Below are 65586 nucleotides of genomic sequence, written 5' to 3'. Positions count from 1 at the left end.
TGGTCATGGTCATGTAACTGATGGCTGAATGTTATTTCCTTCACATGACTGTGATGAATGGGACCACTTTGCATGCAGGATTTTTAAATAAAGGGACTGGATTACTACTCCTATTACCAACTGATAGGGCTGGCAGCCCCACCCCCATGAGGAAGTGGTTGGTCATGCCAGCACATGATATCACGTCTGGCAAAAAACAAACGAACTGGAAACAATGTCATCATGTTGGGCATGCTGTGCAAAGGGTTGGACTAGATGACCATAGAGGTCATCTTCCAACTCAATGGTTCTATGATGCTCAAGAATTCACCTCAAAACCCATGGTTTTGGACATACCCAAGAGCATCACTCTGACATAATGATACCACTTCCTTTTTTCCCCACCAGAAATGATGCTGTGCACCAGTGTGACACCAATGTGCCTCCCTTTCCTCTCCCTTTTCTTCTGATGGCCTTGGAGGTGCTAGAAGCAGTGGGAGTAAGTGGTGGGAAATATTGCATTAGAGCAGGAGCCCTGGCCCACCTATCAAATGAGCAAAAAAAATTCTGCATGGTGCAAAATAACCATCACTACAATGTGATCTTTGTGATGGTATTGTGGACTTTATAATGCTTATTAAGTATCAGTGTTAGGTCCATTTTCCTGGAAATTACCATCTTCCTAAAGAAAATGTCTAAATTGTTGTATTAAAAAAAACCATATTATTTTCAGCATCTTGGTCAGCACACCTGGTCTGCTAAAGTGTTGTATATTGATTATCTGCTGTCCACTGCATTAAAGTCACACCTATTACGTAACTTGTAATCATGTCTCTTGCCATAATCTCAAACAATGACAAAGATCATTCACATCTAAAGTATTTAATTAGACTGCCCAATTAAGGGTATAGGTTCAGATGGTTATTACTCAAAATTCAAACCAAATGCACCCTGTATTTAATATTGTTTAATCTGATTTGTTTTTTAAAAAAATATATGATTACAAGAAGTAATTGGGAAGGTCATTACTCTTGTATCAACTTGATGATGTTTCAATATGCTGAGGTCAGTAAAAGAGAAAAAGAAGAGTTATTTGGCAGTCAGTGCAAATCAGGGGTGTCAAACATGCAGTCTAGGGGCTCTTATCAGGCAACTAGCCATCATTTGCTTCCTTCTCCCTCTCTCTTGCTTCCTTCTGCATAACAGTTTGCTTTGCAAGGCTTGCTTAATCGCACAGGAGCTCAGAGCAAAGCCTCTATTTTCTCCATTGGCTGAAACTCCTCCCTTGGGGAGGAAGGGGGGCAGAGCTTGCTTTGCCAAGTTCTCTCAACCACACAGCAGAGCTACTGAGCCAACTGTTGGCTGAAGGAAGGAAAAAGCCAGAGCTTCCTTTGCCCAGTTCCCTGGATCCCATGGGAGAAATACAAAGAAAGCACCTTTAAAACCAATGAGTGCTAATGTTTTAAGCATGTTTTAAGTTTTTTTTTTTTTAAATATTGTGTTTGTCTGTGTCCTTTATAAAGTTTATATCTCTGCTAGCTAATCTTAAATAGGTACACACATGTCCCGGCACAACATGACCCAACCCGACAAGGTCACATTTATGTCAGATCTGGCCCTCATAACAAATGAGTTTGACACCCCTGGGATAGGGAAATTTACCAACCACTAGAATGCACTGATCTCACCAACAGAGAGGATAGTAATGATGTGTTTCAAGCACAGCATTTCCACCAGTTATTGCATGGTCTCAAGGGCAATGGTGGGATAGGGCTGTATTCTATATATGCGGACCTAGCTTGCTTCCCTCCTGCCTGTATCATGCATTTTCACTTCAAAAGACTGCATTTGTAAGTTTTTCTGTTGCTTGCTTGGTTGCTGAGTGAAAGAGACCAATTGCTGAGTGACTGCCCAGTGTATGAAGGAGTGCACTTCTTTTTTTTTTTTTTGAAGAAAGTTTTACTTTTATTTGAAATAAGAAAAAACAATACATAGACAAAAGAAAAAAAAAAAAGGAAAATATACACCAAAAAGCAACACATAACAAATAACACATAGCCTAGTAGAAAACTAGGCCACAAACAAAATACATACATCCATCCCCCTTACCCAACCAAGCACACTGGGAGGAGGAGAGGTTTCGATAAGGTAAAAAATTTTCAGTTGTAATTTCACAATTATTTCAACTCTATTTTGTATAGGACAGCTTTTAAACTAAGCCATAACCTTTTCGTTAGACAATAATTGTATCATGTTTCAATATAATTACTCCATGTCAAATCCTTTACTTTTGACCCACTTATACACAGGGTCCCATTCCTCCTGACACTTCTGCACATTTCCGTTTCTTAGTCTAGTAGACATTAGGTCGGCCTCAGCAGTTTCTAATAATTTATTTATAAACTCTTCTCTGTTCGGGGTTTTCTCACCTTTCCAATACTTGGCATATAGTATTCTGGCAATTGTGATAATGTACATTAACAGTTTCAGTTTTGTTACGGGCACTTTCTGCCTGCAGATATTTAAAAGATATAGTTCCGGCACGTGGATAATTTGTGTTTCCAAAATTTTCTGAGTCCAAATATTGATTTGCGTCCAATACTTTCTAGCTGACTTGCATTGCCACCATATATGAAATAAAGATCCTTTAACTTCTCGACATTTCCAACACTTGTTGGAGTATGTAGGGTAAATTTTAGCCAATCTATTAGGTGTAAGATACCACCTATATACCATTTTATATAAGTTTTCTTTAAGATCTGCTGGTCTTATCAGCTTTAAATTCTGTTTCCATAATTTCTCCCATTCCTCTAGATCTATGTTGTAGCCGAAATCTTTAAGCCAACGAATCCATGCTTCCTTCACCGCTTCATCACTCATCTTAATTTGGAGCAGCCAATCGTACACCTTAGAAATCATCTTCTGCTTGGATTCTAAAATCAAGTCTAGCTCGATTTGTGTGTTCACAAAGCCTTTTTCTTTATCTGCCCGGAATCTTGATCTCAGTTGGCATTGGAGCCAGTGGTGGGATTCAGCAGGTTCGCACCACTTCTATGGAACCGTTACCTAATGCGCTATCGGTTCTATAGAACCGTTTGTTGGTCGGGCACCCTCGGATCAACGGGGACTTTCCCCTCTTAAGTGCCTAAAACTCACCAGTTTCTTTCCCCCACCAGACTGCAAAAAAGCCCAAGCGAACAAGTTAGCCGCGCGCCCTGCCAGGAATTGCGTCTCACTCCCTCCAGCCCCTTCCAGCTTCACCACTCCCACGTGTGATTAAAACCCAGGTGCCGAGGAAAAAGCAGCTCAAGCTAACCACTGTGGCGCCTTCTGGGACTCATAGTCCTTGCGCTCGGTAGCGCAGCAGGCAGGAGGCTCGAAAGACTACCAGACCCGGCATGCCCCTCGGCAAAGAAGGGCTCCGCTCACTCGTGCGCGCTCGCGGAGTCAGGAAGCCCCGCCCACTTTCATTCCTGGAAGGATGAGTAGGCGAAGGTCTGTGGGCTGCAAACGCTTGTGGGGGCGTCGGGCTTGTTTGGTTTTTTTGCAAATGGCAGTCAAATTAGGTGACAGATTTTTCTTTTTGCAGAGAGATAATATTGGAGCGTGTTGCCATGTATGCAAAACAAGGCTTGATAGCTGGGCTTTTCCCCAGCCAACGGTTGATCTGTTCAGATGGGTTCTGTGGCATGCGTTTGGGAGCCCCAACTGTAGTAGCTTTCAGGTGATGGTAAAAAACCCCTCTGCCTGGACATGTGAGTCCTCCACCCGTGTTTGCTCAAGCTTGTATAACCAGCTTTGGTTGGCACACTGCTTTTTTAGGGAGGCCAGCCTTTTAAGCTCACATTGCCAGAGTGACACTTCGTTCTGCAAAGCCGGGGTGTCAACCATCTGACCTGGGGGCTGAACTCAAAGTTGAACTTGTTGATCTTCTGACAAAAATATGTAATCTTTCATTGAAATCTGCCTCCGTTCCTGAAAACTGGAAAGTAGCAAATGTCACCCCCATCTTTAAAAAGGGTTCCAGAGGATTTCCGGGAAATTACAGGCCAGTCAGTCTGACTTCAATACCGGGAAAGTTGTTAGAAACCATTATCAAGGACAGAATGAGCAGGCACATTGATGAACACGGGTTATTGAGGAAGACTCAGGGTGGGTTCTGTAAGGGAAGATCTTGCCTCACTAACCTGTTACAGTTCTTTGAGGGGGTGGACAAAGGGGACCCAATAGATGTTGTTTACCTTGACTTCCAGAAAGCTTTTGATAAAGTTCCTCATCAAAGGCTCCTTAGAAAGCTTGAGAGTCATGGAGTAAAAGGACAGGTCCTCTTGTGGATCAAAAACTGGCTGAGTAATAGGAAATAGAGAGTGAGTATAAATGGGCAGTCTTCGCAGTGGAGGACGGTAGTGCCTCTCCCCAAAATACCCTCCCAGTTTCAAAAAGATTGGACCAGGGAGTCCAATTCTATGAGCCCCAAAAGAAGGTGCCCTTATCCTTCATTATTTCCTATGAAAGGAAGGCATTGAAAAGGTGTGCCATCCCTTTAAATGTGAGGGCCAGAACTCCCAATATGGAAATATCTTCAATAAATCTTTCTTTAAACATAATCTAGTTGTCTTTACCTCTTTTACTGTTCTTATTGCAGTATTTAATGCGTGAATTATTAAACTACCTTTCGGTATATCTTTTGATATAGTTAAAATGGTCATTAGGACATAGAACCTGTTGTTAATTTATTTGAATCCCACCACTGATTGGAGCCACCAACTTAACTTAGCAATCTCTTCTTCAATCAATTCATTTTTGTCATTTCACTTCTGGGCAGTGAAATGGGCTGTCCCAATTATACAAATTGGGATGAGTCAAGGCTTCAATCGGTGATATCCACTTGGGAGTATAAGAATATTGTAGCTTAATATCACTCCAAATCTTGTACAAGGATCTTCTTATTTCATGTCTAAGAAAACGGCCCGTTTTAGCCGGAACATGATACCACATATAGTTGTGCCAACCTTCACCCAGGCCAGCACCTTCAATAATCAACAGTCTCTTATTGTCCAGTTTACACCAATCTCTCAACCATGCCATACCACATGCTTTATAGTATAAGTTCCAATCTGGGAGAGCTAGGCCACCTCTTAATTTTCTGTCCTGTAAGACTTTCAGTTTTATTCTGGCCTTCTTGCCCTGCCAGATAAAGGTCTTGGTCATGGTATTGAGTTGTTGAAAAAATGTTTTGGGTATCATGATTGGTATTGTCTGAAACAAAAAGAGGACTCTCGGGAGGATATTCATCTTAATTGTGGCAATTCTGCCCAGAAGTGAAATCTGAAGATCTTTCCAACTAGTTAAGTCGTGACGAATTAGTTTCAATATTTTTTCATAATTGTCTCTATATAAAGTCTTTAAGTCATTTGTGAAATGGATTCCCAAATACTTAATTTTTTTCTCATGTTTGAATCCTGACAATTCCTCTAATAGTTGGATCTGGTCTTCCGGCATATTCTTGGATAAAATTTTGGTCTTTGCGACGTTCAACTTAAAACCGGAAACTTCACCAAATTCTCTTATTTGTTGTTTCAAAAGGAGTATCGAGGGGACAGGTTGTTCCAAGATGAATACCAAATCATCAGCAAATGCCAAAGTCTTCAACTCTATGTTGTTTATTCTTGTACCTTGGATTCGGATATCCTCTCTAATCTTCTTAATCAACGGTTCCAATGTCAAGATAAAAAGTAAAGGAAAAAGAGGACAACCTTGTCTTGTACCTTGTTCAATTTCTATTGAACCAGTCATTACTCCATTAAAACTCACTTTTGCTGTTTGCTTTGAGTACACCGCTTCCACCATTCTAATATACTTTTCACCACATCCAGTTGCAGTCAATATGGCTTTAATAAAACTCCAATTAACATTATCAAAGGCTTTTTCTGCATCAACGAAAATTGCCGCAAATTCTTTATCCGGATGCTCCTTATAATATTCGATTACATTCAGCAAAAATCTCACATTCTGATTCATTAATCTTCCTGGGACAAAGCCGGTTTGATCTTCATGAATCAAGCTCGGAATTACTTTCTTCAATCTATTTGCAAGTATCGCTGCAAAAATCTTGTAATCACTATTCAAAAGTGAAATTGGCCTGTAATTTTTAACTTCTGCTGGATCAGTACCATCTTTATGAATGAGCGTAATTAAAGCTTCTTTCCAGGAATCCGGGATCACACCTGTATTATACGCTTCTTCAATGACTCTCTTAAAGGGTAACAATAATAAGTCTTCGAATGCTCTGAAAAATTCAATCGGTAATCCATCCGGGCCTGGAGTCTTATTACTTTTTTGAGTTTTAATTACATCAACAATTTCTTGTATTGAGATAGGTCTCTCCAAACTTACTTGTTGTTCTGTAGTTAATTTTTGGACTTCCACTCTCTTTATGTAATCTTCTTGATTTAATTGTTCAATTTTCTGTTTTTTATAAAGGTTCCTATAAAAATTTTGAATGACAATTTCCATTTGAGAGTTTTGAAATAACTCCTCATTAGTTTCACTTTTCAACATTTTAATAATCTTTTTCTCCTTTTCTTTCCTTAATTTGTATGCCAACCATCTACTCACTTTGTTTGCATTTTCAAAGTGGTTTTGTCTTGTCCATTTTAATTTTTTCTCGATTTCTTCTGCTAATAAAGTATTAATCTTATGTTGAATGAAACTAATTTTGGCCTGCACCTCCTTTGGATTCCTCGCTTTCTGTTGCTTCTCAAAATGTTGCAGTTTCATTATAAGGTCATTGTATATTTTCTTGCGTTCTCTTTTCCTCCACGCTGTATATCTAATAGCAACGCCTCTAAAAAAAGCCTTGAAAGCATCCCAAATAACTGGAATCTTAGTATCTTTTTCCACATTAATCTTGAAGAATTCTTGAATTTCTTTTTTAGCTGTTTCCAAAAATTGTGTTTCTCTTAAAATTTGCAAATTTAAGGACCATCGAGGATTTCTTGATTGCTGCTCCAGTATCAACAGAATTGGGTTGTGGTCTGCATAAGATTGTGGAAGAATATCAGCTTGACTTACCGAAAGAATCATACTCAAAGATATCCAAGACATGTCAATTCTTGACCAAGATTTGTGCGCGTGAGAGTAAAAAGTAAAATCTGTAGTAGTCGGATTTTTTGTTCTCCACGCATCCACCAAATTAAGTTCTTCAGCCATTTGCAAAAAGGAACTAGGTACTGTATTACGATTTTTCTTTCTCTTTTGGGGGTCGTCATATTTTTTATCCATTTTTATATCGAATACTGCATTGTAATCTCCGACAATACAGTACCTGTCAGAGTTGAATTCACTCAGTTTAAGATGCAATGTTTGGTAGAATTTTTCTTGGTTATCACTGGGGGCATAGATGTTTCCTAATATTGTTTTGAGTCCGTTCAATTCAATTTCTACTATAATAATTCTTCCCTGATCGTCCGAATATAAACAACTTGACTTAATATGTTGAGAAACATAAATCGCAACTCCTTTCTTCTTTTTAGATGGATCACATGACGAATATAGAATTCCTAATTTCTTATTTTCCAAGTATTTCCGGTTGTCTTGTCTGATATGAGTTTCTTGCAGACAGATAATTTGAGCATCTGATTTTCTCAACTGTTGGAAAGTCTTCTTCCTTTTGCCAGGTTCATTTAAGCCGTTTATGTTCAAAGAAAGTATTTTGATACCCAGATTTAAATTCATTTTGGAAGTTCCTTACTATCAGGTATGTTAGCTAAGTCTTTCCTGCTCTGGAGTCTAGTCTTAATCTTTTCATGCTTCTTTTTGGGAGTCGCCCCCTCAGGAGTTTTTTGGAGATTTTCTAGTTCCTGTTCTTCTCCTGAATCAGATCCGTGACCTTTCACATGTTCGTTCCAGAATTCTTCCATCTTTGCCTCTGTAGTGATATTAAATCTTTTAGCTTGGAATGTGAAGAACAAACCTTGTGGAATCAGCCATCTAAATTGAATTTCATGTTGAATTAGCCAGGTAGACAATTTCTTAAATTTAAATCTCCGCTGTCTCACGCTCCAAGGTATTTCTTTCAAAATTTTGATCTTGGTTCCTTTCCAGTTAATTTCACATTCTCTAGCCTTCCGAAGAATCCTCTCCGTAATTTCTGGACGTGCAAACTTTACTTGCACCTCCCTGGGGAGTTTATGTTTCCTTGTATAAGTTGAAGACACTCTTTTAGCCCAAAGGATGTCTTTTGGACCATCCTCCAATAATTCTTCATCATCAACCCTTAAAGTATCCATAATTTTGTAGATTAGGTCCTCCTCCTTCTCTTCAGGCAAGTTTTGGAAACGCAAGATCGTTGCCGCCTTTTCCATTTCTAGTCTCATCACGCGGTCTTCTAACTCCAGAATTTCTGTTTGGTGTTCCCTGACTAACATGCCAGTCTGTCTATCACGCTCCTCCATTCTGTCCACCTTGGCTGTTAATCCATGAACTTGCTGAGTATTGGCCAATAACTGCTTTTGAAATTCTGCCAATTGGTCATTAGTTTTCTTAACCTGATACATCAAGTCTGTTTTCAAACCCTCTAATGCTTCTTGGTTCTGTTTGAAACCCGCAGTAACAATATTTTGTAGTTTCTCCAAAGCATCTTGCTGGACCGGTGCTGAACCTGCTGGACCTGCTGGGCCTGTTCTTGCTCCCCCAGCCGGGGGGGTACCTTGCAAAAATTTTTTGATCTTTGTTTCTGTCATAATGACTGGGCCTCCCCAAAACTACTCAGAATAATAAGTAAATCTCTACAAAAGTGGTACTAACAATGCTAGGTCCAGTCAAAATTCAATAACAGTCAATTCACCAATAATTCTTAAATTCTTAAATTCAGCCAGCAATTTAAAAATTTCAGATGTCTCAGCAGAGACAGTGAGAGAGACAGATAAAGATCCCAAAGCAAGAAGGAACACTCAACCAGGGGAAGGAGTTGGGCCAATCAAACAATTTAAAAAATATTAGGTTCACTTAAATTGTTCAGCTACTCTTATGACATTTAAACCATTCATTTAAGTCAGAACATTAAAAGCAAAACTCCCCAAATTGCCCCCCCCAAATCACAGTCTTATCTTAACAGCTCTTTCTTCCTTCTTCTCCCTTCTCTCTTCCCTTCCTTCTTCTCTCTTCACTGCTCTGCTGTGTCCTTATTGGCACTGATCTCAGTCCTAGTAACTTGGTACTTCAAGGTCCTGAAAGTAAGCTTGCAATAATAGAATAGTAATAGAATCCATAAAGTTTTAACCTTGGAAGGTCCAGATAAAGTTAATAATAAAGTAGTACAATAAAAACGGGAGTACAGTCCAGAAAGAGCAAAGAAAAGGTTTCCAAAGTGACTTGAAGAAGAATAAATTGTAATCCAAAAGGCACCCAAGATCTTCAGTAGAGCGGAGCCACAGCAATAGCTGTTAAGAACTACAACTCTACCCTTTTAAACAGCCTGCAGTTAACTCTGAAACACATAGCCACCAAGAACAAAGCTGATCCTTGCCGCAAACAAAAATACATCGCTTAGAAAAAAACCATTCTTCAATAGCAATTACCCAAAGGAGGAAAACAGAGAACAGAGAACACCAAGAAAAGCCAAAGTGGGGGAGATTTCACAAAAAGACCATCCAAATCCTGGCCGGTTCCAGCACATTCCCAACTTCCGCTCCAGTCCCTCTGCGGCTCGAGTCGGCCATTACACCTCGCCTTCCTTCTCTCCCACGATCTCCTCCACCGAGTCCGGCAGAAAGAAAAAAGAAAACCAACAGGCTCGTCTCGCCCCCTGTTTACTTCTTCCCCCCAGAGATAGAACGTTTAATTCCACTCTCTCACCACGCCGCTCAGCCGATCCACTAAAAGTTTGAAGAGACGTCTGCTCTCGCCCGAACGCCCGCACTCCGCCATTCGCCGCCACACGCTTACCAGCGCCACCGCACTCCCACTGTCGAAAACGAAACCGCTCACCGGCGGGCTTTTCCTTGACTTCTTCTTCAACAACTTGCAAGAGACTCAGAAGATACGAAGAATGAAGACTCAGACAAAAGAAAAACACCTTTCTGGGTAAGCTGGAAGGAGTTTCGCTTCCTCTCCGCTCTCCCTTTTTCCGGCGGCACAGCTGGGCACATCAGTGTTGGTTAGGAAACGGCCAAAGGGGAAGCCGGTACTGGGGGAGGAACCTCCGTCCCTCCCTCACATCCAGCAGCCCCCCAGGCTTCGGAGCGTCTCCGACAGCTCCGTAAGGGGTGTCTACAGATAGTGGACCCCCTCAATCTCCCTCCAAACAGAACACCCTCCCCGGGTACCGAGAAGGAGTCCGCTTCACTCCGCCATCTTGACGGAAGTCGAAGGAGTGCACTTCTTGAGGCCCCTGCCTGAATATTAAATATCTAGGAGATTTTTAATTGTTCAAAATTTGTGAATGCTTCCTGGTCACATATATTTTCTCAAATATTAAAAATTGCTGAAGAATGGAAGCTTCTGAGTAAAATGCTTATGAATCTTATCTAAAGCAGAAATGAATAAATGCTCTCTTTTTAGTTTCTGGCTTTCTCTCACATGCTCACCAACCTCACCTCATTTCAAAACAGCATGTTGAGATCAGTATTCAATGACAATATTAGCAGGTCCACATCAATAAGTTAACCATTTATGTGCAGACTTTATATATACAGTAACCCAGGTACTCCCTCAAATAAGGACACAAGTGAAATAGCGCTATAGAATGGTTTTAAAGTTTATATATGTAAATTATGGTTTTATATGTTTTATTGGATTGATTGTTTTTATGATGTTGTAAGCCGCCCTGAGTCCGCTTGCGGAGAGGGCGGGATATAAATGGAAAGTAATAAATAAATAAATAAATAAACAACAAGACAGCGAAAGAATTTGGAATGATGCCACTCAGCACCGAGTGTGTTCCTTCCCAATTCAGCCTTCACAAAATGCATAATGGACTATTACAGGAACAATTATCCATCATCAGGCCTTGGATTCAGCAGGAGCTCACAGGAGTGCAGCTCCTGATCCTTTCTGAGGGTTCCCCCTCCTCCTCCCCACCTTGTCCATTGAATAGTAGGTGCAGCTGTATAATAATCCCTGGATGAGCTCCACCACCTATTTTTCTACAAATGACCCCTGTCCATCATGCTCAGTACCTCAACATGCTTGCAAATTATCCCCACCTATTCTGAACAAACCACTCTATTCCTGAAAAATTGGGGGAGAGTGGTTAGCTTATCAACACTTCTTGTTCTAACGTTGTCCAAGCCTTGATGCAGATTGGCCAGATAGATGACACAACCCTAAGGAGACTGCTGAACACCATTGCCCCTGTACAAGTGCAGCATATCATGATATATTGTTGGGTGGGGATATAAGCACTCTTGCCTTCCAAAACTAAAAGCCAAGATTGTCAAATAGGCCAGTAAGAACCATTCACTGCTGAGCCCTTCTTCTGCAAGTAACTAAATACTGCCTAATAAAGAACAAAACTGATCCAAACTTGCATGGTATCTGATTCAAATGTGCCTGGTAACCCTGATTTTATGTTGTGACTCCTTGACAGTCTTAGAAGAATAACATATCTCCAGTCATGTGCCTGGTGTCCTTCATGGGTGGAGGTGCCATTCCAACAGATGGTCCTTCCAAAAAACTCAACTGTTGGGCTGCACACTTGATTGCCGCCATCTTGGCCACGAGCTCAGATAACACTATTTTTTTTTTCTTCATCCAAAGATAACTGGATGAGCAGTCTCTTGGCAGAGGGGCTGCCTTCTAGACAAATCCCTTGCTTCTACACCAGGCTTAAATGATCACTTCCCTTGGTGAACAGGGTCCTGCCCCCAGCCTCCACCACAGCTCTTCACACCAATGGAAACAAAAATGGGGTGGGGGTGGGAAGCAATGCCATTACCTGTTGTAGTTAGAAGTGATGTCACAGTGCTATAGGAATTCCCAAAATCTTTATGTTTTTCCCCATAGAGATCAGGCAATTCCTAGAGGATAATGATGCTGCTCTGCCTTCCTTTTTTGCTCCTGGTGGAGTGAAAAGAATGACTGGCAACCATATTCTGTGCTGCCTTATTGGGTCCCATAATTCTATAAGCAGAAAAATGTGAAACACTAGTCCCAGTATGCAAGGGTGCCCACTCCACCAAGAGCAATTTTTTTTAACTGGAGTTAACTCATAGTATTGATTAACTGGAACATACCCTAGTGGAAGACTCTGATTAACTGTAAAGAATCCTAAGTAACTGTGTATAAGTCTAAGTGGGCAGCCGTGTTGGTCTGAAGCAATAGAATAAAGTTGGAGTCCATTAGCACCTTTAAGACCAACAAACTGTGCTTTTAGCACACAAAAGCTTACATTCTCAATAAAACTTTGTTCATTTTAAAGGTACTACTGGACTCCAACTTTGTATATAATTCTGGTTAGCAAAATGTGAAAACCAAGCTGTGCAAGCCAACACCTCCCCCCACTCCCAAGGGGTAAGTGTAAGGCCTGGAACTAGGGTTGCCAAGTCTAACTCAGAAAATACCTGGGGACTTTGAGGCTGGGAGACTTTCCCATTGCCTAAAATATTTTTTTTTTTAAAAAAAGAGCATTGCAGTTCCCCTGAATACAGTCTTCATTTTGTCATCCACCAGGAGCTGGCTGCACTTTCACTTCCTCTCTCTCTCTCTCTCTCTCTCTCTCTCTCTCTCTCTCTCTCTCTCACACACACACACACACACACACAGGGCAGCCAAAATAAACACCATTTGGAAGCACATACTTGTGGTCTCACTGGGGCAATTTACTCACCATGGGAGTTGTTGACTGCTCTGTACTCACCCCAGATCATCAGACTAACACAGGGAAACCAGAGGTTACTATTTTAGTGTGCAAATGAGTTCTTAAGGGATTGTAAAACAAATGGAGGCTCTGGGCTCCTTCTCTTCACTTTCAACAGGCACGTTGTTCTGCAGGCTTGCCCCACCCTTGTTCAGCCTGGCTCAAAGATTTAAAGGCACACACACCATTCTAGAAGCAAGCTGTTCCCAGCATCTTCTTAAGCCTTCAGAGGTTTGAAGGCACATGGAGGCTGTTGGGGTGGGGCTTCCCCCTGCCAGCCAGCTGACTGGGGTTGGGAAATAGCCTGTGAAACTGGGAAACCCCCTGCTGGTACCTGGGGATTGGCAAGCCTACCTGGAACTCAAGTTGGCTAACACTACCACAAAAATGGGAAGCATGAGCAGGTGCCACTCAAGCAAAAATGAGGGCCTACTGGGCACAACACAACAGCTGTCACTTTCTCCCTGCCTAGCTAGGTCACCCACAAAATGCACATCACCTACCAGGTGGTAATTAAGTGCCTTGCACCCACACTTGGCCCCTGTAAGTCACATGCTACACACCGGCCAAAAGAAGGAGGGAAAAACACACTCCAACTAGGTGCCTGACAAGCCTTAATCAAGAAATACATCAAAAGGGTGGAGGCTCATGCAGCCCCATGATACATGGGGAAAGGAGGAGAGGAAAAGGAGGTAGGAGGGTGCAGGAGTCACACAAAAGTTCCCCTTCTTTCCTCAGCAGTGTGTGGCAAATGTCTCTTTGGGAAGAGCACAGCCTGTTTATAAGCTTCCACAGCCACCTTCTACATGGCTGGATCACTTCCATCCTTGCCAATACCATCCTGTGACTTGTGTGAAATCAAAGGGGCAGGGTCGCCCAGATCTCTGTCTGTTATGGCCATGAAAGCCACTATAAATATAATATTGATCATCAGTGGACAAATGCAGGCCATTTATTGGGAAAGTACCATGAAAGTTAAGAATCACAGGTTCAGCTTGCAAAATGAAGAAACAGATTTAAAATTGGTATTTTTAATCAAAATTGCAAGGATTAGAAATTCAAAATCATTTTTAAAAGGATGTGTTTCTTGCTAGTCATCTCCATTGTCCCAACTGGCTTTGTGTATAAAGGGAAGAAGGGAAGAACTCAAGCCACAGAGGACAGGTTTATACTATATTAGAGAAGATGTCTTGTCACAAGCTGCTCAAACGCTCATGGCTTGAACAAGGAATTCAGCTTTAAAAATGGTATTTACTGGTTAGGAACCATTACAATTTCACTAATTTCCCTGTAGCCTCTTTTTACCATGGACATTCAAGTAAAACACACTTCACAGTTTCTATTATGTGAGATTTGGCACCATTGTACCATGATCCAGATGGCCATGTTATCAGTTCATCAGACCTGGGATCCATCACTAAAGGGTTCATTGACCTAGTGGTATCTTCTGCTAAATCTGGATGGGATCTCAATCCTCAGGCCATTTCATTTTCTGTGGTCTGATGTGCTGTGCCATGATGTTTAGAGCTAACTTTGATGATAAACGCAGTCTTCCTCAATGTTAAAATGCTTTCCTTTTCCTTTTGATGTTTTGCCAACCTACTTTTTCTCTTTGCTTTTCTTTTTTTCCCCTTCTTTTTTCTCCTCCTAGATAGAACATTCAAATTATAATTCCCTGGAAGCTTTTAAACTCTGATGTTTCTAAAATTACCACAGCGGGTTTCACTGGCTATTTTAGAGTCTATAATAAGGAATTGCATCATAAGTAAAGACTAGTCAGTATAACTATAAGTTGATGAAAACAACAGACCTCATATTTTTGTTACTTGCTTTGGGGTGATAGGATGCTAAATTTACTATTTATTAATTATATTTTGTAATGAATAAAATCCATTGTAAAATTCACCAAATTATTCATTACATTTTTGTATATTCACCTCCAGTATGTGTCATAAAACCATTGATCTCAACCCAATAGTGTTTTCCTTTCAAGAGGAAATTTTCCATTCTTGGAAAGAGTCTTACTATTCATGTTCACAAAAGATTCTCTTTATGAATGGGCATTGTTGGATCCTACCCATATTTTCTATTTATTGTGATGATTCACCAATGACTTTTCCCAAAAGAAAAAAAAAATCTTCCTTTTCAGTGAACTAGAACAGCAATGGAATTATGTAGAATCATATTCTTATTTGGACAGTGTTTTCTTTTATAGTATTTATGCATTGAACACACTTTACACACATGCCTTTGTACACACACCTTAAAAAAAACAAAACCCCGAACTTGTGGGCAAAATACTTGAGAAGATTTTACACTGATACCTCTCTCTCTGCCTCAGCTTCTCCAGGTCAGCAACCCTAGACTCACGGGAATGAACCTGCTCCCTGAGAGCCATGAGCTCCATGCAGCAAGCACACACCCACAATTGCTACAGTTGTGGTTTGTGGCATCCTCTGCTAAACACTTGATAGCCCTCATTTTCCTGCTGGCTTTCTATCAGCATAAATGGTTAATCGCTTAAAGGTATTTAGAGTGATGCAGGGTCCCCAGGCTTGATCCCAAAACTAATAGCCAGAGGCCAAGAGCCCTTTGACTTTCACCCTTTGGCGTGTGTCTCTGCCTAGGAGCCTTGCAATTCAGATGCTCAAAGCTCCTGCCTTCCAACAGCAACGGCAGAGGGCTGGGCTTGCAGCCAGCCCCAGGCAAACAGACCTTGATCAATGAGCAACAGACCCAGGCAAAAACACCCCTCTCCAGAAAGCTAAAAGCACCCACTCATCCTCAAACTCTGTCCTCTCACAAAGCAACCTCAATTAATGATCCCCAGTAATTTAGCAGTTTAGGAAAGGCAAAAAACACTCATCTTCCCAGCAGCTCTCTCCTAGGTTCTGTCTCTGTTAAATACTGGGTTCGAAACACGAGGAGGCATATTGCATAGTGATCAGCTCAATTTATTGTGATTACAGCATATCAGTAAGAACTAGAACTGTGTGAATGGGCTAACGGGGCCAACTATGTACGAATCAAATCCCAAACCAGCAGAGGAAATCCCAATTGTTCCAGGGAGTGTTGGAACTAGGATCCTGCTCCCATTGTTATTGCAAGTCTCAAGCTCAGTCCTACAGCTCACAGAGCCTCTGTATGAATGGCTAACGCAAGGAACCCCGGACACAATGGTCTCCTAGCCCAGCTGGCTCACTTCCTCCCTTCCCAAACCACACCCTCCCCAGGCTCTACCTCCAAAATCTCCAGGAATTCCCAAACCCACAGCTGGCAACCTATCTGGAGATTAAGGCCCCATGTGGAGGTTGGCAAGTTTACTGGGAAAATTACAACAGTACTTTCACCTTGAGCAAGGAGAATCCATGTGAGAAACTGGAATGTCTAAACTTAAATCAGTGTGGCTGTGAAATTTTGCGGCACTTTATAATATTAACACCATGAAAAGGGGGATGGAAAAAATCCCCTATTTTCTCACAATGCCAGAGATTGGGATCAGCCAGTGTCATGTTGTAAAAGTGAATATTAAAAATGATGGCAGAAGCTCACTAAAACTGCACACATTAATAACTTGTTGCTAAGAGTCTATGTGACCAGAATTATTTCTGTCAGCAATTATTAAGAAGTAAATTGTACCTAATAGGCTGGTAGTATTGTTATTCAGAAGGAGTCATTCTTACTTAATGAAGAGACACAAGGACTGTTTTCTTAAGTGGTAAAATGTTTTGTTTGATTAAATGTTAATGAGATTTAGGCAAATAATGACTGCTAGTTATTTATACACAATTGACCAACTGTTTCATTATTGCAAATTAAGATTCTGATGTCTGAGAAGTTTATAGCATGTTGTGTTTAATGAGATTACCTACAGGGATGGCAGAAACAAAGTTGCCACTTGAATTGGAGGGGGGGGGGGGGCTGAAGTCCTAAAAACCCTTCACATAATCAGCCTTGCTTAAACTCTGCCTTGAAAGCAGTACATCCCATAATTTTTACTTCCATGAAAAGGTGCTAAAGTTAGCTGTCAACAGCTTTAGTTCAGAGAGATCTGTCACATGCACTCAGGGATTTATTCAAAAGATTTTCTGCTCACACGTAGAACAAATTAATGTCATGTCTTCCACATTTAATTTCTCTGCGAGTGTCCTATTTGTGTGAACAATCCAGTACGTAAGGAGAAAGAGTGTGCATACTTCGTTTCTGGTATTGAAAAGTACTGTCTTCACTAAACTTGATTGGCAACGTTGCATGGATTCCCTCCTTCTAACACTGCATTAAGAATGACTACTTAGATAAGCTCCTCAATGCATAATTAAGATACGGAAAGTAATATGGGAATCTACTGTATGGTGTATTATACAGAGATTTGGGAGTAGCTGGATATGCAATCTCACACATGGCTGATTCTTCCCTGCGTATTGCATCATAGGATGGGCAATAGAAAGGCTAATGAGGATCATACAGTCTTCATGATGAGATTTAAATATCTAACTACAGTACACTGAGCGCATCTTCTATTTTTTTGCTTAAAAAACATGTTTAACTTTTAGGAGGTAAGAAGTACCTGAACTGATATGCCTTAAACATTTTCAAAATGTTATTGTTTACAAAGTAGTCAGTGAGGTCTGCAGCATGCCTCAGATATTCTCCCAGTTGCATGGGAGCTGCAGATCTATGAGCAGCTGCCATGCAACTCTGAGAATATTTAGAAAACAATACCACATCTGGACAGGCCAGTTGTGTGCATCTGTCACACAGTTGGCATTATTGTGACTTTTCAATAGTCTTCCAGCTACACCACTGAGTTTAAAGAACAGAGCTCCCATGTGGCTGAGAGAACACTTGAAGAACATTTTCCTCAACTTGCTTCCAGTTTAAACATGGCATGTGTATATGGGGCGGGGGGGGGGGGTAGTGGCTCCCCCTCATTTACCATTTTTGGGCTTTTATTTTGAATGGCTATCCTCCTCCTCCTTCAACATATACTGAATTTCATGGTGATGGTTACATTCTGCTCATATTTTAAGTTTCCAAAAACTCATAAAAGTCATTTAGTAACAAGCCTTTAAAATCCAATATTCTGTTGTCTTTACATTGTGGTGTATGTATGCATGGGGTATGCACACAGCTCCTAGTTCTATGCACAATAAGGAAAAGTATTCCATATAACTACTTTATGGTGCCCTACAGAAATCAGGAGATACATCTGTAGTGATGGTGTTTTACTCACCTTCTCTCAGTTTGCATTTAATATGAATTTTAACAGCCAAATTTAAGAAGCAGAAAGCAAGCACTGCCATATAACTATATTATTAGCTTCTTGCTTGCTTTATGATCTAAAATGAAACATCAAAGATTTTGCCTGAGAAATGCCCAGACTTGTTGGCTTGGAGGAGCCAATATTCTTCTGCATTTATATAGTCTCCATTTTTCAGAAGAGATTGGCTTCCAAAGTGGCTTACTATAATTAAAATTCCAGCACAAATGCAGGATATCAGGAATACTTGGACCTGTGTACACTACATCCTTTTCTGGATTGTTGCAATGGTAGTTGTGAGGCCTTTCCCTACAGATAGTGAGGGCTGAAGGAACTACATTAGGACTCAGGCCTTGGGTGATAGTAAAGCTGCCAACCTGTAAGACTAGCCCTTCCATATTACTACCTACACCCTAACAGTCTTCTTTCCAAAGGATAGGACTGGTTTTCTGTTCCACCTTCCACAATTTCAAATGTTGTATCCCTATTTTGTACATATTTTGTTTTCAGGGGAGATTATGGAAATACTAATAAAACTTTTAAGTTAACTGCTGGAACAAGGTAATAGAAAAACAAACCAACAACATACCCATGAAAGATAAAAGATATAAATCATTAAATATTAGCATATTTTTTTAAAAAAAATCATTTGCTTCCTAAATAAGACAAAGAAGAATACCTCATGGATCTGTTTTGGGATCAGAAAAGCATCCTATTGGTCATCACCTGCTTGATGGAGGTGGATGGATAGATAGAAGAACAGCTCTTAAAGGCCAGGTGGGTTCATATAGGATATAGTAATCCTTTATCTGTCTAGTACATTTTTTTATCCTGCCCTTCTTCCAAAAGGGGCTAGGATAATGTCCTTTCTTCCACATTTTATCCTCACAACAACCCTGTGAAGTAGGTTATGCTGGCAGAAAGTGACTGGCCCAAGGTCATCCTGCAAGCTATAGGATAATTCTCAAATCCAAGCCTCTTAGATCCTAGTGCAACAATGTCAATGCTACTTCTACACAGTATGGTGGTTCCAAGCGATTTAGAAATTAAAGGTCAAAACCAGCATATTTTCTAGGGATGTGCACTAACACAAAATATATGGATTCAGAATTTAGATTTGTAATTAGGGACCTTTGGATTTGAAATTCAGAATTTAGCAAATCCATAACTTCCAAATAACTGGAACTCAATAGAAAGAGCCATTTTCCACTTTAGACAAACCAGTTTTTATAAGCTTTCTCTGTTTTTCCAAGCAGCTTTATGCATGGCATAGTGGGACAGAGGACAGCTGATGTTGTGCAAATGCAAGCAGACTCCTCATAGCACTTGAAAGCAGACTGGACCAGTAGACAGACAGTGGTGTGAGGGTTGGAACAGCATTGGGCTCATCATAATCAAGAGAGTGACCACAGTCCTGGGGTAGCAGTTGCAAGTAGGGTTCCCAACAGGGCTTTTTTTTTTTTTTTAACAGGAATGCACAGGAATGCAGTTCTGGCTGGCTTGGTGTCGGGGATGTGGCCTAATATGCAAGTTAGTTCCTGCTGGGCTTTTTTGCCAGGCCCTGCCTGCCTGGCAACTGGCAGGGGATGGGGGATTTACCAGGAAAGCACAGGTGACATAGTGACATCTGGATTGAGGCGGCTCGGCAGTATTGCTGTTGTTAGACCTGTCGGCTACGTTCTATATGGTCAACCACCAGCTGCTGACCCGCCACCTCGCCGATGCAGGAATTCTGGGGCTAGCCTTACAGTGGCTCTCCTCCTTCCTTGAAGATCGGGGACAAAGGGTGGCAATTGGAGGAGAGCTGTCCCAGAGACACCCACTTAATTGTGGGGTGCCTCAGAAGGCAGTTCTCTCCCCGATGTTATTTAACAACTACATGCGCCCCCTTGCCCAGATTCCCCGGAGGTATGGGCTGGGCTGCCACCAGTATGCTGATGACACCCAGCTTTATCTATTGATGGACGGCCGGACTGACGATGTCCCTATAAACCTGGACCAGGCGCTGCAAGCCGTGGCGGGTTGGCTCAGGCTGAGTGGGCTGAAGTTGAATCCAGCGAAGACTGAGGTCCTTTGCGTAGGTTAGGGTGGCCAGACCGTCCCGGTCTCCCGGGACATTCCCGGATCTGGCCACCCAATCCCGGATCCCGGGCTGCCTATACCGGGACCATTAAAGGTCCCGGTTTAGGCAGCCCCGGAGCCGGTGGGCCGCGGGCGCGGGCGGGGAAGGCGGGGAGTGAGGGAGGGAGCGTCCCTGCGCCTGCGCAGGGCCCCTGCGCACGCGCAGGGACGCTCCCACCCTCACTCCCCGCCTTCCCCGCCCGCGCGCGGGGCCCGGCGGCAGTGGTGGAGGCCTCTCCGTGGCCTCCGCTGGTCGCTGGAAGCCCTCCAGAGACTCTGGAGGGCCTCCAGCGACCAGCGGAGGCCGCGGAGAGGCCGCGGGGCACCCGGCGCTGGTCCCGGAAGGCCTTCCAGAGCCTCTGGAAGGCCTTCGGGGACCAGCGCCGGCCAGCGAAGGCTTCCCCGCGGCCTCCGCTGGTCCCTGGAGGCCCTCCAGAGTCTCTGGAGGGCCTCCAGGGACCAGCGGAGGCCGCGGGGAAGCCGCGGGGCACCCGGCGCTGGTCCCGGAAGGCCTTCCAGAGCCTCTGGAAGGCCTTCGGGGACCAGCGCCGGCCAGCGAAGGCTTCCCCGCGGCCTCCGCTGGTCCCTGGAGGCCCTCCAGAGTCTCTGGAGGGCCTCCAGGGACCAGCGGAGGCCGCGGGGAAGCCGCGGGGCACCCGGCGCTGGTCCCGGAAGGCCTTCCAGAGCCTCTGGAAGGCCTTCGGGGACCAGCGCCGGCCAGCGAAGGCTTCCCCGCGGCCTCCGCTGGTCCCTGGAGGCCCTCCAGAGTCTCTGGAGGGCCTCCAGGGACCAGCGGAGGCCGCGGGGAAGCCGCGGGGCACCCGGCGCTGGTCCCGGAAGGCCTTCCAGAGCCTGTGGAAGGCCTTCGGGGACCAGCGCCGGCCAGCGAAGGCTTCCCCGCGGCCTCCGCTGGTCCCTGGAGGCCCTCCAGAGTCTCTGGAGGGCCTCCAGGGACCAGCGGAGGCCGCGGGGAAGCCGCGGGGCACCCGGCGCTGGTCCCGGAAGGCCTTCCAGAGCCTCTGGAAGGCCTTCCGGGACCAGCGCCGGCCAGCGAAGGCTTCCCCGCGGCCTCCGCTGGTCCCTGGAGGCCCTCCAGAGTCTCTGGAGGGCCTCCAGGGACCAGCGGAGGCCGCGGGGAAGCCGCGGGGCACCCGGCGCTGGTCCCGGAAGGCCTTCCAGAGCCTCTGGAAGGCCTTCCGGGACCAGCGCCGGCCAGCGAAGGCTTCCCCGCGGCCTCCGCTGGTCCCTGGAGGCCCTCCAGAGTCTCTGGAGGGCCTCCAGGGACCAGCGGAGGCCGCGGGGAAGCCGCGGGGCACCCGGCGCTGGTCCCGGAAGGCCTTCCAGAGCCTCTGGAAGGCCTTCCGGGACCAGCGCCGGCCAGCGAAGGCTTCCCCGCGGCCTCCGCTGGTCCCTGGAGGCCCTCCAGAGTCTCTGGAGGGCCTCCAGGGACCAGCGGAGGCCGCGGGGAAGCCGCGGGGCACCCGGCGCTGGTCCCGGAAGGCCTTCCAGAGCCTCTGGAAGGCCTTCGGGGACCAGCGCCGGCCAGCGAAGGCTTCCCCGCGGCCTCCGCTGGTCCCTGGAGGCCCTCCAGAGTCTCTGGAGGGCCTCCAGGGACCAGCGGAGGCCGCGGGGAAGCCGTGGAGCAGCCGGCGCTGGTCCCTGGAGGCCTCCAGAGGCCAGCGCCGGTATCGGAGAGGCCCGGCGCTGGTCCCTGGAGGCCTCCAGAGGCCAGCCCCGGCAGCTCCCTCCCTCCCTCGCCGCGAGGCCGCCGCCGGAGGACTCCCCGCCGCCGCCGCTGGATCCGCCGCCCTGGAATAAGGTAAGGGGGCCGAAAGCGGGGTGGGGGTGGGGGCGGCCTTCCTTTCTTCCCTCCCTCCTCCCTCCCTCCCTTCCTTCCTTCCTTCCTTCCTTCCTTCCTTCCTTTCTTCCTTCCTTCCTTCCTTCCCTCACTCCCTTCCCTTCCTTCCTTCCTTCCCTCCCTCCCTCCCTCCTCCCTTTCTTCCTTTCTTCCTTCCTTCCCTCACTCCCTTCCCTTCCTTCCTTCCCTCCCTCCTCCCTCCCTTCCTTTCTTCCTTCCTTCCCTCCCTCCCTTGCCTTCCTTCCTTCCCTCCCTCCTCCCTTCCTTTCTTCCTTCCTTCCTTCCTTCCCTCCCTCCCCCCTTCCTTCCTTCCCTCCCTCCCTCCCCCTTCCTTCCTTCCTTCCCTCCCTCCCTCCCCCTTCCTTCCTTCCTTCCCTCCTTCCTTCCTTCCTTCCTTCCTTCCTTCCTTCCTTCCTTCCTTCCTTCCTTCCTTCCTTCCTTCCTTCCTTCCTTCCTTCCTTCCTTCCTTCCTTCCCTCCCTTCCTTCCTTCCTTCCTTCCTCCCTTCCCTCCCTCCCTTCCTTCCTTCCCTCCCTCCCTTCTTCCTTTCTTCCCTTCTTCCCTTCCTCCCTTTCTCCCTTCCTTCCTTCCCTCCCTCCCTCCTTCCTTATGTTGTTATGTGATGCAGAGTGTTGGACTGGATGGGCCACTGGCCTGATCCAACAGGGCTTCTCTTATGTTCTTATGTGACGCAGAGTGTTGGACTGGATGGGCCACTGGCCTGATCCAACAGGGCTTCTCTTATGTTGTTATGTGATGCAGAGTGTTGGACTGGATGGGCCACTGGCCTGATCCAACAGGGCTTCTCTTATGTTCTTATGTGACGCAGAGTGTTGGACTGGATGGGCCACTGGCCTGATCCAACAGGGCTTCTCTTATGTTCTTATGTGACGCAGAGTGTTGGACTGGATGGGCCACTGGCCTGATCCAACAGGGCTTCTCTTATGTTGTTATGTGATGCAGAGTGTTGGACTGGATGGGCCACTGGCCTGATCCAACAGGGCTTCTCTTATGTTGTTATGTGACGCAGAGTGTTGGACTGGATGGGCCACTGGCCTGATCCAACAGGGCTTCTCTTATGTTGTTATGTGATGCAGAGTGTTGGACTGGATGGGCCACTGGCCTGATCCAACAGGGCTTCTCTTATGTTGTTATGTGATGCAGAGTGTTGGACTGGATGGGCCACTGGCCTGATCCAACAGGGCTTCTCTTATGTTATTATGTGACGCAGAGTGTTGGACTGGAGGGGCCACTGGCCTGATCCAACAGGGCTTCTCTTATGTGACAATACTGACTTTGGTGGACCCAAGCACTGATTCAGTGTAAGGGAGCTTTGTGTTTGTGTCTTCTAGTGCAATTTTGTTCTCAGATCCTGTATTTACTTCATCAGTATATGGGATAAGGCACTTTCTCAACTGTGCTGCATAATGCAGCCTATTTATTTTGTCCTGTTGGCTCTGTTGGCTCTATCTGCGCCACCTTCATCACTTTCGGGGTGTGGATCCCCCAGTGGAGTGGTCTCCCGACTCCCTCCGCCGGCTGTTTCTGATAGCCCTGCGCCCCCTCTTTCATTTGATATGTGTCCCGTGCGGGTGCCACCCTCCCGCCGGGAGATGCCGCAAAATGAGCCCCCTTGAGGCTTATGGCGGCAGGGCTCGGGGGAAGCGAGCTAGACTGCTGTTCTTTTGAGGGGTTATAGAGTGTTTCGAGCCCGTCCCTGTGGCATCGGTCCCATCATTGTGGGGCCCAGGGGGCCGGCGCAGCGGCACGCTGAAGCAGCCTGTCGGTCACTTCCAGGTTCCTGTCCTGCATCTTGACCGGTGTTATTAGTGACAGGCTGCTTCGGCGTGCCGCTGCGCCGGCCCCCTTGGTCCCACAACGATGGGACCGATGCCACAGGGACGGGCTCGAAACACTCTATAACCCCTCAAAAGAACAGCAGTCTAGCTCGCTTCCCCCGAGCCCTGCCGCCATAAGCCTCAAGGGGGCTCATTTTGCGGCATCTCCCGGCGGGAGGGTGGCACCCGCACGGGACACACATCAAATGAAAGAGGGGGCGCAGGGCTATCAGAAACAGTCAGCGGAGGGAGTCGGGAGACCACCCCACTGGGGGATCCACACCCCGAAAGTGATGAAGGTGGCGCAGATAGAGCCAACAGAGCCAACAGGACAAAATAAATAGGCTGCATTATGCAGCACAGTTGAGAAAGTGCCTTATCCCATATACTGATGAAGTATATACAGGATTTGAGAACAAAATTGTTTCCGGCGGTGATATTTGGGGGATTTTTGGGGACGTCACAGGAAGTGCTGTGAAATCACTTCCTGTTTCCGGCAGGTGACGCGGGGGGAAATGATGTCACAGGAAGTGATGCCACTTCCTGTTTCCGGTGGTGGCATGACATCACCGGAAGTGACGTCACCGGAAGTGACATCACTTCCTGTTTCCGGCGGAGCGCGCGCTTCGCGCGCGCGCACCCCTCCCCCCCAGTGTCCCTGGCTGGCCTTCAGACATTATGGTCACCCTAGCGTAGGTCGCGGCAGGCCAGGAGGGGAGATCTCCCTACCAACCTTTGACGGTGCATCACTGATATCAGTGCGCAGGGTCAAGAGTTTGGGAGTGCTACTGGAGCCTTCCTTGACAATGGAGGCCCAGATAGCTGCCACTGCTGAATCCGCCTTCTTCCATCTTAGGAGGGCGAGGCAGCTGGCCCCCTTCCTGGAACGTAGAGACCTGGCAACTATGATCCATGCAACGGTCACCTCGAAGCTAGACTACTGTAATGCCCTCTACATGGGGCTGCCCTTATACTGAACGCGGAAACTGCAGCTAGTGCAGAATGCGGCGGCCAGGCTGTTAGTGGGACTACCTTGGTGGGAATATGTACAGCCTAGGCTGCGGGTCTTGCACTGGCTGCCGATTGTGTACCGAGTTCGCTATAAGGTGCTGGTTATTACCTTTAAAGCCCTATATGGCCGAGGACCTGCCTACCTTAGGGACCGCCTCTCCCCATATGTTCATCAGAGAGCACTGAGATCTAGTTCTCAAAATCTTTTAAAAGTCCCTGGACCAAGGGAGGTTAGATTGAAAACAACGAGGGAGCAAGCCTTCTCAACAATGGCTTCCCAATGGTGGAATCAACTACCAGAAGAGGTGCGAGCCCTGCGAGACCTAAATCAGTTTCGCAGGGCTTGCAAAACTGCCCTCTTTCAGCTTGCGTTAAGATGAAACCCAGGAAATGACATCTAGCCATCCTATACATAGTCTGAACTGTAGCACCGAAATCTATAACGTATAATGGTTTAACTGTCTATCTAATTTTAACTTAATTTATAAATGTAATTTTATCTATTTTAATTGTTTAATTGTTTTATAGTAATGATTGTATTTTACCGTAATCATGGTGCATACCATGTCGTGTTAGCTGCCCTGAGCCTGCCTTTGGCGGGGGAGGGCGGGATATAAAAATAAATGTATTATTATTATTATTATTATTATTATTATTATTATTATTATTATTATTATTATTATTACTTCTAGATCACACTGAGAGTGAAGTCATCAAACTGTAATGTTGCAGCAACATTCTAGTATTTGGGCAGAATTGTGGAAAAATGACTTCTATCAGAAACTGAGAGTCAGTTTGGTGTAATAGTCCTCCACTTGCACCTGCTGAGATGGCCTTGAGTCAGCTCTGGCAGAGTTTGTCCTTGAAAGGGCAGCTGCTATGAGAGTTCTCTCAGCCCCACCCTCCTCACAGGGTGTCTGTTGTGGGGGAGGAAGATAAAGGAGATTGTGAGCCACTCTGAGACTCTGAGATTTGGAGTGGAATATAAATCCAATATCATCATCATCATCATAGAGTTTTTGCCCAAATACCAGAGCATTGCCTGAACATCACTGGTGTGATGATGTCACTTCCTGTGCATGCCAGAAGTGGTGTTGCTATGTTGTTGGTGATGTCACCTGGGCCTTCTTCTCTCTTGCCTGGACTACCACCTCCACTGGGAGGGCTGGCAATCCTAGATGCAGGTAGCAGCTGGACAAGGCAGCTCACTGAAGCATGGCATACCTTGTACTGTTGGCTGGAGTATGCTGTTCTCTCTTACTCAAAAGGCACCTATGGGAAGCTCAGCAATATTCCTGTGACCCTCTCCTATGGGAAGCTCAGCAATATTCCTGTGACCCTCTCCTGTGCCAACTGCCTCTGCCATGCCCATATTTCATACTGTTGGCAGACTGTCCCTCCAAAACCAACATTGATTCTGCTACAGCAGAATACAACCCCCGATGAAAATTGCATGTACAAAATCTATTATCTTAACCTTAGATCTAACTCTATCTATATCTATCCAACAAATCTTTTAATGTCTGATATACCCCCAAAGGCTCCTAAACTTAATATAAAATGTCCCTGTTAATCTACAGTCCAGTTAATCTATTTTGTTCTTAATATACACTAAGGGATAGTAAGGGAATCAAATGTAGAAAGGGACACATAGAAGACTGTTTCAGCATGCAGAGCAAATTATCAGGGAATTGCGGGGGGATTATATAAACAGCTATGACCATCTCTCAGTCAGAAAGGTCCAGTGAGAAAGTATTGTCTGCTTCAAGATTTCGTAAGTATAGACAAGCATCATTCACATGATTTCAATTATCTTTCTCAAGAAGTCAGGCCAAGTTGCCAGGCAAACACATTTCAGTTTCCTCCTCTTGCAAATAGCTTAGCCTGTTTTGCATAGGAATCAACGGGACTCTGAATATTAGGAGCTATTCTGAGTATCCAGAATGATAAAATTCATTTTCAGAAACATTTCCACATGTGACCTGCATGGAATGTTGTTGAAAATAATTTGTAAAGTAGAAAAAGTGGGTCTTCAGTCTTTCATATAAAGTCAGTGAGTATCAAGGTGATGTGTTTTGTCAAGTCAATTCTTGCTTCTATGGAGTAATGGGATATAAGAAATTGCTGCAAAGTTTCAGGAAGACTTTAACTATTTTGATTTGATGCAAAAATATAAAACAAATTGAACATTGTCCTCTTCTGGTGTCTGAAGACTGTGCTATTGAGTTGCAAATGACTCAAGGCAACCCCATCTGTGGGACATTCCAGGCAAGCAAGAAGGAGAGATACTTTGCCATTGCCCTTCTCCACATACCAACCCTCCGCCCTTCATTGGTGGTCTCTTGTCTAAGTACTGAATGTGACTGACCCTGCTTAGCTTCTCAACTCTGTTAAGTCTGGACTAAGCCGGGCTATTCAGGCTGCTCTGATAAATGCTGCCAACATAATCTTCAAATGAACAAAATACCTGGTGAACTACAACCTCCCTGGCAAAGAAGCAAATAGTTTACCTTAACTTCAGCATCAAGGAAGGCCCTCAATAGTGTCTGGACTTTCAAGTAAATTTATAGCATATTTTATGAGAGTCAGTACATACCCAAGTAAAACCTCACTGTGGCTGTCTTGACTTTTCTTGTGTGATCATCTTGTGTCATTTTATTGGAAGTATATAAGGTATTCAGAGTTACTTGGTTTGCTGACTCAGACACCAAACAAAACTTTGCTGAAGATTGTCCATGTTACTGCAGAACAACTGAAATCCCTGCAAATCCACTAGCCTCTTGGTGCCTAAGGAATGGAAGGTAAGTCCTTTGAAGCTTTCAGGTTAACACTTGATCTTAAGCAGTTGCGTTTTCACATTGGGCTTGTAATACTGCCACATCATTGTATTGGTAATGTTAATATGACTTCCAGCCTTGAACAAGATCAGTTTCAGATCCTAAAGGCTCATCTATGATCATTAAGACATCTTACTATTCCATTTGTAGGATAGACTGAGCTGTAGTGATTAGAGGCCAAGCCTTTTTTTTAATTCCATATATTCGCATAACACCTCATATGCTTTCTTTGAACCTGGAAATTATGACTAGCTATCATGATGATTTCCTTCTGCTAGCTTTATCTATTCTCTCTTGAAGGTAAAGACAGGGGAAAATAAGCTGCTGCTTCATCAAAGTTCGATAGCAGTGTAGAAGCCCATTTTTCCTGTATGTAGTTTAAAGTTTAGCATTCATAACATCACTTTTTCTGTGTTACACATTTTACCACAAGAAAGACCAACTGGTTGCTATGAGCTTTTCGATGGATTCTGTTTCTATAAAAATGCTTTAAGCGTTTCCAATGGATTCTGTTTCTGTTAGAAATCTGAGATATAAGAAACCTCCAAAGCCTGAGTGTGGGGAGGGAAGCTGCAAAACCGTGATTAACTGTATGATGGCAATTAAATCTAAGGGGGCAGGGGAAGGTAATGAGAGCCACAGGGCAAAAGAAAGCACAAAGACTCAGAGACATACCAGAATGAAAGCTGTTATCCTAGGGACAACTAGAAGTAGGATGATCCAACAATGATTAATAAGCAAACTGAACTGGTAGAATTAAGTAGCTGAAGGAACCACTTTAAGATCTGAAATTGGCTTATGTCCTGCAGAGCATGATAAATGAGAATATTACATATGCAAATTTGCATTTGGCTGACGTTTAACCTGCAGTTTAGGGGTGTCATTTTGTTACTGACACTATTTTTAAGAGTAGATATATGCATAGCAAGAATCTGCTTTTTCCTGTATGTTTACAAAGAGTGCTGAGTCTGACACCATGCAGTATTAGTAGATCAAAGCTTGCTAAGTAGCTCAGTACCTGGAAAGTGTGGAGGTATATATGCCTTGGGATCCTCATCTTTCAAGAGTCCTTGACATGTACATGTAGTAGAGCAAGATCATGTATAAGCATGAAAAAGCTTGCCAAGACAGTGCAAAAAAGACATGTAGGCAAAAACAAACCCTTCCTTGGAGAATTTACAGCAATTTTACTGATACCAATATGCATATAGTAGGACAACAGTGAGAGAAAGTGCATGTATGCTGATGTAAGTTTATATTGTACACTTATATTTATATTATACACTCTGGAAATCTGCCTTGGCAAGCAGTGGTCCTTATATTTCTTAAAACAGAGGCCAGTATAGTACTGGATCTCTTCTGCCATTTAAACAATATAATATATTTTAATGTACTTCAGCGGTGTTTCGTTAATCGTTTTAAAGAGTTTTACAAAGTATTGAAAAATATTTTAAATTTTAACTCTACTGAAACCCCGCAGAAAGTTTCAAAATCTGACTACTTCCTACAAAAACAATAGAAAACATAATGAAAAGCTCTCCACATCCACTGGAACAATTCTTGCCTTGATGATCAGTATCTTTTAATAGAAGAAGCTTCATTTCCCATTATCTCACCTATAAACAACTAAAGGGCTAGCATTGCATAAGTGCTACTAAGCAACAAGAACAAAGGAACAGAGCAGTCAAACAGGTTCTTTTTTGCCATTGCAAAAGCTAAAACTGCAAGCTGTATTCCTTTATAGGAGCATAAGTCATGATTTATACATCATAATCAAATGGGGTTTGTCATTTCTGGAGTAAGCCCTGGAGATCTTCAGCTCATATGTCCCCTCTTCCCTTGATGTGTAGCTCAATAACAAAAGATTCAGCTTTCACAGGAAAGCATAGTTTGTGGTAGCATCCATCCTAAAAACTGCGGTTTATTTACTTATCCACAAACAGGATTCAAACCAAGATTAAACCAGAGTGTAGAATTCTGATTTGCTAAGAAAATAATACACCAATAGGTTGGATCCAGCAGAACATTCCCATTGATGGGAGGAGGGGGTACTGCCAGTCCTCCATCCTGCTATTGACCTCAAGCTCCCCCTTTGTACTGTTCCTGCCCCCTCCCATGTCCTAGAAAAAACATTTGGGGCTGAAAAAAGGGAAACAAAGAAGTCCCACTCTGCTGACATCAGAGACGTCTCCATAGGTGGCTGTTCTGACACAACCACAAACTTTGTAATATGAAGTTTTCATTTCCAAGCTGTGTGCAAATGACAGGAGCAGGTGGAAATACTGTATGGGATCCCAAATATCTTCCCCACATTAGCTCCTGCAAGGACAAAACATGGTTTGTTATGTGTGGCCAATTTCTCAGAGTTCCACTTTGTGTAGCCTGTTATATGGGAGAACCACGAGCAGCCTCCCCCCTTTTGTTTAACAATAAAGAGGGTCTGGGAAGGGTCACTTTGGATCAAAGCCATGGTGCTGTGGGCATGGGAGGTTAATCATTATTTTCTGTGCCATTTCCTTGATAGAAGTCACTAATGGGGCTTTTCTGCATTCTCATTTTCTTCTCTTGTAAGTTCCTGTTTCCTTGGTTCTTAACCCCCCCCCCCCCAGTTCTACACATGATTTGCTCCCTTTGGTGGTCAATTCTATTACATCCATTTATGTCAGGAATATCTCCCATGTGATTTAAACTGCAAGAGGCCTTTGCCAGGCGTAAAGCGATATAATATCCAATTGACCACTAGAAGGAGGAAAACAAATGTGGAACAGAATCCTCCCACCAAGAGATGGGAGCCTATAAATGAGGAAAATGAGAACGTGGGAAAACCCCTGAGCTGTTACTAGCTTTAATATGTGGGAGCTGCGAAAAAAGAGTATAACATAAGGACCTATGTTTCAATACAAGTTGCACTTGGCGATGGTTTGTATTGGAGAAAAGTTGTACAGGAGGAATTTAAAAAAAAGGCTTCCTCACTGCCACAGCTCTTTAAATTTTCATCTTCCTCCCCATGATTCCTTATTAATGTTACAGAAAATGGTGGAAGTTTCAAAGGTACTTAATGTGTAGTTTGACCCTGAGCATTTTGAGTTTTTCCTTCTTTTTTGGAAAAAAAAATGGCTTTGTCAATTCCTTTGCTTTCCTGCAGCCCTTAAAGTGAAAAGTGTTGATCTAAACTGCCTTCAGAACTGCAGCAACCATCACACGCAGTATTTTGGTGCTCAAAAGCTCATTGTGAGAAGAGGCCAGGCCTTTGGTTTGTATTTGCATTTCCAAAACCGGGACTGGGATGATGACAAGGACAAGATCACCTTTACAGTGGAGACAGGTAGTTTCCATATATGGTGTGAACATGTTCTGTTGAGTCAACAGAGGTATTTCTTCTGTTATTAGTGGAACCAGAGTATTTGAAATTCTTTGCATCACTCTCTTAATATCTACCCTTGTGGCAGTTTGGATTTTATTTTCTGAGCAGTCATAAGTTCCTGTCAGTGATCTATATGTGTGATTATTGTGGCATCAGAAGAGGGCACTCATGAAAGACTATGCAGCTATTTGAACATATGAAGCTGCCTTCTACTGAATCAGACCCTTGGTCCATCAAAGTCAGTATTGTCTTCTCAGACTGGCAGCGGCTCTCCAGGGTCTCAAGCTGAGGTTTTTCACACCTATTTGCCTGGACCCTTTTTTGGAGATGCCGGGGATAACAACAACACACACTGGAATCTCTTTTTGTGGTTTTCCATGAATTCCTCCTCCAACACAAGACTGTTCATATTGCTAGATCCTGGGATTGTTTAAGTAATAATCAGCTTTGCTACCAAGTATTGCAGCTTAAATCTATCACTCTTTCTTTGTTGTTAATTATCCATAACCAATGTTCTTTATTTTAAAAAAATAGTAGTCACCCCTGTTAGAATAGAAAATTGGGAGTGGTGATTGGGGAAGGCAGAGTTTGTGAGAAGGGGAAAGTTTAACAGGGATGTAATACCACAGAATTTACCCTCCAAATCTGGTGTTGGGGAACTGAACTTTGTGGCTGGGAAATTAGTTGTTATCCCAGCAGAACTTCAGTCTCCACCATAATGTTGCCCTGTAGGGTTTTTTGGTAGCCACTAGGGATATGCATTTGGCTCTATCTGAGCCCCCCCCCCCCACTACCAAAAAAGTCAGAAAATACCTTACTAGTATTTATCACCTATTATTTCAGCCGGATAGAGGTGGGGGGCTATTTTTGGCTATCAAGCATAGGCAATCCTGTATAATCCCGCCCCCTCCAATTGGGATTATCTGGGAAAAAGGATAGCTACAGTTAAACTGCATCTAAAGAGAATGCACACCCTTCAAACACAGTTCTGGGTGGAGCTGCAGCTTCAGGAATACATTTAAAGGGACCATAAGACATTTAAATGCCTTCAGCTCTAGTACAGTCTATGGGAATCATTATAGTCAATGATCCCCATAGGCTATAATAGGAAATCTCTCTGGGGGGTATGCAGGGGTCTGGGGGGGCTGTTTTTTGAGGCAGAGGCACCAAATTTTCTGTCTAGTTTGCTTGTGTTTGTTGAGCTGGCATTGCCACATTGGCATTGGTTCTGCTGGCATCCTATGCATGCACAGATTCTGCTGGGAATTCTGTACATGCATTGGCTGTGCTAGGTTTCCATACCCGCCCCCCCCACGACTGGAATTGTTGAACTGGCTTTGCCAGAGTGACAATGGTTCTGCAAAAATGCCCCCCTCCAGTTTCTACTGCAGAGACTCTCTGGTTTGACATCAGTTCCTGCTATTTTTCTCTCTCTTGGAAATAATGGAGGATGAGGGCACCTTCTTTGGGTGCCCATAGAATTGGACCCCCTGCTCCAATCTTTTTGAAACTTGGGAAGTCTTTTGAGGAGAGGCATCAGAAGCTACACTGAAATTTTGATGCCTCTATCTAAAAAAAAAAAAGCTCCTTAGATATCCCCAGATGGATTCGCCATTGACTATAACAGTCCCCTAGCATATAACAGAGCTGAAAAAAATTCAGGATTTATGAAAAACTTGAATCTGAATACCATATTGGTATTGGAATTTTTTTGGGGAATCCCAAATTTGATGAGTCCAATATAATCTGAATCTGAAAAAATCCTGATTTTTTTTTTTTTGTGCACACCCCTTGTAGCCAATTGTCACCTTATTTTTACACTAGGAATTGTTGCAGCACTCTGTTTCTCAGACTTCCAGTCTAAACAGAGTTCATGCAAAACCTGAAAAAAGATTTACTCATAAGTGATTTTAAAATATGTTTCTTGAATAGGCATCAAACCCTGTGAGTCTCTTGGGACAAAGAGCACCTTTCCTTTAGGTGGAAGTACAGATCAAAACCTCTGGAGTGCATGCTACAAACAACATAATGAAAAATGCCTCAGTGTCAATCTGCTCTCTCCGGTGAATGCCTGTGTTGGCTGCTACCTCCTGAACATGTGCCTGATATCATGTGATGACACACATTCTCATAATCTTGGAGAATTTTATGTCCTTTTCAACCCTTGGTGCTCTGGTAAGAATCAATAAAAAGTGCATGATGGGATGCTATAAGCTTAGTGAGTTCACAGAGATTCATGAGAAAATATATCTGTGTGGTAGGGGTTGTAGCCAATTTAATCAGCAAGTTTGTTACTATATACAGGACTTAATTAGGTCCAGAAATATTAGTACCTCACGAACTTATAAATTGAATCCATAAATGCTCTTTTTAAATTCTGTTCTTCCTACAAGGAACTCATGGCAGTGTACGTGTTTTTCCCACCCACCCCATTTATCATTCTGCGGTAGGTTAAGCTGAGAGTGAATGACTAGCCCATGGTCATTCAGTGAATTTCATGGCCAAGATCTGAACCCAGGCTCCCCATTCCTAGTATAACTACTACTCTATACTGGCTCTTCATATTGCTTCTTGATAGCTAAAAATACTTGGTCTCTTTTGAATATGAACCAATTGAGGCCACCATTTTTCATCCAGGATGTTTCAGGTGCTATGTGTTTAAGGAGCAAGTTCATGTTGACCTCATGAATTTATCCCAGTGCAGGTCAGTGTTTCTGGATAGGAAATAAACATGAGGGGTTTACATATACATATATTTTCTGAATCACAGCTGAATGTGTGAACAGAAGTGTTATGCTTCAGGTAACATAAGTTACATGAAAATTGCCTGTGGTCCTTGATCTGTGACAAATACTTCACACATGCAGGTCATTAGCTGATGTTATAAAACCTGAGTGCTAAATATGTATGTGTGAACTGCCCCTCAGATATTTATCTTTGCTTTGAAACTTGTGATTGAATATCATTTCTCTGTTTTCTAATAAACAGTGGAGATAATTGCTCATACTACCATAAATGTTGGTTCATAATTGGTTTTCAAAATGAAACAGAAATATGTCTGTTATGTTCTCAGAAGACCCTGTGTACCTGGAGGAACAAGCCCACAGGGAAGAGTATATACTAAATGAACATGGGATTGTATTCCAAGGACTTCCCAAACACATAACATCTCATGCTTGGCATTTTGGACAGGTAAATGCAACATTTTGGAACTCATGTCTATTACAGATTACCTTAGTCTGTTATGATTTACCATTCACTGTACTCTTGATACAAACTGTCTGTGGAAAAGGGGAATTATCTGATGTGATTACTACTGAATATCATGCTTCTTTTGTTTTAGTATTCAACATATTTTTCAAGAAATACATTTTCAGTATTGGATCTGTATATTTAAGTATATAGTAGTTATCCATTCCAGTCTCTATTTTAGCAACAATATTGCATCATCTGTAGAGTTATAGTTTATGCAACCAGTACAGGCACAAAATGTTTGTCTCCTCATTCCACTAAAGCAGGTATGGTTGAAAATGGCCCTGAACTTTAAAGATGCAGCAGGATTGATCTCGTCTTCTCCCTTTTGTCTCTTGCTGCAGGAAGAAAAGGTGGTAGAGCAAGGATATTGTGGTTCAGTTGTACCATTTACTACTGTAACCCCGCAAACACTTGAGAGAAGCACTGCTGGCATCACCCTAGGGTTCTAAGTCAGGGAAAACAGAACATTTCCATATTCCTGCATTTGTCTCAATATTTTCTTTGATTCCAAGATCTAACTTTTGAGTTGTTTTGCATACATACCCAATCTAACGCTATTAATCTTTACTCACAAAAAAGTCCAACTCAGTGCAATAGCATATTTTTCCATGTAATTGTGCACAGAGGCCAAGTCACAACCTGAGAGTACATTTTAATTCTCGTATATAGTGAACATCAGTGAAAGGGCTGTTTTTTTCCTTAGCAGAGGAGAACCACATTTCATTGCATCCAAACTAAGGCCGATTTCCCACTCACCCTATGCCACTCTGATATTCCTCTTTTCAGTGCGGGGTCCTTCCAGTTTCCCACTATCTGCCCCGGGGCTTCAGCTTGTGTCAGCTTTTTTGCACAGTAAACAGAAACTGCTAAAAAACCGTTTCTTGTTGCCATGCAAAAATGCCAATGCAAGCTGAAGTCCTGGGGCAGATAGTGGGAAATCGAAAGGACGCTGTGCTGAAAAGAGGAATGTCAGAGCGGTGTAGGGTGAGTGGGAAATCGGTCTGATTCTTCCACAAATTCAGGGCATTATGTGAGATGTTGCAGAAGCCATTCCCAATTTGTCTGTAAAGGCATGGTTCTACAAGAGAGTCTGTGGGACAGACTGCATTCTGCCACTGGTTCGTAGATCTTATTTCTGCTTTTATTTGGAGATTTGTTCTGCAATAATTGGTGTCAGCACTTGTGAGGCTTCTCATGCAGCCCTCCCTCGTTGGATGATGCATGGTGATGAGAGAACCTGCAAGGATTCAGAGCTGATGGGGGTTGCTCCACCTTGCTCTCCATGACCACTGACCACTCCTGGGTCAGGCACTTTCCTCTTCACCAGCTGCCCAGGTCCTCTTTATGTACACCCTCCTAGCCCACTCTGTCTCTGCCTGTCCTTCTGCCCATTCAAGGCCTTTCTTGGATATCAATGGGTTGCCAAGTCCAATTCAAGAAATATCTAGGGACTTTGGGGGTGGAGCCAGGAGCAAAGTTGTGACAAACATAATTGAACTCCAAAGGGAGTTCTGGCCATCACATTTAAAGGGAATGCACACCTTTTAAATGCCTTCCCTCCATTGGAAATAATGAAGGATGGAGGCACCTTTTTTGGGACTCATAGAATTGAACCCCTTGGTCCAATACTTTTGAAACCTGGGGTTTCTTTTGAAGAGAGGCACCAGATGCAGTGCTGAAAATTTGGAGCTTCTACCTCAAAAAACAGCCTCCCCAGAGCCCCAGATAATAGCAGATCAATTCTCCATTATACCCTATGGGAATCAGTCTCCGTAGGGAATAATGGAGTGCCCAGCAGACATTTCCCTCCCCTTCCCCCTTTCTGATTACCCTGAAGTGGAGGGAGGGGCTCCAAACTGGGGGATCCACTGTCTCCACCTGGGGATTGGCAACCCTAATGGGTCAGGTGGTCTGCTAGGCTATATTCCCATTTGTCCCACTTCTGACCTTTCTGGCCAGGGAAGTCTGTCCCATATTTTGCAGTGCCTCCCTAGCTGATACCACTCAGTCATGCTAGGGTTGGGTCTTTCCCTTTGCTCAACGATGTCACTGTTGGATCACAGGCTTGAGCTGTGCTGATGTGATCGTCACTTTGGGTGCTGTCGCTACTTCATCGGGCCCCTCAGTGTCCCATTGTGCCACTGACAAATCTGGGGAGGACTGCACCTCTGGGAAGCCCAGCTCCCTATTTTCTTTTGTATCATTTTTTTACTGATAATAATTCATTTTAGTGTATTGTAGTAAAAAGGCTGGAGCCTTGTGGTGCCTTAAAAATTAATTACATTTCATTTCATCATAAGCTTGGCCAAGGACTCACTTGAATGTTTTACAGCAGCATTTACTCTCTCTCTGCTACTACTCTATCCACCACCCCACACTGTACCTTTGGTTAAGAGTCTGCAAAAGATTATTTAGTCCTTGCTTCTGATTAAGTGGGATCTGACTCATGAAAGCATTTCCCGAAATAAAATTTTGCTAATCTTTAAAGTGCTGCAAGGCTCTTGTTTACTATTCCAGATACTTCCTCACATTTCCCTGGCCATCCTGTTCTGCGGAAGAAAAATCTATTCACAGTATTGTTTTTACACTTGTTATCAGTGTGAGTGTTCATGGTTTTGCGTGTTTAGTTCCAGGATGACATTCTGGAGATCTGCCTGAAAATCCTGGACTCAAGTACAAACTTCCTGCGTGATCCTGGCATGGATTGTTCCTGTCGTAATGACGCTGCATACATCTGCAGAGTACTAAACAACATGGTAAAATCTAATTATACTATTGACTTTGGTTTTGCGTTGTGTACCCAACTGTATACTTAAACCTAATGATATTAGGGATGTGTATTTGGTTCAGGCTTGTTTTTGTTAACATTTTGTGATCCCTACTGTAAAAAGGTGATATTTATAGCAATTTCAGTTGGAACCACATTCCCTCCTTTAACATTTTTGTGCCCAATCTAACTGGAGGAAATTTTTACATGTTATACTGCTTGTCCAAGGGATGCTTACTTCAAAATTTCAGGCAGATAGAAGAATGAATGGGTTACTAAGTGTCTAAAGTTTTGTTCACATGACATACACAGCGACTCATTGACCTGCAGCTTACTGGACCCATGCTTTCATTCAAGATTCAGAACACAGCCTGTTCATAACCTTGCTAGTGGTGAATGGACATAATTTAAAACATTTAAAGAGACTGCAGATTTATACCCTGCCCTTCTCTCTGAATCAGAGTCTCAGAATCAGAGTCTTACAATCTCCTTTATCTTCCTCCCCCACAACAGACACCCTGTGAAGTGGGTGGGCTGAGGCAGCTCTCCCAAAAGCTGCCCTTTCAAGAACAACTCCTTTGAGAGCTATGGCTGACCCAAGGCCATTCCAGCAGCTGCAAGTGGAGGAGTGGGGAATCAAACCCGATTCTCCCAGATAAGAGTCCGTACACTTAACCACTACACTAAACTGTTTTTCCTACACTAAACTGGCACTTACTGCAATAGGGATGGACATGAACTGGCTCATGAACTGAAGTTCATGATGAACTTTGGCTTGTTCATGGTTCATAAAGCAATGTTCATGGAAACCCATGAATCATGAACATTTCACAAACTGGTGGTGCATGGGAGCTGACATGAACATTTCATAAACTGGATGGTTTGTGGCAGTTCATGAAATGAATACATTTCCCAGAGAACCCAGGATTGATGAATTAAAACCCAAGGCAATGGTGGTGGTGGAATCCTCCAGCCTTGGAAACACTAATGGGGATCCTCTAAAGCTTGACAGGCACTCCTGGCTGCCAGTAACAGAGCTCCCATTTGGCTCTTTGGGATCTGAAAACCATATAAAGCACAAGTCTTCCTTTGCTGGGTTTTGCTAGGAGCTGAAGAGGAATAGATCAGATAGAAGTTGGCCAGTTTTGACCATCAAACTCTGTGGACAGGTAGAGAAACACCTGGAGATCCTCTGCAGCTTTGGAGTCTCTAGCATGCTGGGAAGGCATTCTGCCACATCACACATTCACAAACCAGTTCAATTTATATAAAGCCATTTAGTTTGTGACAGTTTATGGTTTGGTTTGTGAGTTCACAAACTGCATTTTCCCTATGAACTCTATTGAAGAAACAGGCTTAAAAATTCACAACTCCGCTTAGACTTGTGCAGTTATGCACTGTTAAAATTTTCATGCATATCATCAGAGTAGAGATTCATTCTTTCAGATATATACTGATCCCATGTATCCTTTAGAATTAGTGTAATCATTTGTAAACAAGTAGGAAGTGAGGTATGAAGAGTTTGTGATACATTCCACAGGGTATAGGAATGGTGTACCCTCTGACATCAGTCTCTTTCTGTTTCCAGATCTGTTGTCATAAAAAGAAAAGCATATTGAAACTTCCACCCAACAATAATTACCTTCAGGGAGTCAATCCTTCAATGTGGAATGGAAGTATCCCTATCCTTCGGCAGTGGTATCACAACAAATGCAAACCTGTCAAGCATGGGCACTGTGGGATTCTTGCTGCTGTAATGTGTACAGGTACAGAAGCTGAAGAATGCACCTAAGAGAGAAAATTATTTTCTCAGTCTCAAATCCACTTCATTATAAGATTGGGGGTGGGGGGTGGGCAATGCATGATGATACCCTGTGATTTCAAGTCAAGGAAGTATATGAAAAGGTAGGCACCAGTTTGGGACAAAAATGTATGCTTAGACGTGCATTAACCACTTTTTACAAGAACCAAAGATAACATCGAGTAAGGAGCCAAAAGCAAAAAGAAAGAATTGGATCCAAAGCATTGCCAGTAGAGCTCTGTTAAGTGAATGGAACTTTCCCACCTTGCCTACAGTTGCAGTCCACAGATCTCCCCCAGATGTTGCTTCTGGGGAGACAAAGGACCTTCAGGAAAGTGTCAGAAACAAAGTGGAATCTTCAGTGGAAGAGGAAATCAGCAAAAACTGTCCCCCTCTTCTACCAGAGAAATGCTGGATCTAACTTAAAGTATGGAATCCAAAAGCATAGCTAATAAGGCAGCATAATCTAGACCTAAATTGATAAACGATTTTTGGAACTTCAAGAGGCTAGCTTTGGATGTATGGGTACCATACTGAAAAAGTCTGCAGTTTTTAATATGGATGGTTCTTCCCACCATGTACACAAGTTTGAAACCCTAAGGCTAACTAGAGTGGCATGTTATATTAAAGGTGTGCTTTGAATAAGCACTTGTATCAGTTGTCCCTTGTACACACCTAAATCTCTGGACTTTGACATGATAAAAGCAGTTGTGAAGCTGGTCTTTGGAACAGGAAACCAGAATCTCCCTACTATGAAGAAAACTGCCTCTTTAGGTGGCAGACATGGGGAACTCTTGAAGAACAGCACGCTATCAGCCACCTATTACTATCAGGACTGGATTATTTTCATCATGCACCATAATTTCTCAGGCAGACCCTGTTAGAAATTATCAAAATCAAAAGCCCATTAGGTTACCAATGTATGTCAGGCTAACTGAAGAATAATGTACAAATTGTCTAGAAGCCAAATGAATTCTTACAGTTTTCTGTACAGGAGAAATCCATTAAGCTTCCTTTCTCAGCTTTTGACAAAATATAAAACTACTTCTAAACAGAGGGAGAAAAAATATGCCATTCAAATGAAATGTGAATTAAGTACATGAATGAAAATTTACATAATTTATTCCCAATCACTGGATTTAACTTTTCCAATTTCACATCCCCCTGATTATATGAAATGAGTTCCTTTTTAAAAACAGCACATCTGAGAAGCTTTATCACCTGTTCAGTAGGCTGTATTTGAGAACTTTCTTTGAAATTGCCTGATGAAGGGGAAAAGAGGCTACAGAGAGTGAAAATGTTTGATGCAGTATAAAGATGGGTGGATTTTTGATATAATATGAAAACTACATTTATGCTATATCAAATGTTATTGGGCATTATAACAGAGAAATGTTTGGTACACACATTTATAAAAACACATTAGTGAAGCTATAGTGGCTCATATTTATTCTGACATTTTCTGCCCTAATATTACAAATGCATCTGTGAATATATCAAAAAGCCACTTGCTTAGTTTGCCTTCTGTTGGCATGACTGCCAGTTGACTGATAGTTCTTTTGGTAGGAGGGGGGTAGTTTTTGTTGATTCTCCCTTTGTACTGGGGCTTCCTATAATACTTGTCCTTCGTCACTTGTAGTACTTCAAATCCAAAACATAGTATTTAAGTCTCCTATGTCAAATATTCTAAAAATGTAATTAATTTTGTTATAGTTATGCGTTGTTTGGGGATCCCAAGTCGGGTTGTTACAGGCTTCTATTGTCCTTTGAATGCTGTTGACCCACTCATCATCCAAGAAGTTTTTGACTTTACAGGAAAAACCTTAAATGCCAAAGAACATATCTGGTAAGTACTAAAAGGGAAATAATTTGTTGTGTTTTATTTAAGGAATAGGTCTGAGTGGCCCAACTGGGGATACCATTTCTAGTGGGAAGGCTCCTATCAATCCTCCATGGTCCTTGCCACTGCTTATAAGAGCATTGGGAGGAAGGGGGAAAACAACAACACTCAGAAGTGATGGAGTCCCTTGGATTTCTGTGGTCAAACCACAGAAATCTGTGCAGGTTCCTATGGCATCACCGTGTTGTGGTTATGTCACTTTCGGTTTTCATCCAGAAACAACATCAACCTATGATGGTGATGCCATCTCCAACCATACTTGCCATTGAAGCCTTCCATTATTGTACTATTAAGGCCTGGCAATCTTAAATCCATTGGATAGACTGTCAAACATAGGTTAGCAAGAAATTCAGTACAGTTGCTATGTCTTGAGGAAAAAACCCTTCACATGTCAGGTTAAAAAATACATTATGTTTGTTTATCTGCTGCTTCAGTCATGTCTGTTATAGTGGAACAATAAAGTGAATATATTTTGTTTTTTTCTACATCATTGTGACACAGCTGGAGTCCTAATTCTGAGTTAGAATTCCATAACTATTTTTGTTACAAAGGATGATCTAAATTTTATATTGGCATTCTATACATGACAGTCAGTCCAGAAGATACCACTCCCGATCACTTTCGTGAGTGACTAGAGGCCCTAACTTCTTCACCCACCTGGTATACCTGCCCCCTTCAAACAGCATTCACCATAAATGAGGAGCATGCATATAATCCAGTGTGCAGGGGTGCCTTTCATCTTGTTAATTTTGTTTAAATTTAGGAATCAGCTGTGCAGTCTCAGTCTCAATTCATTAAATTGTATGTATGTAGACCTTAACTGAACATTACATCTTTGCATTGGTGCTGGTATCAGAAGCAGGACCAGCATGCCAGTGGGTGGAGAGGTAAGGCAAATTCTTGCACCACCACCGAGTTTTTGCCCCACAGATGGAAATGACAGGGGTTTGTTTTATTCATCCCGGACAACAAATTATGTCATAAACTTCTCATGAATTTTCCAGGGCTCTCCAGAATACTTTTGTACATGTTTGTGTAAAATGGGTGACTCATCCCTAATTTAGATTCTAGAAAATATGGTTTGAGTCTGATCACATGAAGCACCTACACTTTTATGTCCTACAGGAGATACCATTGCTGGAATGAATCTTGGATGGCCCGGAAAGACATAAGTCAGTCTAGGGGTGACTGGCAATACCTGGATCCAACACCTATAGAGACTAATAAAGGTACATGAAGCTTCTACTCCCATCTAAAGATAGTCATATAAAACAAGGAACTATGCATGATTAGTAATGCGGAAGTAATAAGTGCTCTAGGAAAATGCCCAATATACGTATATGGTTTAGGGTTTATTATGATTTTGGAATTAATCTTTATATCTCATAGCCAAGGTATGGCTCCTGTGTGAATAAGGAAACACATCTAACAGCCATATATAGTCTTTTGAGGAAACCCAAGATTGTCCTTACTGTGAATCTTCATGGATTCTCTTCTAGAGCTGTCACAAGCAGAGGACCAGGGAGGGCCTCTACTGGCTGCCACCACTCTGGTATGAGTCAATATGGGCCCAGAGCACCCACTCAGCAAGGCTTGCCAATCCCCAGGTCCCAGTGGGGGTTCTTTCTAGGGTTCCCAAGTCCAACCCCAAAAATATCTGGGGACTTTGGGGGTGGAGCCAGGAGACACTGGGGTGGGGCTAGGGGGGAGGGGGGGAAACGGCGAGCCGCCCCGTCTCGGAGCGTGCGACGCTGCTGCGCAGCTGACGCCTCTTCTCTGCTCGCCGTGGCTTAATGTCAGAGGAGAACATATACCGTTTTCCCACACAGCTTACCTCGCAGTCACAATCCTGTTCCCTCCGCAGTGTCCAGTCAGATTTCCCACCATCTGCGCCGAAGTTACAGGAAGTGCTGTGGCTTCTGCGTAGCAAACGTAAACCACTAAAACCTAGTTTACGTTTGCTATGCAAAAGCCACGGCACTTCCTGTAACTCCGGCGCAGATGGTGGGAAATCCGACAGATGCTGCGGAGGGAACAGGATTGTGACTGCGAGGTAAGCTATGTGCGAAAACAGTCATAGACATTGAGGGCATTTCAGAAACTTGGTAAGATGAGGATAATCCATGAGATAGAGCATTCCTGGATATAAATTATATCAGAAGGACGGGGACAGAACAGTCAGAGGTGGAGTGGCTCTGTATGTCAGAGAGGATATACAGTCCAGTAAAATAGTGAATGTAAGAGAAATCAGTTTGCTTACAGAAATGCTATGGGTGGAAATAGTGGTGCTTCTATGCTTCTGATTTCTGCAGTTTCATTTGTGAGATAAGTAATGAAAATATGAAGACTGATGGACCACCCAACATGGTTGGTGATCCTCATTCAGTTTGGTGTGTTTGATGTGTTGAACACTATATTAAGACCCTGGTAGTGCACTCTGGAATCTGTTGATTTTAATAGTGGAAAGCAGGATCAAACCCAATTCTTTGAGCTAATTTTTGAGTATTGACATGTCTATTAAGATAAATATGAATCCTTAAGGTCAACAGTGGCTATTATATGGGATGTTGGTAAATAATAAGCCTTTTTTTAAACTTAGGATCAATGTGCAGTGGTCCAATTTGGGTCAAAAGCATTAGAGATGGTGATGTGGATATTGACTCTGATGGTCCTCATGTGTTTGGACTTCTAAATGCAAGGTATACTGCCTGGGTTTCTCAAGGCAAAGGTAAGAAGATAAAACTTCACTGTGAAACCCGACCTTGTGGACAATGTATCAGCACCAAGAGTGTTGGAAGTGATCTACGTGAGGACATCACTGATGCTTACAAGTATGAATTAGGTAATAATGAGTTAATTCTACTAGAATAATTTAAGTTTTAAATGGTTGGTAATATTAAATAATTATTTTTCATACATTTTTAATTTTTTCCTACTTCTAGGCTCTGTGCAAGAAAAAAAAGCCCTTTATAAAGCCTGTCGAAAAATTAATTCTCGATATCTAAATGCTCCCAATTCTGAGATAGACAAAGATTTAGCATCTCAAAGAAACAAAAGTCTGAAAGACATTGGGATTACAATGAAGTTTAAGATGGCCAATTGTCCCTTGTATGGTCAAGATATTCAAATGCACTGGGTGCTTAAAAACTTGTGTAATGAAGCCAAAGACAAGAAGTTTAACCTTTGTGCTCAGGCAACAATGTACAATGGATGTTCACTGAACCAGGTCTGGAAAGACAATATTCATGTCACACTTGGCCCAAAGGAAGGTAAGACACACTGAGATCATTTCAGTGTAGAAGCTCAGATGTACTTTGGAGAAGAAATGATTGCTAGATTTTAAATCATTTGAAACTGGCTCTGAGTCAGCCTTCTGCTGTTTGTTCCATGAGAGAATGCTGTTCATAATAATATAGCTGAAGAAAGCCTCCTTGCCAAATCACTTGTTAATGCTAGGTGCTTTAGTATCATGTGTGAAAACAATCTAATAGTTCTCTGTTCCGTCAGTTTCCAAAACAATGGTCTTATTGTAGCAATTATGGCTTGAATCCATGAACCATTAATGGAATAATTTCATGAAATGGATCTGTTCTCATCTGTAGCCTCCTCCATAAGTTGTTCCCCTGGGAAGAGGCAGCCTACAACAGGATGGGGGAATAGAAAGTGCTCTTCCCCAGTCTTGTGAAAGCTGCAGTTTTCATGGGGAAGCTCAGAGAAATGGGGAAGGGTTGATTTTTTGCCTGTTTCTCCTCAGGATGCAGCTGCTGAATTGCATTACAGTCTGATACTCAGGAGTGTCTTTTTCAGGTGAAGGGGGCTATGGGGGAGCTACCATGACAGAGTTGTGTTCTGTGAATTCATTCTATTCATGGTTAGATTGGATTTCACCCAATATTAATTTTCCAGTGCCTTGATTCTAAATACAATGAACTGAAAGGAAGTATCACTGATTTGTGGGAATTATTTTTAAGCAAACTGGAACAGATTGCATATTGTGATGAATGTGTTGTCTAAAAAAGAAGGCATTTGCTCTGTTCCATATGTGGATTTTTGAAAACTGCTTCTATTTGGTCATTTAGCAATGCACACACTGTGATTGCTTACATATGGTTCTGTAATTAATGATTAACTCTCCAGAATATTTTAAAAGATCTATTAAAATCATTGTAACAGTGATGATGCCAATATATTTGTTTCTCACTCAAAATCTTTGTCTTGCAGTAAAGTCAATCCTGATAACAATACCATATGAAGACTATGGATCTCACCTTTGTGACAATAATATTATGCGGGTGATAGCTGTCTCAATGCCAGAGCGTAAAGGAGAAGTCATGATGGTGGAGAGGGATGTTTTAGTTGACAGCCTACCTGTTAAGATAAAGGTAAAAATCCTCAACCCATTTGTAGAAAGTCTTTTAACAGAAGTCAAAACCAAAGGTTACTTACATTTAATGCAAACTGGATCCTCAGTAAATGAATTAGCCTTTAAAAAACACTATAAGAGAGCCCAAGATGCAGAGAGCCCATAAAAAAGGGGTGTGCGTGTGTTACTCCCCAATATTTTTCCAGTTGAAGATACCTCCCCCAGCCTTTACTAGGTTTTTAAACGTACACTATGTGGAAGGAGATCCAATCATGGCCTGCCATTATAGCATGTAGTTTTCCCCTTCATTCTTCTGTTTTCTAGCATATGGGTCAGGTAGACCTGAAGCAACTATTTTAGTTTTAACAGCACCATTGAAAAAAGAATTCTAAAGATGTGTTAAGTATTTCATTTTAGTAAATGTTTATGCTAATGAATATAGCTTGAATCTTAATAACAGAAGAAATGTAACCTCACCAGTGTCTTTCCTCACTTCAGACCCCTGTGACTCCCCATGGTTTCTTGTTTGTGATCACCCACTATCCTCCAGCAATACCTCTTCACAGGGCTTTATTTGTATCCAGAACTCCTTTGCATATTAGGCCACACACCCCTGATGTAGTCAATCCTACAAGACCTTACAGGGCTCATACAAGGCCTACCATAAGGTCCAGGAGGATTGGCTACATCAGGGGTGTGTGACCTAATATGCAAAGGAGTTCCTGATACAAAGAAAGCCCTGTCTTTTCAGAGGCCACAGTAAGCTGCTGGGGAAAAAGGAAGGCAGGGAATGATCGGCTTCCCTTGGTGGAATGTCAATAAGACTTGGGACTTAGATTTTGCTTTTGTTTGTGTTTCTCTTCAACCATAGTGGTCCTTTTATGAAAAATGCTCTCCTTTGGTGTTAAACGCTATTTAGCTCTTTAAAAGACACTGCCTTTCATCAATAGAAAGCCATGACAGAGGATCATTTTTTAATGGAGGATTACCTCAAGAGATCCAAGCCCAGACTCTGATTCAGAGAGAAGAGCGGGAGAAATCTACACTCTTCTTGTTGTTGTTGTACTAGATTTTAGACCATCCCCGGATGAATATGGCATGCTCTGCAGAAGTCATTTTCTCTAATCCACTCAAAGAGGACCTGAAGAACTGTAAGCTGTATCTGGAAGGCTATGGGCTAATTGGTGAACCAACAGCTACTGAGTAAGTTAAACAAAAAAGACTGATTTATGGGTGGACATATAGAGGCAGTAATGCAGTGTTGGGCAAATGCTCCTGAGTTTCCTGGAATGGAGCAACCTCCTTCCCCAGCCTGCTACCACCACCAGTGTTGTGAGCCTGTGACCCAGGGGGGGAAATGTGAAGTGAATGGGTGTTAACAAGCTTCCCCTGCCCCTGAGCCACCATGGAAGGGACTGAACTAACAAACTGAACTAACCCCCCACCTGCAGAAGTGGGATGGGGAGCTCAGGACCTAGACCAAGCAAAACCTAATAAGCCAGAGGCACCCATGCAGCGGTTGCTGCCTCTGGGCAGGGGCACCAGGCAATCCAGTTCTGTAGGTTCAAGCTAGAGACTGACAGTGAGCTGTGCCACTTCCATGCAGTTGCAGCAACCCCAGACCAAAGACTGACAGATCATCTGATGAGGAAGTGAGTACTGCAGGCAAAAGGCCATGCATATGGCAGAGGCCTCAGACCACCAACGTCCAGTATATCCAGAGATGACCAGTACTTCCCCCATGAGGTTGCAGCCACCTATGGCTGAAGGCCATATCTATGAATCTATGAATCAAGGTAAACTAGATGTGGTCAAACAAGAGATGGCAAGAATGAACATTGACATCTTGGGAACCAGTGAACTAAAATAGATGGGAATGGGTGAATTTAACTCAGAGGATCGCTACATCTATTATTGTGGGCAAGAGACCCGTAGAAGAAATGGTGTGGCCTTTATAGTTAACAAGAGAGTGAGGAAGGCAGTAATGGGATACAATCTCAAAAATGACAGAATGATCTCGGTCTGTATCCAAGGCAAACCATTCAATATCACAGTAATCCATGTCTATGCCCCAACCACAGAATGCTGAAGTGGACCAGTTCTATGAAGATCTACAACACCTTCTAGAATTAACACCAAAAAAAGATGTCCTCCTCATCATGGGGGACTGGAATGCCAAAGTAGGAAGTCAAAAGGTAACTGGAACAACGGACAAGTTTGGTCTTGGAGAACAAAATAAAGCCGGGCAAAGGCTAACAGAGTTTTGCCAAGAGAACAAGCTGGTAATAGCGAACAACCTCTTCCAACAACCTAAAAGGCGACTCTACACGTGGACATCACCTGATGGGCAACACAGAAATCAGACTGATTATATACTCTGCAGTCAAAGATGGAGAAGCTCTTTACAGTCAGCAAAAACAAGACCTGGAGCTGACTGCAGCTCAGATCATGAGCTACTCATCGCAAAATTCAGGCTAAAACTGAAGAAAACTGGGGAAGCCATTAGGCCATTCAGGTTTGACCTTGATCACATCCCTTATGAATATACAGTGGAGGTGAAGAATAGGTTTAAGGAACTAGAGGTGATAGAGTGCCTGAAGAACTATGGACAGAGGTTTGTGACACTGTACAGAAGGCAGGAATCAGCACCATCTCAAAGAAAAAGAAATGCAAGAAAGCAAAGTGGCTGTCTGATGAGCCATTACAAATAGCTGAGGAAAGAAGGAAAGCGAAAGGCAAAGGTGAAAAGGAAATCTGCATTCACCCAACTGAATGCAGATTTCCAGAGAACAGCAAGGAGAGATAAGGAGGCCTTCCTGAAGGAACAAAGCAAAGCAATAGAGGAAGATAATAGAATGGGAAGGACAAGAGATCTTTTCAAGAAAATTGGAGAAATCAAGGGAACATTTCGTGCAAAGATGGCCATGATAAAGGACAAAAATGGTAGGGACCTAACAGAAGCAGAAGAGATCAGGAAGAGGTGGCAAGAATACACAGAAGAATTATACAAAAAGGATCTCAGTGTCCCGAACAACCATGACAGTGGAATTGATGACCTTGAGCCAGACATCCTGGAGTGTAAAGTCAAATGGGCTTTAGAAAGCATTACTAACAACAAAGCAAGCGGAGATGATGATATCCCAGTTGAGCTATTCAAAGTCTTAAAAGATGATGCTGTTAAAGTGATGCACACATTACGTCAACAAATTTGGAAAACACAACAGTGGCCACAGGATTGGAAAAGATCAGTTTATATTCCAATCTCAAAGAAGGGTAATGCCAAGGAATGTTCAAACTGTCACACCATTGCACTCATTTCACATGCCAGCAAGGTTATGTTAAAGATCCTACAAGCTAGGCTTCAGCAGTATGTAGATCAGGAACTACCAGAAGTTCAAGCTGGGTTTCGGAGAGGTAGAGGAACTAGAGATCAAATTGCCAACATTCGATGGATTATGGAGAAAGCATGGGAGTATCAGAAAAACGTCTATTTCTGCTTCATTGACTATGCTAAAGCCTTTGATTGTGTGGATCACAACAAACTGTGGCAAGTCCTTAAAGAGATGGGAGTACCAGACCACCTCACATGTCTCCTGAGAAACCTGTATAAGGGTAAAGAAGCAACTGTCAGAACGGGATATGGAACAACTGATTTGTTTAGAATAGGAAAAGGAGTTCGACAAGGATGTATATTGTCACCCTGCTTATTTAATTTATATGTGGAGTACATCATGCAGAATGCTGGCCTGGATGAAGCACAAACCGGAATTAAGATTGCTGGGAAAAACATCAACAACCTCAGATATGCAGATGACACTACTCTAATGGCAGAAAGTGAGGAGGACCTAAAGAACCTCTTGCTGAGGGTGAAAGAGGAGAGCACAAAAGTAGGCTTGAAACTCAACATCAAAAAAACTAAGATCATGCCATCTGGCCCCAGCACACCTTGGCAAGTAGAAGGGGAAGACATGGAAGTAGTGACAGACTTCACATTTCTGAGATCCAAGATCACTGCAGATGGTGACTGTAGCCATGAAATTAAAAGACATTTGCTCCTTGGGAGGACAGCTATGGTGAACCTGGGCAGTATAATAAAAAGCAGAGACATCACCCTGCAAACGAAAGTCCGTATAGTCAAAGCAATGGTATTCTCAGTAGTAATGTATGGCTGTGAGAGCTGGATCATAAGGAAGGCCGAGCGCAGAAGAATAGATGCTTTTGAGATGTGGTGCTGGAGAAGACTCTTGGGAGTCCCTTGGACTGCAAGAAGATAAAATCAGTCAGTCCTAAGGGAAATCAACCCAGACTGTTCACTGGAAGGACAGATGCTGAAGCTGAAGCTCAAATACTTTGGCCACCAAATGGGAAGGGAGCACTCCCTGGAGAAGATCCTGATGCTAGGAAAGACAGAAGGCAAAAGAAGAAGGAGATGGCAAAAGATGAGATGGCTGGACAGTGTTACTGATGTAACAAATACAAATTTGAGCAGACTTCGGAGGATGGTGGAAAACAGAAGGGCCTGGCGTGACTTTGTCCATGGGGTCACAAAGAGTCGGACTTGACTGCGTGATTGAACAACAATGGCTGAAGACTGCTAGGTGGTCCATGGGGGAGGGAGTCCCAGCAGCTGATTCAAATTCTTAGTGGCAGGACTAGAATCCTGATGTGTGGAAGAAACTGCTGAAGAATGTCCCCCCCCACCCGGGCTAAAGCATTGCTGCTTCATGGAGGGGTGCAAATGTGGTGGTGCTGGCCACCAGCAGATCCCAGCAGCAGATCATCTGCATCCCGTACATGTAAATGTTAGTCTCTGCGGACATCCAGGACAGCATCCCAGATGTGTCCTTGCCTTGGAACCCCATGCCAGAATGAATGTGACTGTAGTGACTCCCAACTTACCAATGAGGCTGCCACTGAAGCAAAGGGGTTCTGCTTGACTGTTCCACCATACTAAAGCCAGAGTGGCTCATCCCACTGTCCCCATCAGCCTCTTGTTCCCTCCCTCACCCCAATTACTTGTGGGCTGGAAAATAGCCCTGGATGGGCCAGTTCTGGGCCCCAGGTCTTATGTTTGACACCCTGATCTATATGAAACTACTGGAAAAAAAGATCATTAGGAGATTTGAAGTTAGGTGCCACCAAGATTTGGATGATACCTGGCTCTACTTCTCCTTAATAGCTGAGACAAAAGGGTCAGGTGGGTCCATGGAAATCCTTAATAGGTAACTAGAAATAATGGGATGGATGAGGGCCAGTTAACTGAAACTCATTCCTTACAAGACTGAAGTACTGCTGGTCAATGACAAAGCTGCTTGAGGACTGAGAAATCAGTCTGTCCTGGAGGGGTTGCACTCCCCCTGAACAGGTTTGTAGCTTAGGGGTACTGCTGGATCATGGCCTACAGTTGGAAAGCCAGATCTTCTTTGGGGCACATAGTAGTTTTAATCAGCATTGGCTGATACATCAGCTATGGCTTTTCCTTGAAATGTGTGATGTAGCTATAGTGATCCAGATTAGATAACTGTAATGCACTTTACATGCAGCTGCCTTTGAAAACTGTCTGGAAACTTCAGCTTGTCAAAATACATCAGCCAGGCTATTGTCAGGGCCTTGTCTCACCTCGGTGCTGAAAGATCTGCACTGCATGCATAATTTAAACTGTGGTTCTCACCTTTAAAGCTCTAAATGGCTCAGTGCCATTTAGTACTTGCACCAGAAGATCCACAAGCATTCTGCGCTTCTGCTAAGAGAGGTAAGGCAGATGGCAGCCAGACACAGAACTTCTTGAGCAGTGGCACCTTGTTAATGGAATGCCCTTCCCCTTAGGCTTGCCTGATGCCTGTTTTCTTTTCTTTTATGTGTCAGACCAACACATTTCTGTTCACCCAGACTTATAATATGACAACCACCATTACAGGCCAAGTATAATAGAGGAGGAACAATCACTGTCAGAACCCTGCCTAACCTAAAAACAATAGGAAGTTGCTTAAATGTTATCAATCTGCCCAAACTACTTATTTATTCAAATACTTACATCCCACTTTCCCCTGCGATCCAAGGCAACATACAGGTCATACTGGAAATATGGGTGTGCTCATATATATGCATAGGTCCATGGAAATGGACATATATGCCTGAGCCCCTACGGGGTAATGGGCGGAATATAAATAAACTATTATTAATAATTTTAAATGTATATTCCCAGCTCCCTTGTAGCTTATGAGGACCATTATAGTCAAAGGCCCCATAGACTATTATGGAGAATCAATCTGGGGGTATCTGGGGCTCTGGGGGGCTGTTTGTGAGGTAGAGGCACCATATTTACAGCAAAGCTGCTGGTGCCTCTCCTCAAAAACCTCCCCAAGTTTCAAAAAGATTGGATCAGGGGGTTCAGTTCTTTGGGCCCAGAAGGAGTTGTTTCCATCCTCTATTGTTTCCAATGGACTGAAGCAGTGTCTGTGGGCAGAAGGAGAAATCTGTGAGCAGCCTTTTAAAAATGTGTGCACCAGTGCCCCTTAGCTCAGCTTAGGGGGAACTATGATTGGTGGTCTGTGTCCATGGTCTATGTTTTTTATGCTGGGACGTTAATGTTGATTTTTAATTAATATGTTTAACATTTTGTTGTTATTTTTTATGATGCCCTGGGCAGATTCTTGGAGAAGTGGAATAATTTTTTTCTAAATAAATAATAAATGTTTACATTCACAAATATCTTTCTCCTTTATCTTTTCTGCAGATTGGGGACATTGTCTGCTAATCATATGGCACAAACCTGTGTGGAGTTTACTCCCTACAAGTATGGCAGACATCAGTTTATGGCCAGTATCAGCTGTGACAAGTTTTGTAACTGCAAAGGATATGCCAGCATAGACATGGGCAGTCCACCAACAACCTCTGGGGAAGGAGGTGCATAGGCAATGTAAACAAAATACATTCCAGGAAAGAGATTTTACTTGGCATTGTGTTTACACAACAGACAAGTTTGTTCAAATATAGATTCTTGAAGAACTTTCATTGGTGAACTCTTCACGTTCAATGAAACAACCCATTGATTTGCTTACTTTATGCCATCCACTGGTTCGTTAGGGGAACTAGCTAAGAGTTTAAAAAACAGCAATTGAAGATGACTATCCTAGATTGTGGTTCCAGAATACTGAACAAAAACACTGAGAGTAGTATTAATATAAATTTCTGCCAGAAGTTTCTCCAAGAAGAATTTCGTTTTCACCTTTGGATACGTTTGAACATTTTAAAATTTTATTTAAGAACATGATTGAATCTGAAATTGTTTGCATGTTTCTTAGTTGTATCTTACTAAGAGGGCTCCTGCATGTTGGTAGAACCCCCTATAAGTTTATAGAGTCTGTAACCAAAAGTTAACTGGACAATTAGTCTGTATCCAGATTCCAGTGATTGGACAGCTTGTTGTTTACCTTAGGCTCAGGTATGGATGGCAAAGTTCTCATTAATTCTGAAGACCTTGCAATGTCCTCTTGATATTAATGAATGTTATATGAAATGTAGGGTTGGATCCAAATGATTCATTCTAGTAATGGAGGAATTTCAATATAAGGAGACTTCCATGGAAGTAAGATGCTTGGCAGAAAACTTATGTTTTACTATCAGTTTCCTTGCACTGATGGAAGGCTCCTTATATTGAAATAAAATTCCTCTGTTAGTATAATGGATCATTTGGATCCAACCCACAATATTTTAGGATTTATGGACAAATATTAGAGGAAAAGATCAGAGCCATCAAAATTTAACATAGAGTTCTGTGATCACCTTCCAATTTTCCTGTCAGTTTTAGTTTTGAACTTTTAGCGCTGAGTATCCTGATATTTGAGAATTTTACCTGAACTGAAAATGATCAAACTGCTATTTAATTAGTCTTCTACACCATCAAAGCATGACCCCATCCCACAGCATTGATCTTCAGTGTCCCACATAAGAACATAAGAGAAGCCATGTTGGATCAGGCTGATAGTCCATCCAGTCCAACACTCTGTGTCACACAGTGGCCAAAAAACCCAAGTGCCATCATGGGGTCACATAAACCATACTATATCAAAAGGAGAAAATAAATGTGCTATATGATGGTAGTGGTGGGCAAATAGTAAGAATGTATACTTGCATTGAAAGTAATATTAAAAGAAATGAAAAGCTCCATTTATTCCTGTCATTTGGATACCAGAAATGAATAGTAAAACAAAATTATGAATGAATGAGCTATTATGTTTTATTCAGTTCTCTGGTGTTTGGAAGTCTGGCTTAGATAGATAGCTCAGGCACAGTTTAGTCTGGAAGGGCAGAGATTCAGGAGTATCTGTCTGTCACATTTTTATTCTTCAAGGAGCTGCCTCCATGCTATCCTCACCATTTCGTGAGGTAGATTAGAATGAAAGAGAGGTACTGGCCCAAAGCTATCCACTAAGATTCACAGCTAAGTGGGGAATTAGACTGTACTTTAAGGGCCAAGTTAAACAAGATCACCATCCCCAGACAGGACCATAGCCAGCAAGGGTCAAAGGGTCAAAGGGGGCAAAGGGACAGTGCCCCTGTAGAATCTGCAGCACCCCAGCCAATCTTCAGTGAAAGGAAAGACTGGGAAAGATTCAATAGGGGGCCCTGCCCTTGTGCCCCCCATGCTGGCTACAGTCCCGTTCCCAGGTTTGCCTTGGGGATGAACCTCCATTTTGTAGTACTGGAGAAAGCTGTTTAAGAATACCTTGGGGGCCTCATTCTATCAAGACAGCCACAGGAGATGCTCCTCTGTTCCCTTCTCATATTATTTTTTCCAACTCAAATTTATATATGCCTCCATCATTTGAAATCAGAAAAACTACTTGGGGTGGGGGCAGAAGCCCCTCCTCTGTGTCATGATGATTCTGACCAGAATTAGGCCTCTAAGGTGGTTGTAAATGGCTTTGCTATTACTATAAAATGGAGGTGCAAACCCAGGGATGGCGTCTTTTCTAGTTTGGCCCTCAGTCACTTAGGAAATAGCTCAAGTTGCACATTCCTGATATGATGGGGAAGAATATGAGCTGACTGCAAGATAAGACATATATAAGTAAACTATTTGTGAGTGGATTTTGGGTGGCAGACTTGCTGAGAGGTGCCTAGAGAAAAGAAGCTTCGGGAATTTCAGGGTGCCATTTTTGCTTTCAAATGGTTACTGCCTGCTTTGTACAAGCATTTGTGCATCCCTAATGCCTGCTCAATTGTACAAGTGTTAATAAAACAGATTATTAAAATAACAATACAAGTCTCCAGTACTTTCTTTTTAGAAAAAAAAGTAAGTTGTTTCTGGTGACCCGCTGCTCAAGTCAGGGAGAATAAGTATTTTGAGCCAGTAGCTTTTTTACTGGTTCATGATTGCCCTTTTATGTCTGTTTTCCTCATCATATATCATCGCCACAATTTTGTATTGGTTTCTTATACATTATATTCCTCTCTGTGGTGCATCAGATATAATAGACCTGTGAATAATTTCTTTTCTGTTCTTATCTGATGTAATAAATTCATTCACTTTTTCTGCATTACAATTAGAAGCTTTGTGGCATGAAAAATATCTCTCCCCTGCCTCCCAGTATGTTTCAGGTAGAATTTGTGTTGTACCTACACATGGATGACCTCATTGAAAAATCAGAAGCCAGAGGCTAGGCACACCTGGGTACAATGAAAATCTGAGGAATGTCCAGGGTTGAGGATGTCTTGGCCCTGGTTGAGGACAGTCAGGAGATTTTTAGCACTTGAGCATAACATTCTGCTGGGGGTATATTGAGAGAGGCGGTCCTGAAGGTATGCCCTGACCTCGCAGGGCCTTAAAGGTAGAAACCAACACCTTGAATTTGATTCAGTGCTCCATTCCTGCACTGCTGCGAGAGGGAGGCAGGAGACCAGCTGCTCACATTTGGGTCAGCTGATTAGCAGGCTTCAGCTCACCAAACTCAGTGGATCTCCTCCACCCCAATCCTTAACAGTCTCATACATGGCATCTCTTACATATGTGCCAGGCTTTTCTCTCTCATCCAAGCTGCTCGGCTGGACCAAAGAGATTCTGCCTGCCACACATGAACAGCCAGCCATTTTCCCAGCAGCCCAGGTGGCACAGGCAGGAGCCTAAAATGCTCAGGGCAGAGAATGAGAAGGTAGTGGTGGCAGGCAGACAGTGCATCCTGGCCTGATGCCTTGGCCAAGGGCAGCAGACAGGCTTCAAGGGAACTGACTGAGCAGGTCTCAGAGCCAAACCAGCCCTCCTTGCCCCTTATGGTCGCCAGCTCTGGGTAGGGCAACACCTGGAGATCTAGGGGAAGACTCTGAGGAGGCCCACATTTGGGGAAGGGAGGGACCTCAGCACGGGGTATAATTAATATCGGCTCTTCTGGTTCACATTCAGAATGGTCCCCTCCCCCCCCCTCACAGTTGCTTGCAGGCCAGATAAGAGCCCAGGATGGGCTGATTCTAGTTTCTGGGCCATATGTTTGACATGTCTGACAAAAAGCATTCCCAGCACATGCTTAAGAAGCTTTCTTCCTCACAGGCAGAAAATTGACTAGAAGGATAAATTAATTAATGGCCTCCCCTTCATAATAGACGCTCCTAAACAGAATTATTGGAATGTAGGAGTATTTTGATAAATAGTTCATTAATAGACAGTGTTCTCCAGAAAGTGACTGATCTCACAGGTAATTGGGCAAGGGCTAGGTTCTATCTTTTTATGTAAGCAAATACTCAATATGATTACCATTTCCAGGTTTTAATTATTTTGTACATCATATAACATTAAGAACATAAGAGCCCCGCTGGATCAGACCAGTGGTCCTTTTAAAAAAGTAGAATCTGAAAGCAGAACTTCTGAAATACATTTGAACAGTGAAATTGTGGATAAATAGTACAATGTGCAAAGATTTGGCTAGGAGCCTGCAAAAAAGAAGTAATGATTCAGCGAGAGAACTTATTCATATTCTATTCTCTTTAATCTGGTTTATGAAAATTCACTTTGATTTTTTTTTAAAAAGACCCAAATTGTTGTTCAGACTTAAGCATCAAAGATTCTGCTAGACTGAAGAACCAGAAAAGGTTTTTTCCTGATACAGAAAATCCCTCTCTCTGTGAAACAATGCACTAACAAAGGCAGTTTTTTCAGCAGGAGTCCTGTGACTATTCTGTTAGCTTCTTTTCAATAATTTATTTAGTGTGTAAATAACTGTCAGTAATCTGCACATGTGTTTCTTAAGCATATCCTCTAGTATCTTATGACCTTGGTAAATGTTTCAGAGGGATAAGATACTTAAGACCTGATGTGAAAAGAGATCATTGCTGTCCGCAAGGCTGTGGGGCTCTAATGAAGGTGCTTTAATCCTCCAGAGCTATGCTTGTTAACCTGTCTCCTACAGAAAACAAACTGTCTATTTAAAAGTGTTGTGAAGTCAACCTTCCTATCCACCTGAACAAGTAATTTGATAGGTTGCTGCATGAACAAATATTAGCTTTTCTGCTCTAGGAAATAGTAGCTCTTAGAAATCAGTAGCTTTGAGTTCTTGGGGCTCATTCATACCTCCAAAATGGCTTTGATTGCAAATAATTTTCTGTATACTCTCTCTACCTTGTAGAGCTTCAAACCCTATTCATTCTAAGCAGACGAAAACAGCAAGGTCGTTTTCGCACTCACCTCCAGCTGGCGCGACCCCCCTCTTCACCGCGCAGGATCTGCACGGATTTCGCACTAAATGCCACGGAGCAGCCTTTTGCGCCGGAAACTCCCGGTGCAAAAGCCACTCAAACACCAAACTGCTTTTTGGCGATTTACGTTTGAGCGGCTTTTGCGACGGGAGTTTCCGGCGCAAAAGGCTGCTCCGTGGCATTTAGTGCGAAATCCGCGCAGATCCTGCGCGGTGAAGAGGGGGGTCACGCCGGCTGGAGGTGAGTGCGAAAACGACCCAAGAGTCCAATAGCACCTTAAAGACTAAAAAAATGTGCTTTCATGTGAGTCACTGCATACTTCGTCAGATACAGCTAGAATGCAAGTCCATCTGTCCTATATATTGGAAAGAAAAGTGATTTCAATCATTGGCATTAGCAGGCAAATTGCAATAGCACGTATGATTGGATTAGGTGTCATATGCAGAGGGGTAGTAAGTATGGAGAAATAAGCATTGGTAATAAGGCGGGAAACCTAGGTCTTGATTCAGGTGAATGCATTGTCTTGAGCTTCCGTATCAGTTTAAATTCAGCAACCTTTCTTTCTAATCTCCCTTTGAAATTCCTTCATAAGAGAACTTCTGTTAGATTAGCAACGGAATGTCCTAGAAAGTTAAAGTGTTCTCCCAGTGATTTTTTGAATGTTGTGGTTTCTAATGTCAGCCTTATGTCCATTAATTCTTTGTCGAATGTAGAGGGTGGAAAGGGCATTGCTGACATGCCATAAATTGCACTAAAGGCTAAAATGGTTTGGCTGATGTTGCTGGATCAACTGATGGTATTCCTAGGATCTATATGAGAACAATTTTGGCATCTTCGTTTGTTGTAGGCTTTGGTACCAGAGTCCATGTCACTTAATTATTACAAGCACAGAATGTATCATTCTTGAACCCCTCATCTCTTTTTATTGCTGTCCTAGCTCACATATTTCCATCCTAGCTCACATATTTTCATTCTTAGGAAATCAGTTACCTACACTGCAGTGCAAGATTGGGGTGTTAATTCATTTAATCTGCTTGTTGTTGATTCCTTGACAGCTTAATAAAATTGCAGTCCTTCACCTACTAATAGTGTGCATGGATTTTTTCACACATTGCCCATGTGTAATCTCATATATAACACTCCTTCCTTCCAGACTCTTTCTGCCTTTCAGTGTTATTAAAATCTAATTTTGTTCTCACTCACCAGTTCTGAACTTTTGCTGTTCTCCATCTCTTGATGCCTGTACATTCAATGATGATGATGATGATGATGATATCTCACAATCATTCACTCTGCTATGGCACAGCCCACATTCTCATTAGTAGGTTTATACTCAAAAGCTTTTGTTCCCACACTAGTGGGTCTCTTCTTGTGGAGTGCTAAGTCTTGTTAGCAAGTAAGCATACTCTGTACCCTGTCAGGGGATATACAGCAAGAATGGATGTCTTAAGTTAGCTGCTCTGTGCATTAATTCTGCTTAGTGCTTTGGACTTTTTGAGAGTTTTTGTAATTGCACAATTTTCAGTTCATGCCCTTTTATTCTCCAAAGAATGTGAAAGAAAAAGAGAACAATAACAAGCCTGTGTTCATTGTGTACATGTTATACACAACAAAAGGTTATTCTCTGAAAATGAAAGTATCTAAATGAGATCTTGAACATATTATGACAAAGGCTGTGATGCATTACTTAATACAGGGACAGAATTCTTTACCTCAAAACATACTGAGAGATCAAAACCAATTATACATCTGTGAAATAATGAAGATATATAGAAAATGTAAGCATCGTATCTACTTATGTTGTATTGAACCATGAAAATAACCAGTAAGCAATGAAGAGAGAGAATTTCATACAACACAACATAGTTACAGGGCTAATGCTAGTGACTAAACAATTTTGGTTAAATCAATGTGAATATTGGTATTTAACAAACTGAACTATTTTGAACTTGAGAACTGTGGGGTGTATCCAGTCAGTGCACACCTCAATTCTGACTTCAGGTTTACATATTGATGGTGGCTCTCAGCTTCTGTTTCAGCAGTTTCATGAAAAAGACTGTACTTGGTCAACCCAGAATGGTCCAGAGTTTGGCCACATAGCCAGAAATTTCAGGTTAGTTCTTGATAGAGTTGTTATGGGGAAGGGAATGTATTTTAATACAATTTTTTTTTTAGATAAGGCCTTTTATTTTTTGGAAATATTTTTCTTCTCTTTTAAGAGGGATTTCTTCAGGCCCATAGCCAAGGGGGGCTGACAAGAGCAATGCTCCACCCCAAACATCCCCTGCCCCACCAATCAGCTTTCCTCCTTCTGCAGGAGGCAGAGTAAAGAGTCTCACACCACCCTCTCCTCAAGCTTTAAAGCCTGGTTCCTTAACCAATCTTTGGCATTATAGCTTGAGCTCTAGAGAACATATAAGTACCTGTCTTCTCCCCCTGCCACTAGTAGGGTTACATGTATCCCTAGGGGAAAAAAAAAAACAGACAAGCCACCCACAGACTTTGCAGTGTCCCTGGCAGGCCCAGCTCTGGGGCGCATAGCGCCCCAGGCAGACCGACTGCCCACCGCCCCCCCCACAAGGGCACCCCTGTTGCGGTGCTGCGCTCCACACACACACCCTGTTGTGGTGCTTACAGGAGTGATGTGATCCTCCTGCTTCCATGCTTTGGGACTTCCTGCTGCTTGCTGTTGAGAACGACCGCCGAAACGCAGAAACAGGAGGATCACGTTGTTCCTCCGTACCCGCCATGCTCAGCACCCCCCCACCCACGGTGCTTAAAGGAGCGACATGATCCTCCTGCTTCTGCGTTTCAGTGGTCGTTCTCTTATTAGCAAGCAGCAGGAAGGGGCTTTGAAGCCCCTTCCTGCTGCTCACTACTAAAAGAACTCCCGCCGAAGCAGGAAAGCAGGAAGATCACGTCGCTCCTGTAAGTTCCACGGGAGAGGGGTGGCCTCTGGGAAGCACATGGGGGGAGAAGGGGAAGGGCCAGGCAGAGGAGGACGATGGCAGGTGAGGGGGGGTGGGAAGGGGCGGTTGATGGTGGCGGCTGCAGTGGCAGGGAAGTGCTGCGGAAGGTAAGGGAGTGGACTGGTGGTGGTGGCCGCGACAGTGGCGGGGGAGACAAACTACACGGTTGTCTTGGGAACCAAGAGGGGGGGAGACCAATTTGTCACCCCTGGCCTTCTTGGCACCCTAGGCAACTACCTAGTTTGCCTAGTGGAAGAGCCGGCCCTGCTTCCTGGGCTGTGGCTTTTTTTGAAGCCACTGATTTTTAGTTGTTGCTGGTGTTTGCTCAAGCTGAAAGAGCATGAAGAAACATGCTGCTCAGGCTTGGAGGCAGCACCAAGCCCATGTGCCCCTGATGTTCTTCCTCCAAGCCAAACAAGTGTGTTGTGGGTCAGGCAGAGCTGAGGGTGTGTTCCTGGAAGGCAATCAGAATCCAAGCAAGGGAGGCTGACTCAAAAGTTCAGTCCAAGAGTTCAGAGCCAAGACAGCCATTACCAAGGGGTTGTCTGAGAAGCATAGTCAAGCAGTCCATAGTCAAGCAGTCCCATGAGCAGGAGTCAAGCACAGCCAAAATCCATAGTCAAAACTATTTCAAGGGAGCCTGAGAGGGCAGAGTTTGGGGAAGGGGGGGGGACCTCAGCTATTTTCTCCAGAGGGACTGATCTAAGGCTCTACTCCCCCCAAATCTCCAGATATTTCCCGGCCAAGAGCTGGCAACCCTATCCCTGCAATCTTTTGCAACTTCAGCCTTTGAAGCTGTTTTGTTGCACGCCACATGGTGGTGCTCTACCCAGGAGATAGGAGGGTTTGGGAAGACATTGCCTGCTTCTGATTATTTGCAAAGTGAAATTCTGCCTCTTCTCTTCCACCTTCTCTGTGATCAGAATGGAATTGATTAGAAACTCTCCAACATTCCAGGATGTTTTTTCATGGGCATTGTTCACTTTCAGCTCTATCAGTTCCTCTTGAAAGTGAGTCTTGGTGGTAGGGCCACATACTTCTCAGTTATTTATAATGCCCAGTTTCTTGATGTAATTGCAGTGGAATCAAACTTGAACAGTTTTAAATTATTATTTTTTTGCTAAAAATCTTAGGCAGGCCACACCTCCAGGATTAGGAGGGCTGCATTTGACCCATGAACCATATGCTGGACAGCCATGTTCTAGTCCAACATTACCCTACAGCTTAAAAAAAAAATCTCCCAGCAAAAAAGTGCAGATGTGCTCTTCTATATAATTAAGTGAAAGGTCCCCTGTGCAAGCACCAGTCGTTTCCGACTCTGGGGTGACATTACTTTCACAACGTTTTCATGGCAGACTTTTTACGGGGTGGTTTTGCCATTGCCTTCCCCAGTCTTTTACACTTCCCCCCCAGCAAGCTGGGTACTCATTTTACCGACCTCGGAAGGATGAAAGGCTGAGTCAACCTTGGGCCGGCTATCTGAATCCAGCTTCCGCCGGAATCGAACTCAGGTTGTGAGCAGAGAGCTGCAGTACTGCAGTACTGCTGCTTTACCACTCTGCACCACGGGGCCGCTATAATTAAGTGACATGATGGCAATACACATAGGCTGGTAAATACTTGGGAGAACTGGCACTGCAGGAAAATAACATATATATCATGAGTGTGCATGTTTCTCAGGATTCAGAATGCCAATCTGAACTTTCAAAAACATATAGTTTAAAAGGATGTTAGAGAGAATCATGGACAATGGATTCATCAATAGCTCCCAGCCATGGTGATTAATTAAAGGGAACCTCCACAAGCAGAGGCAGCAGATTTTCAAATACCAGTGCTAGGAGGCAGTTGGGGGCAAGGCATGTCCTCTGTTTGCTGACCTTCCTGGACAACTGGTTGGCCACTTTGTAAAATACTGGCCAAGATGGACCACCAGTCTGATACAGTAGGACTTTTCTTCTATTCTTCCATGCCTTTAGACTGTATCTTCCCCAGCATGTAAGGTATCTCTTCTATGTATGTGCCATCAAATTGCATCCAAGCTATGGTAACTCAAGTAATGGGGTTTCAAGGCAAATTAGAGGTGGTCTTTCTCAGCAGAGTTTTCCTTTGTGATCTTGCCATCCAAGTACAGACCCTGATTAGGTTCCAAAATCTGATGAGATTGGGCTATACCATATCCCAAGACATCTACCCTATTCAGCAAGATATCCATCTTTGTCTTTCTATTCCCCAATTGGGAGTATTAGAATTTAAACTATAAGCTGAATCCTGCAGATCTCTTTTGCTAGCTGGGGCACTTTCCTCCAGTGCAAAAGACTCTTTGGTTGGTAGAAATGCCTCACAAGTTAGATGAAGACTTCTTGTTCATAGAGGAAGTTCCAATGCTAGCAGGAAGAGTTTAGGAAATGTAGGAACAGTCTAGGAAAGTGTACATGTTTCTAGATCTTTCTCTCAGCAGATTGTATATGACAGACAGGAACTTGAAATGAGATCTGTTTTGGAACTTTCTCATCTTATCTCACACCTTTTTAAAAAAGGTTTTGCAAATAAAAGCTGGTTCTGTGGGAATTCAGAATTATTACACTGCCACCAGACCCCTCTCCACGTACACAAATATGCAATTTCTCTCTCAAACTAGAGGACTGCTTTTGGAGAGATTGCTTGAGGGTGTACTCTAGATGCAGTTTTATCATCTTTACTCTGTCTACATTTGTTGGAAACTTTTCCAGTCCTTCGTAGAACAACAATGCAATTATGTATATTATTGGTGTTATTATTGAGCTTGCAAAATTACACCATTGTAGAACATTTAAACAAAAGTAAAGAGGTGTTTTATTGGTAAATATGGAGACATAAATGCATCGTCAAGGCAATTTAGGCAAAAAGCGCCCCCCTAAAATTTAGCAAAATTCTCTCTTTTGTTTGCACTGATGTAATTGTATCACATAGGCAGGAAATTACTGATTTAAAAACAGCACACCCTTCTCCATCTATCTATGTATCCATCTATATATAAATAAGCAGTATCTTTATAGCTCTCAGCTAGATGATTTCTGATTCTTGCTCTTTGGAAAAGCCACATCCCATACTTTAGAAGCTGGAGTTCTGCTTTGGGTTTCATTGTAAAACAAATCTAGGGCTAAGGTTTAGTGACAGGTTCAGATTTGGAACTAACCAATGAATATCAGTTTACTAGTTATCTCATTTAACATAGTTTTTCTCCGAGGAGTTGGCAACAGACATGATTCTCTTTACTCTCCTTTTTACCTAAGGTTCCAACAGCCTGAAGAAAATATTCCGTATCTCTTTAATAAAGTTTAATGGGCTATTACATACCAAATGATGTTATTTACCTCCATGGACAGCTGCATATTTCTACACAAAAAGTCTTTATTAAAATGACAGGGCATTTTTAAAATCTAGATTATTGGCAACCCTAAACACTGTGAAGTAGATAGGTATTGCCAATAGGACAGGAAAAAAGTGTCTTGCCTCTATAATAGATAGGGTTGTCAATCTCCTGGTGAAAGAAAAAAGAGATCCATGGAAAGAAAGATATATCAAGCACATATATACACCATGAAGAAATTACTAAGAAATGCTCAGTTATCACAAGCTCAGTCACAGTGTATAGAATTATTCCAACAAGTATAATTAAACATTCTCTCAAATATATAAAGTATGGCTCATAGTCCAATTCAGATACAAATTCTCACAGTCAATTAAAGTGCTTGTGCTGTAAATATAATTCCAGTTCCTTACCTTCAAAATGCAGAATTTGGATTGTTGAGAAGACACTTTGGTTCTACCACACTATATATCTTTTGAATAAATTTGAGAGATTGGTTAATTATATTTGTTGGAATAATTCTGCACACTGATTGTGATTGAGTTTGTGATAACTGAGTATTTCTTAGTAATTTGTTCATGTGTATATACTCGCTTCCTAACTCTCCAGGTAGTGGTTTGAGATCAGCTGGAATTACACTTGATCTCCAGGTGACAGAGATCAGTTCAGGGGAAAAAAATAGCTTCTTTAGAAGGTGGGCTGTATGGCATTATACTTCATTGAAGTCCCTTCCCATTCCCAAGCCTCACCCTCCTCAGGCTGTATCCCCCAAATGTCCAGGGATTTCCTGAACCAGAGTTCACAACCCTAATAATGTGTGAAAATGAAGAGTTGATATTTTTCATGACTTGGAGGTAAATAACATCTGAATAAATAAGACACTATTGAAGGGCGAAGACTGTTTGCCCCTTCAAGGGTCCTTAATCAAAGTCCTTCTATATCCGGTAGGATTCAATCCATATAGAGCTGCAGACTAAAATAATTTGGTTGTCTTTGGGCAGGAAGTTTATGTGGGAGAAGGGTTTCAGCCCTTTACCTTAAGAACATGTTATATTCAGCAGCTGAGTTTCTAAAGAAATTACTTTCCTATAGCCTTCTACTTCTGCTTTACAGGACCAGGGAAAAGGCTGATGATAGGCAATATTTTTTTCAACACAGTATGGCAGAAATGTTTATGTTCATTTTTCAGCAACAAAATTTAATTGTGAACAGCATAAATATGTGAATCCTATCCAGATTTCCTCATTTATTAACAGAAAATAGCCTTCTCTTTCTGGGTTTATAGGGGAAGTATGAGATGTCCTGAATGAAATAAATAGCCATGTACTTTTGGAAGTAAACTGACCTTTGTTTCATTTTATTGCATAGCTATGATTCTTAAAAAAGGAGGCTTTAAAAAAAGACTAGAACAACTAGATTTAAGTCCAGTAGCATTTTAGAAACCAACAAGATGGGTGGGGCTGTGCGCTTTTGAGAGTCAAAGCTCCCATTATCAGATATGAGCTGGAAGAAACAGTACACAGAGATGCCTCTCTGTCCCCTTGCTAATGGTGAAATCCCCAAGTCTCTTTCAGGGAAATGAGACCCAGCTGGTGATTATGCCTCCTAATCTGCACCCCTTGTCAGCTGGTTGGGAGCAGGGCCGGATCTAGGGGGAAGCAGAGGGGGTGCTTGTCCTGGGTGCCACTGGAGGGGGGAATGCCAAATTGGATATGGAGTCCATTCTGTTCTATGGGCCCATAAGATAGAATGGGCCAATAAGGGGAGCACCATTTTTTAATCCCCCCCCCCCTCAGAAAACATGTAGATATAGTCCTGGTTGAGAGTAGCCTCTTTGGGATGAAGGCAGGACCTGGCATCTCTGCTGCTCATCCCACAAGTCCACACTCCCTTGAGAAGCCCCTCATATGGAGTGAATCCTCATTGCCCTGCCATTTAGGGTGAGGTGCACCCAAAATGCTTCTTCAGTAAGTCCAAGAGAGCTGAGGCAGACTTCAGACATCATTATAGTATATGTGAGAGCCAGAATGGTGTAGTGGTTAAGGGTGTCACACTCATGTCATGGAAGCTCACTGAGTAATCTTGGGCCAGCCACATTGTCTCAGCCTAACCTACCTCACAAGGCTGTTGTGAAGATAAAACTGAGAGAAGAGAATGCCATTGCTTTTATAAGCTGCTTTGGGTTCCCCTTGTGGAGAAAGGTGAGGTATAAATAAATTAAATAACAACAATAATAGTTGTAGTTGTAGTAGTAGTAGTATGGTTGTTTTTCTTCCCAAGAAATATTGACATTATTGAAATCTGTATCAATAGTGTATATAAATAATGTAAAAACTGTCTAATGTTAAAATGCCATAAAATACATCCC

At 43.0% G+C, this 65586-nt stretch overlaps 1 protein-coding gene across 1 annotated transcript; it reads left to right on the top strand.

Annotated features, from left to right (window-relative positions):
- Positions 1–27346: 27346 nt before the first annotated feature.
- LOC132575343 (protein-glutamine gamma-glutamyltransferase 5-like) lies at positions 27347–52424 on the top strand. The gene is made up of 13 exons (XM_060244062.1): positions 27347–27726; positions 30908–31087; positions 33059–33301; positions 34200–34318; positions 37009–37137; positions 38737–38914; positions 40663–40795; positions 41975–42078; positions 43449–43691; positions 43792–44118; positions 45071–45231; positions 46282–46415; positions 51949–52424. Exons 1-13 carry the CDS (start codon positions 27720–27722, stop codon positions 52124–52126), a joined length of 2136 nt encoding a protein of 711 aa, XP_060100045.1. The 5' UTR covers positions 27347–27719; the 3' UTR covers positions 52127–52424.
- The last annotated feature ends 13162 nt before the right edge of the window (positions 52425–65586 follow it).

This window comes from Heteronotia binoei, chromosome 7 (genome assembly GCF_032191835.1).
Source record: "Heteronotia binoei isolate CCM8104 ecotype False Entrance Well chromosome 7, APGP_CSIRO_Hbin_v1, whole genome shotgun sequence".
NCBI lineage: Eukaryota > Metazoa > Chordata > Lepidosauria > Squamata > Gekkonidae > Heteronotia > Heteronotia binoei.
Note: the sequence above shows the minus strand (reverse complement) of the source record. Positions and strands in the feature narration are given on the sequence as shown.

What these genes read in the sequence shown, in the direction of transcription:
- LOC132575343 (XM_060244062.1), top strand. An exon ending in CACCTTTACAGTGGAGACAG is followed by an intron (nt 31,088 to 33,058) that starts GTAGTTTCCATA and finishes TTTCTTGAATAG; the next exon opens with GCATCAAACCCTGTGAGTCT. An exon ending in GCAGAGTACTAAACAACATG is followed by an intron (nt 37,138 to 38,736) that starts GTAAAATCTAAT and finishes TTCTGTTTCCAG; the next exon opens with ATCTGTTGTCATAAAAAGAA.